Here is a 70,729-nt window from a genome sequence, read left to right as displayed (position 1 = left end):
TCACTTTACTTGACAAAATCTTTACTTCATCATTCTACAATCAAAGTATTTCTACTGCTACAAATGGCTGTATTGTTTAGTGAAGGAGTAATTTCTTATCTTATCATTAGACTCAATCGTTGGAAAAAAGTCGAGGTTTGAATTTGCAAACAATGCAGAACATTCATGAATAGTACAGCTGTGCAGTTAGTATCCACTCGAACTGAAACTTAGCTTGCCAGAGTACCCCCTGCTGTGTGCGTATCTCGCGCTCATTGTTTAAGTGCAACTTTGACGCAGCAAATTTGATTCATCCTTTTTCTATACCATTCCATGCTTCCCAAGATCGACTACCACATACATTCAGTCTACTAGTTGGTACCATCTCCCTCCGCTAGCAACCATGCACCATAAGCCTACACAGCAGTCTAACAGCAAGCAGTGCAAATTAGCTTATTATTTTGACGCGATGGTGTTCAAAGTAATACAAATGTGGAAGAAAATATGCTGACAAATAGCTTTTATCGTTTCCTTTAGTAAGCATATGTTTCTTTACTGCTAAAGAATTTTTGGCTGATGAGAGGCGTGGATAGGGCCTGTCTTTAGAGAAGACCAGCATGACTTGATACTTCGAAAAAAAAACAATCATGTCACTGCGGGGAATTGCACCACCATCCGAACAGATCAGCTTCCTTAGCCCAGGCACGAGACAACCGCACTATCACTGCTTTTTGCTACATTGTATTGCAATCTACATATTCTATACGCATGAAGTATGTACAGTTTACCAAAAAAAACACTATCAGAAAAACGCGGTTAGCCACAGAGATACAGACTAACAAAAAATAAAACCATGTGGAAATAATGAACACGCAACTGGACTAATTATCTTCCAGTTTGAACTTGACATGTTGAGATTAATTTTCCTCCTATCACAAGTAGTTCATGAGCTGTTGGAAGTTTGCCAAAACTATACATCGGACCACCACAGCTTACCATCCTCAAATCAATGGCCTCACAGAAAGGTTTAACCGAACTCTTGGTGACATGCTCGCAATGTATGTTTCTTCAGACACGTCTACTTGGGATCAGGTGCTTCCGTACGTCACCTATGCCTATTACACAGCATCTCAAGCAACAACTGGATTTTCTCCATTCTTTCTCCTATACGGTAGTGAGCCTTTCTGTCTACTGGACATCATACTTTCTTACCACCCCGACAGTTCAGAGTACACTTCTCTTTCTGCTGTTGCCCGTAATGCTGAGCAGTGCCGACAGCTGGCTCGCTCATTCACGTCGGACATTCAAGATCTTCGCCGACATGAGAGCGATCACGGCAAGCCTGCTTTTGACCAACACCCTCTTTGTTTGACGCTGTGTTCCGGGTGATTCCAAATAGTGTGAAAAGTATAATGACCCTTATCGTGTATAAAGAGCGCACATCTCCAGTTAACTACGTTGTGGAGCAGGCAACGCCTTCTTCGGACCACCGTCGTCGCGGGCGAGAAGTTGTTCATGTCAGTCGACTTAATCCATACTACGATCCCCTTGTCGTCCCCAGGATGGCTCCCTCTTTCTGCCGGGGCGGTTGCAAGATAATACAACGCCCACACAAACGACGATGAAGACTGCTGGATTCCTGGCCGATCAGCTGGCGCGCGCACTGAAAGCTCGGACTTTCTCGTTCGGACAAGATTGTGCTTCACTCTACGATCGTCGTGCGTTAACGGTCGCCTTCTCCAGTCCTCTAAATAACTTCCAATAAACACCTCTTCACTCTCTTCGTCAGTGGATTCTGCAATAGCGAAAACCTTTGTCTCCTTGATCCCTCGACATTTGAATCATGTACGGGTATGGGTACCAGGCCACAGCAATGTGACATTAAATGATTACGTTGATAGATTGTCAAAAGAGTCCCACAATGACCCCATATTATCTATCCTTCCGGCGACAGCGTACATCACCGCAGCAAAGTTTCAGAGAAATGTTCTAATAAATTTAAAAGTGGATATTTTATAATATCTGATGACTACGAGCATGTAAATTATTCTTCGAATAGAAAATTATGTCATTCACGCAACGCCAATTTGGGATTTTTCTAGCAAGCTGAGATGCCATATCCCACCTCTAAATTTCTATTTTTACAGTTCTGGTTTGGCTTTTCCTCCAGTCTGCCCATTTTGCAATGAACAGGAATCATTAGATCATGTTTTATTGTTTTGTTGCCGCTTCACCAAGTGGAGAAGATGGTTGATGGAAAGGGCTTTGCAACAGCTTAACCTCAGTTAAGGTGCCTGATATTTTTATCATTTGGCGCCACCATCCTTGGACACAGTCGCAGTTCTGTTTTCACCACGATGACAAATTTTTTACCAGAATAAAATCGTTTGCCTTGCTAAATATTTCACCATCACTTGTTCTTTTCATTTTATATTTCATCTGTTTCCCTTTTTGTTTACTTTCCTGATACCCAAAATTATTTTTCTGTTTTTTTTTTCATGCAAATATAATTTAAAAATTCTTGGCCGATCCCCCTCTGTGGGTATGTGCCATATGTTATTTGGTCAACAACAACAACATTGAAGTGAATCGGTTCCGCCTTAAAAGGACGCACCTAAAACTGTGGCCGTGGACTTTCGTGTGTAGCGGCTCACCTAATCTAGCCCGTCACCACCGTTGTGAAAAATCAGGTGGATGTGAGGTATGATGTCCCGTACCCCTCCGCTAAGCAGGAGTGCTAGTTCCATGTTCTAGGAAACGGCTGTTCACCACACCAGCCGCAGTCAACGAGGCCTACCACCTGAGTTCTTCCCCATCGATCATGACTACCGGCAGACACCACGTCGTCGAAAGGCCTGACGCGTATACCACATACATGATGTATCAGGACCTGCGCGTCCCAAACACCTTTCACGGGGACACCTGTGAAAACGTCGATGACTGATTGCAGCAATATGAAGGGGCAGCTGCATTTAGCCTCTGGGATGACGCTGCCGGCTTCGAACCGTCTACTTCAGCCTTGACGATGGCGCTCGGACATGGTTTGAGAACCCTAAAGAGCAGCTGTCTTCTTGAAAGGAGTTCAAGAGTCATCTTGAGGCAACTTACGGTAGCTCAGATTGCCGCGAAGAGGCCGAACCTGCTCTCCAATCGCGGGTTCAAATGCCTAACGAAACTGTCGCGGCGTATTCGAAGACTTGACGCGCCTTTTCAAGCGCGCGGACCGCACGATGTCCGATGACAAAAACCTGCGCTAGCTCATGTATGGTGTCAAAGAGCAACTTTTTGTTGGCCTGGTTCGCAACCCTCTGAAAACAGTCGCAGAATTTCTTGTCGAAACATCCCCGATAGAGAAAGTGCTGCAGCAGCGAGTACAGCACACAACGGTACCGTCCACGCTGCATCCGTTTCTGCCGAGTTACCAACTCATGGCAATGACTCATCTGCACTACGGCAGCTCGTGCATTCGATTGTGAGCGGCGAACTCCGACTGCTGCATGGCGCACCTCAGCCAGCACCTACCTCCTTGTCGAGCGTTATCGGCGATGAGGTGCAGCAAGCGCTCCGGCCTCCATGTCCAAGCGCTGAACCTCGCCCTGCTCCTCTTCTTACGCCACCTGAGTGTCACCGCCCCATATACGTCGAGGTTCTAGAATACTCCCCGCCCCAGTCGCCGTCCCATTCCTGCTAACGTAGCTGTGCCGATAACACCAGCCCCACTGATCCAGTAAGTAACAGATTCCCGACCGTCTACGCGGCAAGCAGACGAGTGGCGTGCCCCCGACCGACGACCGTTATGCTTTCACTGCGGTGAACCGGGTCATGTCTATTGGTGCTTTCCCTATCGTCCACTGGGCCTCGAAGGTTTTTTCGCCAATTCCCCTCAGCATTGCTAGGGCGAACGGCCCCGAGCCGTTGAAGCGTTCGTCAATGACCAGTGCTGTGGTGTTCCGTCTCGTCTGCGGCAAGCTCGATCATCGTCGCCCAGGGCTCGCCCTTCGCGATCTGCTGCGAGGTCTTCATGGGCAGCGCAGGGCCGATCAGCCAGTTCCCAGAGGGAAAACTGAAATCAGCGACCTTCGGGGGTAAGCTCGCTGGACATCACAGCGCGGAAGACGCTCCCATCGATGCGGACACGGAAAGACTACGCGTCACAGTGGTAAAGTCCGTGGTAACTGATCATAACGCCACATCGACGCCACTAAGACGCACCCGAAATGTCGATAAATTGGCGGTGGAGCCGATGATGCAACAAAGCACCCGCAACGACGACGAATTGCCGGTAGAATGGAGGCCGCAGCAACGCACCCGCAACGACGACGAAGTTCAGGTGAAGCATACCGCATACACCGACGCAGAGCAGCCAACGAGTCAGAAGCCTAACATACGCAGGCGTTTACCATCTTTGGGCTATATATTTGTACACACGTGTCCTTCAATAAACTCACTTGGAGTCAGCGCCTATCCCGTTCGTCTTTCTGCGCGTTCTGTCTAATATTTATCGCTGTTTTTTGCTTTGGTTAAACACAATGTCAGACCAACTCGCCCAGCAAGAGGTACAGTTCACAGAAGTACGCACTGACGCAACTGGTCATGGAAGTGGTGCCGTTGTGGCACAACGTCAGCTCGCTTCCTCTCGCGTCGTCACCTATGCCAGCCGAATTCTCTCTGCGGCCGAACAGATTATTCCATAGCTAAACGTGAGTGCTTATCACTGGTTCGGCCTATTATGAAGTTCCGCCCTTACTTGTATGGCCGGTCATTCACAGTAGTCACTGACCACCACGCATTTGCTGGCATTCTACACCCCGAGTCCCTACTGGCCGCCTTGGACGTTGGGCCTTGCGCCTTCAGGAGTACAATTTTTCAGTGGTTATAAGTCTGGCCAGTTGCATCGAAATGCGGATTGCCTGCCCCGTCATCCAGTCGACCCGCCAAGCCAACCTGAATGTGGCAACGGCGCCTGCGTGCTATCTATTTCTGACTTTTCCAACATTCGCCGTGAGCAACGCCAGGACCCTCAGCTTCACGAAATTATCAATCGCCTCAGGGCCGATCCTCATGACCCTTCCCTTCGTTTGCTTGTTCTCCACGACGGCACCTTATGCCGGCACAATATGCGACCTGACGGCCCCGACCTTCTACTAGCAGTCCCTAAGCTCCTACGCACAGCCGTCCTTGAACAGCTTCACGACGTTCCCACAGCGGGTCATCTAGGCGTCTCCCGCACATACGACAGTGTGCGCCGTCGGTTCTTTTGAACAGGCCTATACCGCGCAGTCCGCCGCTACGTGGCTGCTTGTGACCGCTGTCAACGCCGGAAAAAGCCATCAGTTTTACCAGCTGGACTTCTGCAGCCGATCGACATCTCCATAGACCCATTTCCTCGAGTAGGTCTGGACCTTTTAGAGCCTTTTCCCCTGTCCGCATCGAGGAACAAATGGATTGCGGTGGCCACTGATTACACCACACGCTACGCGGTCACAAGAGTAATACCAACCAGTTGTGCAACTGATGTCGCCGCTTTCCTCCTCAACGACGTTATACTTGTCCATGGAGCTCCCCGCCAACTGCTCACCGACCGTGGCCGTTGCTTTCTTGCGCGTATAGTCGACGAGATCCTACGGTTGTGCAACGTTCGTCATTCTTTCACGACTGCCTACCATTCACAGACGAACGGGCTTACCGAGCGCCTTAACCGGACATTAACTGACATGCTGTCAATGTAAGTTTCTCATGACCACCACGAATGGGATATAACACTGCCATTTGTGACATTTGCATACAATTCGTCGCGTCACGACACTATCGGCTACTCCCCCTTCTGTCTTCCATACGGCCCTGAACCTCTGCTGCCCTTCCAGTGAACCAATTATTATTATTCCTTTTGACAGCCTGCTTCCTTCTGTTGCCACTGACAGCTCAAAAGCTCGTGACGCCATAACACGAGCTGATGCTGCTCGCGTTGTTACTCGCAACCGACTCGCAGCCTCTCAGCACTCCCAGAAACGTTGCTATGATTTCTGTCATCGCAACACCCAGCATTCTAGCGGGTCTCATGCTGCTTTGGAGCGTAGCTCGCCGCGTCGGCCTCTCGAGAAAACTTTTGCCCCGTTATACAGAACCCTACCGTATTTTACGACAAGTGACACCAGTGACATACGAAATTGTGCCCTTGCATCCCGCACGCCATACCTCTACACCACGCACCGAGACAGTCCATGTTGCACGCCTAAAGACGTACTACACGGACACTGGTTTAGACGCTAGTACGCACCGGGACTGTGCTTTTCATCCGGCGGGGTAGTGTTGCGTTAGGCGATGCATGCGCTGGTATGCGCATAGGAAAAAAAGCAGAAGAATCTGAGTAGTTGGGCGAAGACGACGACGTTCGAGCAGTGTCGGCTGGTGCCTGCAGGAAAGGCCCGTTCTGTGAAAGCCTTGCCTCCCGTCTCCGCTCTCTGAAACCTCAAGCTGAACTACCCCCGTAACACTATTTTGAGCAGCAGGTTTGCCGCAGTTCTCAGGAAGGTTTTAACTCCGTGGGCTGGCATACACGTTCGCACTGCAGGTTGTTGTTACTCTTCTCTACTACTGTTACTAATTACTCTTCCAGGCATAGCAAGAGTTCAAATTCAAGTCACCGTTTTTGGTAAGCTGCCTTGTTCTGAAAAGCTGTTCGCATGACCAGACTTTTGGCGTAGATTTTCTTCGTGAATATGGATCTTAAGGTCTCGTTTTCTACTGCGAGAGTGGTGGCCCTCAGCAATACAAAGCAACCACTCAATGTGCTCCTAGTTTATGCGGAAAGTATCACGCTAGCACCCCGAACTAGCACTTGCGTTAATGTCAAATGCAATATTGTTCACGATGGTGATGTAATATCCGTAACTAACGTCTCGTTACTGTTGACACAAGGCGTCTGCGTGGCCCCCAGTTTGATGCATCGGCACTGTGGTCAGTCACAGGTATTTGTTACCAGTTTTACGCACGCGTATCGGCACCTTTTTAGTGACACTTCCATAGCTTTCGCCGAACGCATCTCTGATGTCTCCGAGTGCTCGTCCTCAGAAACCGTGCCATCGCCCATATCCCTCGACAATATGGATGTCAGCTCAGAGCTATCAGTCAACCAGCGTGAAAAGCTGCTTTTGTTCTTATTCGATTTCAAAGTGTTTTGCATCGCCGTCAAAAGTGCCAAATTGTGACGTTCAACGATGTGAGTTCAATCCGCCAGCATCCTTACGGCGTCTCTTCGACGGAGCGTGAAGTTAAGTCACAAGTTACGGTAATGCTCGAAGATGACGTTATCCGGTCTTCAAATAGCGCGTGGTCCTCCCCGGTCGTTCTAATTAGAAAGATGGCACGTTACGTTTTTGCGTCCCTTACCGCAAGCTAAACGCCGTAGGTAAGAAGGATGTTTACTCCCTGTCGCGCATTGACGACTCCCTGGACAGCCTTGGATGTGCACAGTATTTTTCGTCCATCGATCTAAAGCGTGGCTACTGGCAGATTGAAGTAGATGACCGAGATCGTGAGAAGGCTGCTTTTGTCACAACCGGCGGCCTTTACGAAATTAAAGTTCTACTTTTCGGACTTCGTTCTGCCCCAGCTACATTTCAGCGGATGTTGGACGCTGTCCTCGCCGGTCTTAAACGGCAATGTTGCCTAGTTTACCTAGATGATGTGATGGTCTTTGCAGAATCGTTTGCAGAACATCTTCAGCGCCTGCGGACAGTAATCGACGCCCTTCAATCCGCTAACCTAACACTTAAGCCGCAGACATGCCACTTTAGCTACCTAGAGCTCAAATTTCTAGGCCATGTCGTCAGCGCCGCCGGCGTGAAGCCCGACCCTGGTTAGCTTGTTGCTATTGCGGAATTTCTGATTTCGCGTGACAAGAAAGCTATCCGCAGATTTCTCAGCTTGTGCATTTACTACCGGCGTTTTATTTATAACTTTGCTTACATCGCTGAACCACTGACTCGCCACACACGGTGAGACACCCCTTTTGTTTGCACTCACGAGCAAGGAGCTGCTTTTGCCGAGCTGCGTCTTGGTCTCCAATCGCCGCCTGATCTAGCTGATGTCATTGAGCAGGGTGAGACCGAAATACACACCGACACCAGTAACATTGGCCTTGGAGAGGTTCTCGCGCAAAGCAAAGAGGGTGTTGAACTAGTAATCGCCTATGCCAGCCGCACTTTATCGCACGCCAATATGAACTATTCAACGACTGAAAGGAAATGCCTGGCAAATATTTTGGCTGCTGCTGGCAAAACTGCGTGACCGATGCGGCCGCCTGGTGCGATGGAGCCTTCGCCTACACGAGTTTGACCTCACTATAGTCTATAAGTCCGGACATAAGCATAAAGATGCTGACAAGCTCTCTCGTGCTTCTGTCGCGCTCGCTTCACTAGACGCGGATGACGCTGGCAGCTTCCTCGGAGCTGTTAATCTTCCGATAATATCTAATTAGGAGCGTGCCGATCCGGAGTTGCGAGCCCTGATTGATTATTCAGAAGGTCAGCTAGCTTCCATACCTAAGTACCTTTCTCGGAGCCTCTCAACATTCTGCCAGAGAAGTGGAGTTCTCTGGCAGAGATCCGAGTAGATAATCTACCTCCTCGTGGTACGAACAGCTCTCCGAGAGGATATACTTTACACGTGCCATGATGAACCAACTTCGCGCCACTTGGGCTATTCTTGCACACTTGCTAGTGTACGACAGACATTCTACTGGCTCAACCTTGCCACTATTCTTAAGCGCTGTTTGTAGAGATGGCGGCAATGTCAGTGTCAGAAAGTCAGAAGGTTCCTCAATCAATGCCTGCAGGCCTCCTCATGTCCATAATACCAACGCGCGCACCGTTGGATCAAGTCAGCATGGAGATTTTGGTCATTTTCCTTGGTCCTCCGGTGGCTGCCATTGGATAGTCATCGCTACAGATTATCTAACTCGCTATGCCGAGACCAAACCGCTACCTAGTGATACAGCATTTAAAGTTGCCAATTTCTTTGTCCACCAGATCATACTGCGGCACGGTGCTCCTACCTGTGTTATTACCGATAGAGTGACTGCCTTTACTTCGCAAGTGATAGCCAAAATTTTTCATCTCAGCGGTACAGCGCATCGAAAAGCTATTGCGCACCATCTGCAGACAAGCGGGCTGACGGAAAGGTTTAATAAGACCACGGCGGACATGCTGCGATATATTTCGACGCCTACCATTAGACGTGGGACTTGATCCTACCCTACGTGACATTCGAGTGCAATACGAGAGGCCAAGAGACCACATGTTTCACGACATTTCACTTTGTTTACGGCAGGAAGATTTGGACGATGCTTGACGCAATGCTCCCTTGCGAAACAAATAGCGAGCTTTCTACTGACGCCAAGAGTTTGCGCAAGATGCTGAGCAAGCACGGTAACAAGCATGCGTCCACATCGCCTAGCACCAGGATATGGATTCACGCCGGTACAACCTCCGCTACAGACAAGATTCCTACAACACCAGGGACGATGCCTTGAGGTGCATGGACTCCTGTTCTACGCCGTGGCCTATCAGAAAAGCTGATTTGACGCTACTTCGAACCATATAAAATCATGCGGCGTCTCAAGGACGTCAATTACGAGGTGCTCTCGCATGGCCCAAAGCAGAGAGGCCGTCGGCTACCTCGTCCAGAGACAGTTCATGTCTTGCGAATGAAGCCGTATTTTGCGCGGTTACTGAAAAACGGCATCTGCAAACTTCCTTTTATCTCGTTTGCTTTTGTGCTCGTAATAATAATAATAATAATAATAATAATAATAGTATTGTAAGGTGTTTATAGGAGCACCAAGACCGTAAGCAACGTCCGCAAACCAAATCGACGGGGGTAGCGTTCGAATCAACAGGGCAGTGCCAACAAGGCTCCGGCTCCACTTCGTCTACCTCTTCGGGTTGGCGCGCGAGCTGATGGCGATCGGGATTACTACAATACCCCCCGGCGGAAAAGGAGCCATCCTGGCGACTCATGGTGAGGAAAGGGTAGGGGGATCATAATACGGCTTGAGGCGGTCGACATGTACAGTTTCTCGGCCGCGGCGGCGACGATCTGGAGATGGGTTCAAGGGCTCTACTACGTAATTGACGGGAGAAGATTGTTCGAGAATGCGGTAAGGTCCATGATAGCGGGATAGCAGTTTGGATGAGAGGCCGGGTGCAGAGGAAGGCACCCATAGCCAAACGAGGGCACCTGAGGGATATGAAGGCGCTGGATTTGTAGGGTCCCGGTTATGCTTTTGTTGAGCCTGGCTCTCCGTTGTGAAGGAGCGCGCCAATGGTCGGCATTCTTCGGCAAATGTGTGCGCTTCAGACAGTAGAGTGGTCTCTGAAGCGTCGGGTTGGTAGGGCAGGATAGTATCCATGGTGGACGTGGGTTCACGACCATATAAAAGAAAGAAGGGGGAGAACCCAGTCGTAGTCTGCGTAGCTGTATTGTAGGCGTACGTTACGAAAGGCAGCACTTGGTCCCAATTAGAGTGAGCGCTATCAACGTACATGGCTAGCATGTCACTAAGAGTGCGATTAAATCGCTCAGTCATGCCGTTCGTTTGGGGGTGATACGCTGTGGTGCTCCGGTGAATGATCTGGCACTGTTTGAGGAGGGCTTCGACAGTGTCAGAAAGAAACGCACGTCCGCGGTCACTGATCAATTCTTTCGGTGCGCCGTGACGAAGAACGAGGCGATGCAGAATGAACGAAGCAACATCCCGTGCGGTGGCAGACTGCAAGGCCGATGTTTCCACGTAACGGGTTAGGTGGTCAACGGCTACGATGACCCAGCGGTTGTTAGCCGACGTGGTCGGAAGCGGGCCATACAGATCGATACCGACACGGTCAAAAGGGCGGCTGGGGCAAGGCAATGGCTGCAACGGAGTGGCTGGCTGAGGGGATGGATTCTTGCGACGTTGGCAGGCGGTACAGGATCGGATATACTGACGAATGAAGCGGTACATGCCGCGCCAGTAATATCTCATACGCAGTCGAGAATAGGTTTTCATGACACCTGCAAGGCCGCATTGGGGATCGGCGTGGAAAGAGTCGCAGATTTCGGCACGGAGATGTCGCGGAATCACGAGAAGCCACTTTCGCCCTGTAGGATGGTAATTGCGGCGGTATAAAAGTCCATCACGAGTGGCGAAGTGGTGGGCCTGACGACGAAGTGCACGTGATGAAGACAGCTCTGCGGGCGTAGACAGGAATGTTAAGAGGGAGGATATCCATGGATCCTTCTGCTGCTCAGATTTCATGTTGGTAACGTTGAGCGGCGACATATCGTAGGCACAAATGAAGCCAGCCGTCGAGTCGTTACGAAGCGGTGAACGGGAAAGGGCATCAGCGTCGGTGTGCTTGCGTCCAGATCGATAGATGACGTGGATATCGTACTCCTGAAGACGTAACGCCCAGCGGGCGAGGCGGCCGGAGGGGTCTTTGAGGGAGGATAGCCAACAGAGCGCGTGGTGGTCGGTAACAACGTAGAATGGGCGACCGTAAATATAAGGACGAAACTTGGTAATGGCCCATATGATGGCCAGACACTCCTTTTCGGTCACAGAATAGTTCGATTCCGCTTTCGTGAGGGTACGACTAGCGTACGCGACGACATACTCGGAATATCCAGGTTTCCGTTGAGCAAGAACAGCGCCCAGACCTACGCCGCTTGCATCAGTGTGTATTTCGGTCGAGCAGGCAGGGTCAAAATGGCGGAGTATAGGGGGAGAGACCAGTAGACGGCGTAATGTACTGAACGCAGCATCACAGGCTGGTGACCAAGAGGAGAGGTTCGGGCCTCCGGCGAGAAGTTGCGTTAAAGGGGCGATGATACTGGCGAAGTTTCGGATAAAACGGCGGAAATACGAACATAGACCGATAAAACTTCGAAGTTCTTTCAACGTTGTGGGCTTGGGGAAGTCTGCGACGGCACGAAGTTTGTGTAGGATCCGGTAGAACGCCATCCTTGGATATGACATGACCAAGTATTGTGAGCTTGGTAGCGGCAAAATGACATTTCTTCAAGTTGAGCTGTAGGCCGGCTTCAGTAAGGCACGTAAGGACACGCTGAAGGCGCAGAAGGTGGGAAGGGAAATCTTTCGAGAAAACGACAATGTCATCTAGATAACAAAGACACGTTTCCCATTTGAGCCCACTGAGAATGCTATCCATCATTCTCTCGAAGGTGGCGGGGGCGTTGCACAGTCCGAACGGCATCACATTGAATTCATACAATCCATCGGGAGTGATGAAGGCTGTTTTCGGGCGGTCAGCGGAAGCCATTGGTACTTGCCAATAGCCAGAGCGCAAATCTAGCGACGAAAAGAACTCCGCTCCTTGCAAACAATCTAGCGCGTCGTCATTTCGTGGTAGTGGGTAAACATCTTTGCGAGTTATCTTATTCAGACGCCGGTAGTCCACACAGAAGCGGATAGTGCCATCTTTCTTCGTCACCAACACTACGGGGGAGGCCCAAGGGCTATGAGATGGTCGTATGATGCCCCGTTGAAGCATATCGGCGACATTGTCACGAATGACACGGCGCTCAGTGGGCGACACGCGATATGGTCGCTGCCGCAGGGGAGCAGGAGGACCAGTGTCGATTGCATGCGAAACGGTCAAGGCGCGGCCCAAGGAAGGCTGGGACACGTCAAAAGATGCACTGAAGCGCTGAAGGAGGGCGACTATTTGGTCCCGTTGGGCGGACGTAAGGTCGGTCGCGATAGCTCGATGAAGGGCGTCGACAGGAAGCTCATCACTCGTAGCAGCACAAGACGTCAGGGCAGCAACTTGAGGAAAAACTTCAGGTTCGGAGAACATGTAAGTGCGATCAGGGTCCAGCTCTTCAATGTAGCCGAGGCACTCCCCGCGAAGAACAGCCGTTGGGCAGGGAAAAGGGTTGGAAGCATAGATGACACAGCTGCCATCAGAAATTGTTAGAACGGCGAAAGGAAGAAGGAGGCGGTTATGGTGGGCGGAGGCGAGTTTGGGAGTAAAGAGAACAGGACTAGGGAGGGCAGATGTCGAAATAAGGGGAACGAGAACAGAAGAAAAGGGAGGAATGTCGGTGTCTGCAGCTACAAGGAGTTTAGCAGGGCGCACAGGCGGGTCACACAGGGAAACATTACACAAAGGGGAAAGCTCAACTTCAGCACGGGCACAATCAATCACAGCACTGTGAGTTGACAGAAAGTCGTAGCCGAGGATGATGTCGTGGGAGCAGTCGTAAAGCACCACCATCTCGACGAGATAAGTAATGTCTTTGATGCAAACTCGTACCGTGCACGCTGCCACAGGGGTGATGCGCTCTGAACTGGCCGTACGAAGCGAAAAGGCAGAAAGCGGCGTCGTGACCTTGCGAATTTTGCGGCGAAGGGCATCACTAATTACGGAAACGGCAGCACCTGTATCCACCAGCGCAAGAACGGGAAAACCTTCTACGAACACTTCAATGACGTTGGCGGGAGAAGGCGGAGGACTTAACGAGTTCGTCAAACGCGCAGTTCTTGCCTCCGGAACTGCGGCATTCAGTTTTCCCCTTGCGTAGGGCTCTGTCGCCGGACCATTGGCGAAATGGAACGTCGGCGAGGCGAAGGCGAACGGCGTGTCGAGTACTGAGCCCGAGGTGGAGACGATCCAGAAGAGACGTTGCTCAAGGGCGGCTCGGGATCGTAGTGGTACTGACGGACTGTGTTCTCAGGATGAAGCGGGCGCTGACGGCAAAGGCGAGCGACGTGACCCGGGAGCCCGCAAGCATAGCAAATTGTGCGATATTCGGCGGTTCGCCATGGGTTCGTAATGCGGCGTCGCGGTCGAGGGATCTGAGACTGAGGGGCCATGAAACGAGGTGGAGCATGAAATGTAGGGCCGTTCTGGTACGACGATGTTGGAAGCGGACCGCGCGTTCCGGCGGTTACTTGAGCGTAAGTGAGTGGTGCTTGCACAGGAGCGATGGGAACACTAGAAGGCAGCGCTTCGGCGACTTTCTCCTCGATAACTTGGCGGATAGCCGGCGAGATGGATGGCGCGTTGGCCGGCGCTAATTGCAAAGTGTAGACGGTCGGCTGAACTGGGTGGAGGAGGGACAGCTGGCGTGCAACTTCTTCGCGGATGAAGTCTTTGATATTCTGCATAAATTGAGACTGTTCCGCAGACGGCGTAGCCAGTGCCAAGCCAGCAATGCCGGCAGGTGTGGCAGCCCGCCGCGTAGAAGCGCGTTGCTTTCGTAGCTCGTCAAACCTCTGGCACAGTGTTATAATGTCGGATACGGAAGTAGGGTCTCTGGCCGACATCATATAGTACGCATCATCAGTGAGACCTTTTAGAACATGTGTGACTCTTTCGGGCTCGGGCATGGACGGATTGACCCGCTTGCAGAGGTCAACCACGTCCTCAATGTAGCTAGTAAACGTTTCTTCGGGGCGTTGAAGCCGTGCATTGAGGCGTTGTTCGGCGCGGAGTTTACGTACCGCAGGACGGCCGAAGACATCCGCGAAGTTCTGCTTGAAGACTGACCACGTCGGAAGATCGGCTTCGTGGTTTCGAAACCACAGATTCGCCACGTCCGTGAGGTAGAAGAGGACGTTGCTCAGTTTGATGGAATCGTCCCAGCGGTTGTAAGTGCTGACGCGCTCGAAAGAGGCCAGCCAGTCGTCAACGTCGTGGTCGTCGGTACCGCTGAAGAAAGGTGGGTCACGGGGGCGTTGTGCCCCGGGACAGAAGATGGTGGCAGGAGTGGCAGGGATGGGCGTCGATGGTTGGCTGGGAGCGTCCTGCATGGTTGTGACCGAAGGCGGTAGCGTGCGGTTCCGAAGTTCCAGGGTGAAATTTGCCAGAAGGACTGGGGCGACGACCGAACCTCCACCAAGTGTAAGGTGTTTATAAGAGCACCAAGACCGCAAGCAACGTCCGCAAACCAAAGCGACGGGGTTAGCGTTCTAATCAACAGGGCAGTGCCAACAAGGCTCCGGCTCCAATTCGTCTACCTCTTCGGGTTGGCGCGCGAGCTGATGGCGATCGGGATTACTACAGTATATATACTTTTAATATATATATACTAGTAATGTAATATTAATTTGTAATATGCACTTAGCTTATCAGCTCAGAACTCAAGGTGATTTCTGTGAGCAAATACCGTCCGTTCTTTCTTAACTATGTAAAAAGCACTGGCGGTTAACTGTATACAACACTCACGCAAAGCGCCACAGTTGCAGAGTAAGGCAGAGCGTTGTGAATTTGTTTTACAAAAAATTATCTAATATAAAGCCTGAGAAACATTCCTTGTAACAAAGGCTCTCCCTGTATAATCAAGTGGGCTAATATTTGTACGACCCAAGGGTGAAAAAGGAATGAATAGGACATTAGACCAATGTATATGCCAGATGATATTGCAGCAGCAGCTGCTGTTTGTGGCCGTCACTACATCCGTACGCGCAACATTTAAATTATATTGTATTGAATGGCCCCTTAAGCCACATGTGTCAGGTGTTCCGTTTATATCAGCCATTATACAATTCACACAAGTTGAGGGGGTATTAGCAAAAATTTCATAACATTCCAAAGTGACATAGGCCTGTAGCTGTCTGAAAATTGGCATTATACATTTCAACCAGTTTTTGGTGGTAACAAAAAAATTCGGCAAAAAACTTTGGCATAAATCCTACATTTATGCCGCTTTCATAAAAATTGGAGTAGAAAAGAAAATAAAACTGCTTTATGCGAGTTGTAAAATTTGCCTGCAAGACCATCAGGCCTCGTTGAGAGCTATCTACTTGCACGCATTCTGATAAATTGGCACACACGTAGACACAACACGCCAAACATGAACACCAACGGCAATGCTTCTAATGGCAGAGAAAAAAGGTGTATATATATGAACTCGTTTATTATTGCATGTGTGATATCAGTGACCAAGTCACCGCTACACTGGAATGCAGATACTCGCATGGCAGGTACTCATGCAGATACTCGCATGAGCGTCACCGCATGGTGACGCTCATGAACAATTGTCTGCCTAGGTGGTTCCTCAGACTGTAAAGCACGATTGCTACGAGATCTCACACGTGCAGCCTTAAAACCACCCTTGATAGAACGTTTGAAAGAGAGACTTCACAAGGGTATCAATATATGTGTGTGTGTGTGTGTGTGTGTGTGTGTGTGTGTGTGTGTGTGTGTGTGTGTGTGTGTGTGTGTGTGTGTGTGTGTGTGTGTGTGTGTGTGTGTGTGTGTGTGTGTGTGTGTGTGTGTGTGTGTGTGTGTGTGTGTGTGTGTGTGTGTGTGTGTGTGTGTGTGTGTGTGTGTGTGTGTGTGTGTGTGTGTGTGTGTGTGTGTTTGTGTGTGTGTGTGAGCGCGATACCAGAACTTTCGCCTCTTTCACCTGAATATACGCAGCCTCATCATCATCATCACCATCATCATCATTCTCCGGTGTTCGGGAGATCATGCGCAGATTTCGAGATTCCAACTGTAATAAAGACGTTTGCTCGAGTGGTGGCTCACAACTGGTGGTGGTGCCCTTAGTATACCGCTTTAAACCTGTCTATTGTTCCCCCTGGAGCTTCGTTTCTGCCTTCGCTTGCCGTCACTCCCCGTTGGTATGAACGAGGGCAGCGAAAACCACCCGCTCCCAGCAATTGCCCCTACTGTTGTGGCTACCCCTACCTGGACCGGCACCAGCCGCCAGCGCGATCCTCAGCTCTTTGCCGGCCTTCGCTGCAACGATGTCGAAGACTGGCTTGATATTTACACCAGAGTGAGTTCGGTAAACCTCTGGAATGACTCGCACAATTTAATGAACGTAGTCTGCTATTTCATTGCCGTCGCAAAAACGTGGTTTCTTAATCACGAGGACCACATCCCTGACTGTCAACGTTCACCTAGCAGCTGCGGAAAATTTTCGGCAAGACATCTCGTCGTTCTGAGATGTCTTGCCGTCGTTCTGAGAAGCTCGCCACCCGTCTTCAGCAGCCTAGTTAGTACTACCCATTGTATATCGAGGACGATTTAGCCCTTTGCCGACAAATCTATGCTGCTGTAACGGATACCGAACGCGTGAACCATACTGTAAAGGGCATCGGAACCATCGCACCAACTTCCTGCTGGTTCAGAACTTCTCCACTTTGTCGGATTTTACCACTACCTGCCAATGCCTGGACGAATCTTAGTCATGTCGCCTGCAGCAAAACAACATCAATGGCGACGTTCCTGTAGACGGCGACCTGTGCTCTATCATCCTTGCTATTACACGAGAGGAGCTATCCGGCCACGCAAGCTTAGTTCCTGGAAGCCCGAACCTCCAGCCAACTACTCCCGATTTGCGCAGTGTCGTCAGTGACGAACTGGCCGCTTTCGCCTTCGCCGCGGCACCACCCACGTCGACTACCGCCTACCGCTCCCCCACGTACGCTGAAATTGCTTCGAAGCCACCTGCTCAAGTTCGTTCCCCGTGTCCTGCTCCTATGTGTGGTCATGTGGCTGCAGTAGCCCATGCTCTCAACCGCCCGTTATTATCCATCCTGACTGCACCTCAGCACTGACTTGCCGGCATTGCAGTAGGCTGATACTTACTGCAGCACAATTATCGCTCGCCTCTACGTTAAAGCACTGGCCCCCAACAGTCGCCTGCGTCGTCGGCCCCGCCTTTTCTGCTTTCCACATGGAACGCTTACCGCTCTGTATACCACACGACTGGTCACCAGTGGGTTCCCGATGTGCCTCGTACTTTCTATCATCGATTGTTGGAGGCTTACCACGACGATGCAACTGCTGCTTATTTAGGATACCACAAGACGTACAACCGTATAAAAAGCCGTTACTTTTGGTCCGTGCTTTCTACCAGCGTTGCTAAATACATATAATTATGCGCGCCTTCCCAGCGTCTTAAGCGGTCAACATCTCTTCCTTGCCCATCCGTGCCTTTCGATTTTGTCACCGTTTAATTACACGACCCCCAGCCTCTGAAGCCCGTCAGTCACAGATGGGTTGTAATCGCAATCGACCATCTGACGTGGGACGCTGAAACAGCCACTTTTTGCTCCGGTGCCGCATCAGAAGTTGCCAAGTTGTTTCTGTGGGTAATCGTCTTGAGCCATGGTTCCCCTCGTATTTTGATGAGCGACCGTGGGAAAACATTTGTTTCCCAAATCCTAGCGGAAGTACTCCGCGCTGCCCACACCATTCCCAAGACGTCTTCAAGCAGTCATCCTTTGACCAATGGCCTCGTCAAGCGCTTTCACCGCGCACAGTCCGACGTGATTTCCGTGTATGTCACTCCTGACCATAAGAACTGGAACACCATTTTGCCTTTCGTTACCTATGCGTATTATTCCGCTGTTGAACGCGCCATTGGATACAGTCCTTAATTCTTTATTTATGGTCGTCAACTAACCACACTATTCGGCACCACCTTCTTCTGTGCTGGTCCCTTTCCATCTGCCTCCTTGGGCGAACAGTTCGCTACACGTATGACCAATTGCCGGCAAATTGCTCGCCGCAACACTGAAGCCGCCCAGCAAAAAGAGAAAAACGAGAACAACCGCACTCCCTTTTTTCCACCTGGGGATGAATTTCTACTCTGTACTCCAGTCCTCACCCCTGTATTGTGCGAGAAGCTTATTCTCCGCTATATTGGTTCTTACGCTATGCTCCAGCAAACTTCTCCTGTGAACTACCGCGTTGTCTCGTCGCATACCGTCGCCGATCTGCATCAGCTGTCAGAATTTGTTCATGTTTCTGGCATGAAGCCGTAAACCCGCCGACCCGATTCCATCTAAACAACAAACAGGGTGGCCGCTTCGTTGCCGGGGGGTATTGTGTGAGCGCAGGCGCCAGAACTTTCACGTGAACATACGCAGCATCATCATCATTCTCCGGTGTTCGGGCGATCACGCGCAGACTTCTAGATTCGAGCTGGAATAAACATGTTTCCTCGAGTGTTGGCGAACAATATATATATATATATATATATATATATATATATATATATATATATATATATATATATATATATATATATATATATATATATATCGGTAACTGTGTAGATCCGTTCACATTTTGTCAACGTGCGGCGTGCGACTTGCTCGCGAACAAACTGATAGATGCGCTGAAAGAGCGACTGTTGGTCCAAAGTACCGTCCCCGGAGAGGGGCAAGCTAAAAAGGATGGCCTGCTGAAGACCAGCGCGTTTTGTGGAAAGCCACCGTTTGTGCAGCTCAACGAAGCTTTGGCAGTAGGTGATAACTTCGGACACGGTTTGTCGGCTTCTTTTGCGACGAGCATCTGGAAGGCGTCGTCATCAATGCCTTGCATAATGGGCCTGATCTTATCGGCGTAGCTCATGGTAGGGTTTACGCGTACGCGCAGGTCGACGACATAGTCTATGAAACTGGTGAAATTTTCGTCGGTTTGTTGTGCACGACTTTGCAAGGGTTCCTCGGCGCGAAGCTTACGTATAGCTTGGCGGTCAAAAACTTCGGTCAGGCTGGTCTTGAGAGCCGTCCAGGTAGAGATGTCACTCACATGGTTGCGAAACCATAGATTGGCAACATCGCTGAAATGAAAGATGACGTTTGTGAGCTTGATGGTGTCGTCCCACTTGTTGTACGCACTTACGCGTTCATACGGCGCCACCGAGTCATCCACATCCATGTCATCGGTGCCGCTGAAGATGGCTGGGTCACGCTGATGCGCTGCGCCGGGACAGATGACAGGCGATGGGGTGGGCGGTCTTAGTCATCGCGGAAGTGGTAGGCAATGCGCCTGCTGCGATGCTCCAGGTTATGAGATTGCTGTCACCAACACCACTTGTAGTATAAGAGACCTTGTAAAGGGCGCTACATAGTGAACAGTCAAGGGAATGTTCGGTGATCAGTCGTAGAGCTTGTGTTAGCCCACGCACGAGCGTCGGAGCGAGCGCCGTCGTCGTTGTCTTTCCTGACCGTCAGACGTTCAACATGGTGGTCTTCGTTCTCTTCAGCATCAGGCACTGAAAATATCAGAGCCGAATACATCTTTTAAACTCTTGTTTTTTGCCTATACACATAACAAAAAATGAAGCTGACGCGGAGGCCTGGTGTGAACACCTAAATCGCGGATGTAGTTCGTCCGCCGGAAAAAAGCACCACCACACGTCAAATGACTAGCCCATATGAATAAAACAACTTAAATATCACACTGCTCGGAACCTGGTTCAGTGTCAAGCCAAGTATCCACGATCAGTAGTGGACCTCCTTAGCCACTGATGCAACGTGGATAGGTAAGAATCAATAAATAAATAATTCGGCTGCAATCTTTCCGCGCGCAACAAAGCTTCTGTGGTCTATGTAAATAGGACAGTTCCCCAAAGTGTTTCGCTCGGAAATAGTGAATCGAAGGCCAGACGTGAGCCTTCTACGTTCAGGGCCATATCTGCCGTCAGCAGGGGTGAGAAACATGGAACTGGTCGCCTGTGTGATCGTCCTTTGTAGTGTCCTGCGTCCTTCACTTGCTCGTCACTTGCTGTAGAGGCCATCTTTGCCTGACAGAAATGGGTATATTTAAATTCTGCCAGGTTTGGCTGAGTAAGCCCGATGTCTGGGGCGCCCCAATCTACTCGTTGTGGTGAGACTCACATGTATAACCCTATAGGGGCGTGAGCATTCTGGCGAGATTTCGCAAAGCCACTGCGTATACACAGTGTAGGGTCGAATAGTGTCACAGCATTGGTTTATAAAGATTAGCAAGCATGCGTATTATAAAGGAGCTTTCAAATAGAGGACACCATGCTGTAAAACTAAGAATAAGTATACGTGTGAGACGATTTACATATCACTTTTGCAGTCTTCAGACCGAACATTCTTTTACTACTAGTAAATGTCTCATGGTATTGCTCCTGAAGTGCCACAAAACGTATCGAATAAAATATATTGGCACAGTGCTCGAAATTTTCTTTGTCACTGCCCTGCTCTTTCGTCTCTTCAGATAATAAACATATTCAGCTTGCGAAATATGAACTGTAATTTGGTGTATTATTGGTACCTTGTGAAATTCATGAAATATAATAAATGTTTTTTTTTAAAGACGGGACTCAGGTAAACTTAAAGTAAGACGCTCCATTTTGTGGACAGTTTACATATTTACACGTACTCTGTGACAAAGGGGCGAGACTCGAAGGCACAGAACTGCAAGACAGGGGTTTTATGTTAAAACAGTGCTAGAAACACGGACAGATTGAAAGAAAAACACATATTACTCTGTGTGTGTTTGCCTTCCTATCTGTCCGTGTTTCCAGCACTGTTTTGACATAATGGCCAACCAACCCGCCCAACAATCCACTTTGCAAGACAGGGGGTTTAGCCCAGGGTGAACTTTGGAAGTGGCACACACGCGTAAGCGCGACACAATCTTCTTCGTCCTCTTTCGTTTAGAGAGGGCGTCACCTGGCAATGCTAGGTCGAATTACTCCTCACTCCTAAAAATATCAATGAATTCAAAGAATCAATTTGGTAATTTGCATCTTTTTTTGAGGATGATAATGGTATTGCAGATACATTTATCAAATTTTGGCTTCGTGAATTATCAACTCAAAATTCCACTTTATCAGAATTCTTCGCAATAGCTGTAAACTAGCAGTGCTACAATGGGTTCAGATATGAATCAATTAGATAATTTACATCTCTTTTAAGGATTCTAATGGTTTTGCAGATATATTTCGCGATTGTTGGCTTCGTGAGTTATCAACACAAAATTAGACTTCATCAGAATTCTTTACGCCCCGCCGGGGTGGCGCAGTGGTTACGGCGCTCGACTACTGTTCCCAAGGACGCGGGATCGAATCCCGGCCTCGGCGGCCGCTTTTCGATGGAGGCGAAAAGCAAGGCGCCCGTTTGCTGTGCGATGACAGTGCACGTTAAAGAACCCCAGGTGGTCGAAATTTCCGGAGTCCTCCACTACGGCGTCTCTCTTAGCCTGAGTCGCTTTGAGAATTTAAACCCCTCAAACCAAACATCAAAATTCTTTACCTCAGATGTAAACTAGCAGTGCTACAAGATGTTCAGATGTGCCCTTTTCTCACAAAAAACCAATTTGTCTTCAGAATGTGGAACAGCAATGATTGCAGTTCGATTCACGTTAGAGTAAAAATATACGAATTTAAAGTTAAGTGACTTCTAGGAACCAGTTAAAATTACGCATGCTTCTGCGTTGCAACCTTTAGTCTCCTTCTCGAGAATAAGTGATATTTTTCACACTTATTGTTTTTGCGCTCGCGGCGCCTTCTCTAATATAGCCTCATGGACGACGTGAATTGAAGCAAAGAGAGTAAAACGACTTTGTTCTTCCTAAAATTGAAATAATAGTTCTGCAGCTTTTAATTGTTCCATTGTTTCCTCATTGCCCAAATGCAATCGACACCGCATGGAAGTTGTCTGGGGCTGTGAGTATCTGAGAATAAACATATTTTAAAATATAGAAGTCTTCGTACCAAAAACAGTTGGAAAGAAGAATATAGAGAAAATGCTGCAAAATACTCGTTTGTCTTAAATGAAGAACGGGCAAATCTAAACTTCTTCATTCTTTTGTCTCACTGAAGGATGTTTCTGGGAAGTCCCTGCCAGGGTTGTGCACTGGTTACAGCGCTGGACAACTATTCCCAAGTATGCGAGATTGCATCCCAGCCTCGGCGGCCGCTTTTTACTACCGGCAAAAAGCAAGGCGCCTGTGTGCTCTGTGATATTAGTGCACGTTAGAGAACCCCAGGTGGTCGACAGTTTTAAGAGTCCTCCACTATGGCGTCTCTTAAAGCCCGAGTCACTTTGGGACAATAACCAACACAAATCAAACCATTTCTGGGAAGCGTTAAGAAATATTTATTTCTGCATCCATGAGCTGACAGCACCTTAAAACGTGAATAAAAGGACATAGTTTTTCTTGAAAGGCCTTAAAAAAACACAAAAATGAATGAATTTCATAATACTTCCGTGGGGAAGGCTATTTAAAGCACGTTATCCTGAAGGGATGTAGCGCCAAAGAGACGACAGAAATATAAATAGGGCAAGCGCAAGCGCGAAAAGAGATAGCACGCATAATGGTATACAAGTGTGATGTAAAATCCTTTAATGTGAGCATGCGTCTGGCGTGTCTATTTTTCTGTGAGCAGCTTGTTTTGGAGCTACATGCACTCAAGAAGGCATTACACTTACGGCTCTTATGTGAAAAAATGGTTTTGATTTCCTATGTGCGAGCACAGACATGGAAATGTTTGATCACTGGTCCACATGCTGCATGAAAAACTTCACAAAAAGAAGTATTTACGCAAAACAGGATGCCCCTTATGTCGAAATTCGGGTTGGCAGCGGTAAATACTTCTATGGCAATGAGATGCAACTGTGAATAATGCACTGAATAAACACAGCAGTGTTGAACTTTCCTAAATATAGTGAGTTCATTTTTAGAGTGCATCTTGGTCATTCTTGAGACAATTTTCTAAGCACATTGTGCGAAAGGAATCACCTACTTGTTAAGCAAAACACAAGAAAGCAGTGTTCGTAGTGCGGAGAACGCAGTGTTTCTCTAGATGCATAGAAATATTGAGAGCTGCTCTTTACTTCATTATTATTGCCTTGTTAGATACAAATGTCCACTTTAGAGCCTGGGCTAGGCCTCAATATAAATTGTTTTGTATTGACAAGATCATGTCAGTGACTTAGCGCACAGCTAGCATAATATTAAAATAGCATTAGAAAATGTGAGTGTACCTTATCCTAAACGAACTGCGCTATTTCTTTTACACTTGTTTTTTTTTTCACTTTTTTAGGTAGTCGAGGACTGCCTAAATTGGAATGTCGCTCAGACCGTCCGTGTTATCACCATGTGCGAAATATAAATCCCTGTCCAAACGGCCTACATCACATTGTGGCTTGCTCATATCTAGCTCCGATACTGTCGTAGCATTCAAGCTAAATAGAATTAGCTCATGGCATTGCCGCATTCGGAGTCTAGGTTGAATGACATTTTGGCAAGTAGAATTTTTAAATTTATATCTGCCTTTCAGTTTAGTGATGCAAAAGTTTAAATGTGATTATGCTTGTCATGGTTGATATACCTAAATTGAATCTTAGGGTCCATGTTTCCAGAGGAAAAGCAACATATCCTAGTCACGTGTCGTTCCAGCAGTTAAATAAAAGGCGGCCAATATCCGACCCCATACCATCTGCCGCCTATTTGTTGTGACGAAAGGTATGTTTGTATTCTACAACGTCGGAGAGATAGAATAGGTGGAAGTATTTTAGAAATCAAACATTTTCTGCGAAATTCATATGGCAGTGCTGGATGAACCCTCGACATTTTGTATCATACAGGCAATTCTTTAAGTTAAAGTATGAACAAACAAATGTAAAAGCAACACCTTGAAAACATATTTTATCGAGTTTGAGGCACTGGCCCATTTATAGAGCTCTTTCAACTATATGAGTGTAAAAGACGTATTGTGCAGAAGTTTATTGCTTATCTAGGACGTCGTTCATCACTATTCCAAACACATGGCTTCAAGATCTATACGCCTCACTTCTTTGTAATTCATAAGCCTCGGCGCTCGCTACTACGACAATAACAGCTTGTTTACTCTTCCAAGCTATAATTTGCCTTACTGATAAAAATGTAACCATCATAGTATATTGGGTTACTTAAAATCTGTCACTGAGAACACAATTTTTTCATTTCTAAAACTGCCGTACTTAAGATTACTCAAAATACCACCATCTGCGTGTTAACTAATCAATTAAGAAAATGAAATTCTTTAAGTCATTGTTGATTGTTATAAACAATTGTAGGGTGGCGTAATTCTACTATATGTTCTGAAATCTAGATTTATTATCATTATATGTGAAATTTTTAACGGCACATGAATTGATTTCGTAGGGTGTGAAATGAAGGCGTCCTAGAGAAGTTCATTGAAACAATTACATGCACATGATGCGTTAAGGATCTTGAAAATGGTGCAGGAAATCTCTGCAACATTGCTGATAAAAGGGAATGTTTGATATAACGCTTGTAATTCTGATAGTGCTGCTGAAGTCAGTTCTAGTGGAGAAATGCCTCTGAACGAGATCTATGATAGAAAATAGCCATTTTCAGAGTTCTTTTAAATGGAGGAGAATATATTTATTGTAGGTGTGTGTTTATTTAGTCGACGCAGATGGATTCAGCTGCTCAGGATGAACTCGCAGCGAGCGTCAGGCGTAGCGAATCACACAGACAACAACCACCGTCTTCGTCCTCGATTGCGCCAGCACGCGATGCATGTCAGTGGCTATGATTACGAAGATTACCACACTGCATTTCCCCCTCGGGGTACAGAAGGAGCCATCCTGGCGACTTATGGAGCCGGAAGTACAGACGAATTGTAGTAGTGCTTGATTCGGTTTACATGAACTGTTTCGCGTCCACGGCGACGCAAGTCCACAGCATTCGCAACAGGCTCAACTGCGTACTTCAGATGAGATGTTTGTTGGAGGAGTCGGTAGCGACCGTGATATCGAGGAAGAAGCTTCTTTGAAAGCCCGGCGGTTGTGGCAGGGACCCAGAGCCCCACCAGGGAGTTAGGTGCATCTGACGACGCCTAGTTGGTGTCGCTGTGGTGTTTTTGTTGCCACTGGTTTTCCGTTGTAAGGGAACGAGCAAGCTGACGGCATTCTTCTGCGTACTGGGCGGCGTCCGAAAGTGGCGTCGATCCAGAGACATCAGGGCAATAGGGAAAAAGCGCACGTTCATTGCGCAGGTTGGCTCGCGCCCGTAAAGAAAGAAGGGAGAGAATCCAGTGGTGGTCTGTATCGCCGTGTTGTACGCGTAGGTCACGAAGGGAGGAACCTGGTCCCAGTTGGAATGAGCGTCGTTGACGTATATGGCCAGCATGTCACTCCGAGTACAGTTGAAGCGTTCGGTCAGGCCATCATCTGAGGATGGTAAGAAATAGCGGTGCGGTGAATGATGCGGAATTATTTCAATAGGGCCTCAAGAGCACTTCACTGAGCACTTCCTTCAGAGTCCCGTGGCGAAGAATAAAGTTGCTGAGAAGAAACAAAGCAATGTCTCTTGCGGAGGAAGGGGGTAACGTGGATGTTTCTGTGTAGCGAGTAAGATCGTCCACTGCCGCAATAATCCACCGGTTTCCAGCTGAAGTACTAGGGACAGGGCCATAGAGATCTGTACCAACACGGTCAAACGAACGAGCAGGACAGGGTAACGGCTGTAACGAAACAGGGGACTTCGGAGGAGTTTTCGGCGTTGACAAGAGTCGCAAGCGCGCACAAAATGTCGTACAAAGCTGCAGATTCCACGTCAATCAAATCACAGACGTAGGCGCGTGTAGGTTTTCAATACGCTACAGTGGGCACACTGTGGGGGACCATAGCATGCATCAAAAATGCCGGCTCCGGAGATGACACGGGATGACTAGATGCCACTTCCGTTCATCAAGCAAATGACGGCGGCGATAGCGGAGACCGTCACGAATGAAGAAGTGGTGGGCTTGTAGGACGAGCGCTTTGGATGAACGACCGGAAGTAGGACTTGAAAAAAAATCCAAAAGCGCACTGATTCACGGGTCATTTCGCTGCTCGGTAGCCGTGTCGACAGTGGAAAGAGCAGACAAATCGTAACCACAGACATGGTCAGACGAGGTATCACTAGGCAATGGCGAGCGGAAAAGGGCATTCGCGTCCGTATGCTTCGGACCTGATCGATAAATGGCATGAATGTCGTACTCCTGGAGACGAAGGGCCCAGCCAGCAAGGCGACTGGAGGGTCTTTCAGAGAGGCCAGCCAGCGCAAAGCGGGATGATCGGTAATGACATAAAACGGTCGGCCATACACATAGGGACAAACGTTTCCGATGGCCTGAATAATGGCCAAACATTCTCTTTCTGTTTCTGAATAATTAGACTCTGCTTTCGTCAATTTTCGGCTGGCGTATAACACAACATACTCGCTGAAACCAGGCTTACATTGTGTAAGGATGGCACCAAGCCCAATACCGCTGGCTTCAGTGTGGATCTCCTTAGGCGCCGTCGGATCAAAGTGGCGTAGAATGGGAGGCGAAGCCAAAAGGCGGCGTAGAGTGTCGAAGGCTTTATCGCAGGCTAGAGTCCAGGTGGAAAAGCCGCAGCTGGAGACAAGGAGCTGGGTAAGAGGAGCGATGATAGAGGCGAAGTTCAAGATGAAACGTTAAAAGTAGGAGCAGAGGCCGATAAAGCTCCTGAGCTGCTTCAAGGAGGTTGGCTGCGGAAAGTCTGCAACTGCGCCAAGTTTGGTGGGGTCGAGAAGAACGCCATCTTCAAAAACTACGTGGTCTAAAATTATGAGTTTTCGAGAGGCAAAGTTGCACTTCTTCAAATTGAACTGAAGCCCAGTGTCGGCGAGACACGTGAGGATATGCTTTAGACGGAGAAGTGAAAAGATAAGTCGGTAGAAAAGGCTACGATGTCATCCAGATAACAAAGACAGGTCTGCCACTTGAGTCCACGACGAACAGTGTCCATCAGGCGCTCGAAAGTAGCCGGGCAATTGCAAAGGCCAAACGGCATAACGTTGAACTCGTATAAGGCGTCAGGTGTTATAAAGGCAGTTTTCGAGCAGTCATCGTCAGCCATCGGCACCTGCCAGCAGCCAGACCGCAAATCCAAAGAGGAGAAATACTCGGCTCCCTGTAAACAGTTCAAGGCGTCGCCGAATCGTAGCTGAGGATAGACGATTTTGCTCGTGATCTTTTTTAGCCTATGGTAATCGACGCAAATCCGAATGAAACCATCTTTCTTGTTGACGAAAATAACCTGAGAAGCTCATGGACTTTTTGATGGCTGTATGACGCCCCGACGAAGCATATTGTCTATGTTAACAATGTCTTTGCGCTTAGAGGCCGACACGCGATAAGGACGCAGTCGTAAAGGTGCGTTAATACCAGAGCCGATTGTGTGAGTAACGACAAACTTACAACCCAGAGCAGTATGAGGAAGGTCGAAGGCAGAAATGAAGCTCGGTAGAAGGGCAGTGAGTTGATCGCGCTATTGGGGTGGAAGGTCTGCCTCAATAGCTCGTTGAAAAACATTGAGTGGTGTCGAAGCGGTCGCTATATCGCAAGAGCTGAAAAAATTAAATTGTAATGAGGTAGGCGTGCCAGGAAGAGTATTTACAAGAATGGGGTCAAGTCCTTCAATACGGCCGAAGTACTTGCCGCGTAGCAGGACAGACATGGACGAAAATGGATTCAAGACGTACATTGCACTAAGACCGCCTTCGAACCTCAGAGCAGCAAATGAAAGCAGGAGGCCTGAATGGCATAAAGCGACATCGGAAGGTGGGAAGAAGACAGTCGAAGTAGTAGCACTTTCACAGGAGACTGAAACGAAAGCAGCAGAAAATGGAGGAATTTCTGAGGTCTGTGACGACAAGGAGTTTTGCAGACCGGGTAGGGACGTCACACAAGACAGTATCGCAAAGAGGAAAAAGGAAACTCCCGCGCGGGCGCAGTAAATACAGACACGATGAGCGGAAACGAAATCGCAGCCCAGGATGATGTTTTGTGAGCAGTGAGACAGTGCAATAAACTCCATGGTGTTTAAGACGTCTTCGATAAGAATACGGGCCGTGCACAGCGCTGAGGGATGAATGCGCTGTGATGAGGCGCTGCGAGGCGAAAAGACGGAAAGCGCGGTGGTCACCTTACAAAGACGACGGCAAAGAGCTTCACTGTTGACGGATACGGCAGCGCCAGTGTAGACAACAGCTGGTATTGCGACGCCGTCTACGAACACTTGTATTACTTTAGCAGGAGAACACGCAGGACATGAAGAGTTCGAACCAAGCGCTGTTTTCGCCCCGGGAACTGCGACTGTTAGTTTCCCTCAACAGCGCCTGTAGAACGTCGGAGAAGCGGGGACGGGGAACGGCGACGAGGGGAAGGTGATCGGCGAGTGGGATATGTTTGTTTGTCGCGAGATACAAAGTTGGAACCGGGCGGAGTTCTCGGCGAGGGCAGGTGCGTATCGTAGGAGTAGTTACAGACGTCAGGGCGAGAAGGTGGAAGCCGTTGGCGGCTAAGGTGTGCGACATGGCCGGGTAGCCCGGAAGAGTAGCAGATTGGCCAGTTGTCCACAGTACGCTAAGGGTCCGTAGGGCGTTGGCGCACTCTTGGAATAGGGACATGAAATGCAGACCCAGGCAAAGACGAAGTAAGTTTGGAAGCAGCGGTCTGGTAGGAAAGAGATGCTGATGGCATTAGCGGTCTGGCCGCAACTTGGGCATAAGTCAATGGCGCCGTTGCTTGCGCCGGCACGGGGCTGGGAGGCAGCACAGTGCTCGGCAGGAGCATGGAGCTGGGCGGAAGGACATCAGCGATGTGATCTTGCACGGCACGCCGTATCGTAAGGGCCACGGACGGAGCCTTGTGGGGAACAAGGCGGCCAGTATCTGGTAACTGACGGATCAGTGATAGCTGGCAGGCGACGTCTTGAACGAAGGCTTTGATTTGTTGAAGTAAAGGGCTGTCCTCTAATGCGGTAGAGCCACCCAGCGCTAGTGCAGAGATGTCGTCTCTAAAACCAGACCGCCGGGTAGAAGGGCGTTTTTTACGAAGGCCGTCGTAGCTCGGGCAAAGTTTGATCACATCACTGACCGTGGCAGGACTTTTCACCCAGAACATCTGGCCGCGTCCTCAGAGGTGATTGTCAGGGTGTTTTCAATCTTATCCGCTTTAGACATTAGGGGTCTTCGACAAACTTGGACAGGCCAACGATGTCTTGAATATAACTGGTGAAGGTCTCTTCGGCATGCTGAGGGCGCTTGCGCCAGCGTTGTTCTGCTCGGAGCTTGCGAATGCAGGGCGAGCTAACACTTCCGCAAAATTCTTCTCAAAATGCAGACCAAGATGGCAGGTCTGCCTCATGGTTGCGAAACCAGAGGTTCGCCACTTTAATCAGATAAAAGATTAGTTACTTCGTTTGATAGTGTCGTCCCATCTGTTGTAACTATAAGCCGTCAGGTGTTATACTACATACATACATACATACATACATACATACATACATACATACATACATACATACATACATACATACATACATACATACATACATACATACATACATACATACATACATACATACATACATACATACATACATACATACATACATACATACATACATACATACATACATACATACATACATACATACATACATACATACATACATACATACATACATACATACATACATACATACATACATACATACATACATACATACATACATACATACATACATACATACATACATACATACATACATACATACATACATACATCAAATGCTCGTACGCGCGCAACCAATCGTCGATGTCTTGATCAGCTGTGCCACTGAAGAGGATTGGATCACGCTGCCGTAGAGCTCTAGAACACAGGACTGTGGTTGGGAGGGGCGGCGATGTCGAGGCAGTATCGTCCGGCATGGTGGAAGCAGGTGGCAATGTGCGGCTTCTTAATTCCAGGGTGGACGGGAACATACCCAGCACATCTGCCAATTGCAGGGGTGTGTTTATTCAGTCGACGCAGATGGATTCAACTGCTAAGGATAAACTCGCCGCGGAGCGTCAGGAGTAGCAAATCACAAAGACAACGACCATCTTCTTCGTCTGAGTGCGCCAGCACGCGATGCATGGCAGTGGCTATGAGAGGAAGATTACCACACTATATTATACACAAATAATATACAGAAGAGGCAAATATTGTACGTTTTTCACTCAGGAATAAATGTATACGGCATCCCAGGCCCTCAATCGTTACTTCCCGAACAGAAGTAATCATTGATGCACCTAAGCCCAAGGTACTAAGGAAATAAAGAAAATGCTATTATGTGCTTTAGAGGTTACGGGAGAGATAAAACTTCTTCAATATTTTTCATGATTGTTTTCTTGAAAGCAGTCTTGAAGGTAAGCTGTAGGTTTCACAGAAATTATATTTCCTGGGTAAACCATTCCAGTAGCACATATTTTGTCGTTTAAATGAAGACGCGACAGTAGTGAATAAAAATAGAATAATTACTTTAAAAGAACAAATTTCTCATAGCGGAATTGCTCACACATGCTTCTCTTTTCCAGCACTATTCTACTATGCATTTCAAGGCCCTTCTCCTCGGCATGGGCATTTCTGGCTTTCTGTTGTCAGGTATGCCGTACAATAAGGAAAAATATTTTTAAGCGCCTTCTATAGTTTCTTTGCTTTATCTGCGCTAGCAATAAATAGATAACTTTAAAAAAGTGGTGCTCTCTCATCTACCGAATCCAATTTCAATTTATTATGTTGGCACAATGCTAGAAGTAAAGCTGCGAAATGAACAGTAAATTCTAGAATGTTTCAAGAAGGCGCAATTAGACTAAGATAATACAATACCCGTTCTTCTTTTTATTCAGATTGTAAAACAGATTAATACGCGTCACTTAACAATACACAAAAACACCTCAGTAGCGCGACAAACGCCGTATGTTTGCCGAAAAAAGAAAAATAATCATGATATGCCACATGCGTGCTCATAATATATATTGCGCCCCGTTCACCCACCCAAAGGGAAAGTGAATTGTTTCCTCACGTACTCTCTGCCTTATAAAAATGACAAAATTGCTGCAAGGGTGCTTCCTAAAGGGCGAACTATAGCAATGTATTTTAGCAGTAGGCAGAAGACTTTTCGAGAACCTGCAAATTTCTATGTATTAGTACCCCCGTTTTTACATCGTTCTCGTCCCGTCAGTTCGTACGGAATCGCCTAAATGCCAGCTGCCCTCATTGATAGGTCTAAAGAAAAGTGCTTCCACCAATACCATCAGTCAGGCAGAATTAAGCACAATGTTAGCTCTTGCCACTAAGGCGAACAGGAAATATGACTGTTGTATGACCGTTTGTTGTGCCGTTTTTCTTAAAACATCTTCAGAGGCCATGCTGACATTTGCAAAAGCTGTGCCGGAGGCACGAGCTGCAGACGAAGCAAATGAGCGAGTGGCAGAAGGACCCCAGGAGGCAGATGCTCGCATTGGTGCTGACTGCTTGGGATCCCTATGTGGCGGCGGTATCGGTCGAGTAGAGGAAGGACCAAAAGAGGCGGAAGCACGCATTGGTGCTGATTGTCTGGGCTCCCTATGTGGTGGGGGTCTCGGTCGAGTTGAGGAAGGACCCCAAGAGGCGGAAGCACGCATTGGTGCTGACTGCTTGGGCTCCCTATGTGGCGGCGGTATCGGCCGTGTCGCGGAAGGACACTAACAAATTGCATCGTCTCTCACTCCGGCAGCGGCATCGGTTAAAGCCTTGAAGAGCATTGTGGATGTTTGCAAGCCACACAGTATTAGAAGTTTTCTTCTAATCTTCTGGTAACCAGCACTTCCCACTGCACGGCTCTGCTATTATTTACAGTAATACTAATCGAATCAATTAAAGAAGCATGCAAAAAGCCCAAACTGACTCTTATTGACTCTCTCTTGCTGTTTTCGTTACATTGTTTGTCGCATTCGAAGCAGAGGAAAGCTAGATAAGAATAATGCGCTTAAATATATATCAGTTGGGCAATGTTATAGTATCTGATCTTCAGCTGCCTTTCAGGGAGAGATGTCAGACCGACAGGCAAAGGGCTATGGGAGACGTATAAACCGTAAGCGAAAATACTGCCATTTAGCGGCAAAAAACGAACCAATCAAGCGACGCGTTCTGTGAAGTTACTCGCAATGAATGCCGCAGAGGACTGGGCAAGGGTGGACCGTGTTAACGGCTTCTCGTTGAGCGATTATTTCATTTCATGGTTTAAATAAAAATCGTTGAGTGACGAGAGGTGCGGGAGCATTTTTATATTGCCCACATTTCCCAGATATTTTGCCTATTCATATTACACGTCGAAAGCACTGGTGAAGAGGCACCGGCAGCAAAGCTAGTAGTGCACAACGGAGTGATGTGTGAGTCTGCCTGCGCCGCACACAGAATGCAATGGACAAGTCTACTTTTCCTTTCTCTCTTAAAATATTAGGCCTTACAGTTGTTCTATTGCTGTGTGCGGATTGTTTGTTTCGGTTACGCGTTAACGATCATGTCGTCAAAGATGTGATATGGTTTCGGCGCCCACAATGCATCGATGATGGCGCATTATGATCGCACACTCACCTACGAGTGGCTTGGGTAAAACTTTAAAGACCTGTCTTTCTTCAAAGTGTTTAAAGGAACAGAACACGGGCCAAAATATGTGATGAAATTATGGTGGAGATGAAAAGATCTTGCCTCCTATAGTACAGATCGAGCACTACAATATCAAAGAAAATAGGCTTTGCAATTTTAATTTGCTATTGAAAATCACATAATAACAACCGAGGCGCAATCTAGCGGATAAACCCTAGTACTCTCAGCGTAGCCCCCACGTGACTACAAGTCAGCAAATTATCGCTGATTTTAGTAACTGCACACTGTTCTTTTCTCTTCTAAAAGTGCTGACCAAAATTTTTTATACTTTACGCTCTCTCCAGTGCGTCCTTAACAGTAAACCACCTTCGCTTTCGCACCGCGAGAGGTATGCTTTCAGGTTTTGCCACTAGATGGCGCCACAGTGTTAGCAATTTTGTGAATGAAGCGATGACTGTCCACTAAAACTTTCCTTGACGAGGGCGTGCGTTATTGTGCCGTAACAGCATTGAATGTGAAACTGAAAAGGACGTTACTCTTCACAAAAAATGCCTGATTACTGCCTGGTGAGTGAAAGCCATATTTGTTTTCGGTACGTCGTTTTTGTCGACCACCAGTTGTCACCGCGGTCACTGGTCATGGTTTCCAGCATCGGACTACATAAATACGGCGCACGCATTGATCGAAAAATTCCCGGTAAAAATTTTGCTACAGCGTTTCTATCAAAACCGTTATGGAATTGAATATTTTAGAGATCAATCTTTCCACTGCGGCGAAAAAAAAATCGAGACCTAAATTCCAGTCTTCTGTCCCTTTTAAACAAACCTTACAGTACTGTGACCACTTTGTTTCTATTACCACGCCCGCATTGCATAGACGATAGGTATTATGATCGCGCACTCGACTACAAGTACATCTTGGTAAATACAGACCTTTCCGACTGTTTTGAAGCAGCCCGATGTTATTGCGACAGCTTTGTGTCCGTTAGAATATGTTGTGAGGTTTCATTGTACACAAAGCGGATATTTTTTATGGTGGAGTACAATCTTAAGGGAACAAAGGTGGCCGGGGCTGGCGCTTTGAATGATTCCTGGTAAAGCCAGTGCTTAGGCTTCGAAAAACCAGCATCCTCTCCGGAAAATTTGTTCTTTCTCATGCCCACGACTCAATTTCCATATTACTCTCGCTTGCTTTAAGCAAGCTTACTCATATGAACCTATATAATAATGCAACATTTCTAGTGATGCAGATGACAGTATGATGCCTTTGGATTAGAAACATGCTCCTCTCCGCCTGGATACTGACAGGTCACTCACAGAACAGTCCACAGTCCGGTGGCTTTGTTGCGAATGTACTGGGATTTGAAGAACCTAACCGTACTTTTCATTTCATGTCTCGATGTCATTTTTCTTGCTAAGTGGAAAATTTGAATTTACAGAATCCTGGCAGTTGGTAGGCATTCGATTATCACGAAAAAGCGAAAGCACAATAGACTTAAAAGGAAGATGAACAGAAAGAAGAACAAAAAAAATCATGTTTACCTGGCTTTCTTTTAAGACCATTTTTTTGGTGCTTTGTTTAAATGGAAGTAGTACTAGTAATCGACGTCTATATAATAATGAAATAGCACTCTGTCAAAGCTTTCATTTTGCCACAGTATGACTTAACTATTTATACTAGAATCGTGCGCATCGGAAAACTAGCACTAGAATGCTTTTATCGTCAATTTTCTAATAATAATTTAACACCAGCTAGATGGTCTTAACAGAAATGCTTGCACTGTCCTCTTTTTGCTTTTTTTTCCCCAGAAGGATAGTGCAGATCCGTAAATAGTGCTCTTTGCATTGAGGGCAAACTGTTACGATGAGCAGGCCCATTGAACTTATCCAGTAGGAACGTCTCGCTACTGTAGTCACCTGAATGGGGTGCTCACAAGTATAATTTAGCTCCAGAACCTCGGATACGCGGAACAACCCGACTAGCTTTCTACTGAGCTGCTGCAGCTGTGCCGCCGGCCAAGAAGTACAATGTTTTTGCATCGCTTCATGGATCCTTGTGCCACATGGAGTAGGGATGGCCAATGGCTCAGCTGCAGTGCACTGCACAATACATCCTGCCAGCAGCCCTGAGATGGAAGAACGAGCAGATAGCGGTTACCCTCTCAGTGAGAAATAACGAGGCTAATGGCTGCTGGGCCCCCTTCTAGCTATACCTGCAACAGCAAGCCCTGTCCAAAGCAATTTGGGCACTTTATGAGTGCACAGAGCAGGCCCCAAAGATGCCTCTGCTTCAAGCGAGGTTTGAGGGATTTGGCTCGAAACAAAAGAGCAGCCTGAACTAGGTACAGACCCAAGCTACAGAGATTTATCTAATGACAGTTGCTCGTATCCTCCCGAGAGAGTATAAAACAGTGAGGTTTTGAAAATATGATGCGCCTTTGATAAAACATTCTTATATTGTGCTTAGTTAAGTCTTGTTCCAAATGTTTTGACAGCATTCATTTCTCCTTCTCTATAACTACAGATAACACAGCCGTGGCTTTTTAGCAATACAGAGGAAGTTATGAATAATTTATTTGTAATGAAATGCACGGCCCCACAATTAAATATATCAAACAATAGATAAGTGACATAGACAGCATTGAAGTTTAAGCACTGGTCCATGATATCCCTTTTTGGAATGTAAGAAGTATATAATGTTGGCCAACAAATTATGCTGTATTTCGTTTGTTCACAGGCAGCAGGATGCGATAATAAAGAAGAATGTGGGACTACTTTGGCCTATTGAGGCGTAGAGCATATCATAATAAAGTTTAACCAGGCACCCTTTCACAAGATTTTTGGCAATCGAGAGCACGGGGGCATGTATACGACACAGATATGCTTGCGCTTAAAACGTGGCTCTAGACGAAGGCCAAGATGAAAGGTGCATATGCTAAAAAGCTCAGGGGATTAAATCTTTAAACAGTTCTGTGCAAAATCCAGCTATGTACAGAACGAGTAGTTGCTAACATCACACTGTCAAAGCCAAGCATGTTTACTTTTAACAGTAAGGTAAGGAAAACTATCTGTGCCCGAGTTAAGAGCTCATAATTATAAGCCTGGTTCTTTAGCCTACTGCATTATTTCTTTTTTCATCCTGACTTAAGCATAACTAGTGTTTGTTCCTTACCAGCCACTGGTTGTGATAAGATTGCCCACCGATGACGTTTGATGGTGCTCGTTGCAACGTCATCTATAAAAACGTGCAGCTTCCTAGAAATAAAACCTTTCGCGTTGCTGGCACTGGCTCGTCTTTCTGCTGCTGAGAATAGAAACTCGGGCGACGAGGATGGGATCCAGCATGCAGCTAATCACTGCTGGCCAGCCGCAGTCACTAGGATGAACCATCCCCGGCGCATGGCGACACGCAGCACTTACAGCTTGAATGTCGTCAACGGCACGGAGAAGCGCACGAACGTGGTGAGGAAGCGAGGCGTCACGAGCCCGTACATGGACTTCAGCGACAGGTTGGAGCAAGCCAACGGGAACGGGCACTACGGACAAGGCGCATCGAGGAAATCAGCTCTACAGTTAAATGAAGTTTGCTGGTAGAGCATCCGCCTAGCATTCGGGAAGTACTGGGTTCGATCCCTGGTGCCGCCGGTTACACACCGGTTTTTCATGGGTACAAGCTTTCCCCCGGCCTGGTGCTCGGCTCTTCTGGGGTGAAATGCTTGGAAAAAAAGGCCACATAATGTCTTTTGCCGCATAAGGCGAACTTATTGTTGTCCGAAAGCGGAACTGATCACTGCCACATCGGAGCAACAATTTGGGACCTATGACCCCTTTCCCAAACATTTCACCCCAAAGAGCCGAGCACCAGACCGGGGGAAAGCTTGTACCCATTGAACAGCCGGTGGGTACCCGGCGGCACCAGGGCGGCACCACCCTTTTTTGAACACCGAAGCGTGGCCTTGTGGTAGAGCGTCCGCCTCGTTTTCGGGAGGTACCAAGTTCGATCCTTTATGCCACCGGGCACCCACCGGCTGTTGAATAGGTACAAGCTTTCCCCCGCTCTGGTGCTCGGCTCTTTGGGGTGGAATGTTTGGGAAAGGGGTCATAGGTCCCAAATAGTTGCTCCGATGTGGCAGTGATCAGTTCCGCTATCGGACAACAATAAGTCCGCCTTGTGCGGCAAAAGCCCATTATGTGGCCCTTTTTTACTTCTTGAATCAACATTTTGGTTCATGGCCCTTTTTCCAAGCATTTCACCCCAGAAGAGCCGAGCACGAGGCCCGGGGAAATCTTGTACCCATTGGAAACCGGTGGGTACCCGGCGGCACTGGGGATCGAACCCCGTACCTCCCGAAGTCGAGGCGGATGCTCTACCACAAGGCCATGGCCGTAAGTTTGGCCAGAAAAAATTAGACCCGAAAATTGACAACATGCTTGTATTTTAAACAATTTGAGAACTACGTAGATATAAATGATGTCCCTGAAGACAAGAAACTAAGGTTGTTTCTCAATGTACTCGGAGCGAAAGCATATGAAGGGTTAAAGAAGATAGTGGTGCCTGAATTGCCGTCTCAAAAGACGTTCCGCGAAATTAATCAGCTTTCAGAAGCTCAATTCAGGCCAGATCATTCAATCATTGCTGAGCGTTGCAAGTTTATTTGCCGAATGAAGCTTGAAAATCAAAGTGTCAAATGTTTCATCATTGAACTGAAGCACCTTGTAAAAGATTGCAATTTCGGGAAGTTTCTAAATAATGCCCCAATGGACAGACTGGTAGCTGGTTTGCGTGACTAAGAAACGTAAAGATTTTTTTTTGCATAAGCGGACCTGACGTTCAAACTGGCATTAGAAAGGCGATAGACAAAGAGCTAGCTGCGCAACAGCAAAGAAAGTGCATGAGTTTGGCGGAAAGCTTTCCAGCGTGAACGCCATTCGCGATTAACGAGATCATGATAACGGAGAGAAATCGAGGGTAGTTGCCCGGTCGAAGGATAAGAAAGATAAAGAGCTTTGTAGTGCTTGCTGGCATTTCGGAAAACTTCATGCGGCAGAAATCTGTTGGATATTTACATTGTAATAAAACGGGCACTTGCAATCCGTCTGCAAGAAAGAATTTAAGACAAATGCTGTCAGATACGTAGACACCACGTACGATGAATCCGATGAATTGAGCTGTCATATTGTGTTTTATTCAGGTAAACATTCGGCTACAGCGTAGAGCTCAACAATATAGAAAAAAAAACTGTTTTTATAGTGAATGACACGGCTGCAGCGGCCACGTTGTACTAGAGTGTTTGTACAGGCAATGTTTTGCACATGTAAAATGCGCTCCAGAAGATGTGTCGCTGCGCACGTACACGGGGGAAAAGCTGAAAGTACTTGGAAAGGCAAACGGTTTGGTAGATCAAGAAAGAAGCGAAATCACTTTGCCCGTTGCGATAGCACGAGAGAACGGAGCGTCGATGTCCGCTCTCATGGGAAGAGAGTGGCTAGAAAAACTAGCGAACAACTAGCGAGCAGTATACACTATGTCCTCGGATAGACCACTGTAGCAGAGGGTAGAAGCCCTACTGAAGAAGTATCCCGAGTTTTGCAAGAGCACTCCGGGGATCGTCAAAAACTATGAACCTCGCATCTTTGTAAAAGATGGCCTCATCCAGTGCTCGCAAAAACACTGTCAGTACCGTATGCCATAAAAGAGGAAGTAGCAAAATATTCTGTACGGAAGCCACTGAAACTGGTATCATCCGAGATGCGTGTTCACAGTTAACATTGCTTTTCTTTCCTCAGCGAGCGGCACTTGTTGAAAAGCTTGCGATAGATCCAGGGCGCAGAAGATCGTTCCTCCGGCAAGCATAGAATACAAATCACCTAAGCAGCTTATTGGTACATGCTGCGGTACCAAAACGGCAAAAGCATGCAAATTGGCGGCGCACTTTCAAGGCTGCCACATCCAGTGAAGCCTGAAGGTGACACTAACGAATGCCTTGAAGATTTCCTCTTACCGTGAACCAAGTGGCTGGTGGGACTAAAAGCGATCACATTCTTTCCAGCGTCATGCAGTTGACCTTATTTGGGTGGCCTGGGCACTATGATGATAAGCTTCCGCCCTTTTCCGTCCATCGAAATGAAATACCCTACGAGCAAGCCTGCGTCGAGGGTGGCCAGCGAGTCTTTATTCCAGATGAATTTCGAAAAGCATAGTTAGCATTGCTACACGAAGAGCATACAGGAATGTTAAGAATGAAGATACTCGCGAGGTCTTTTATTTGGTGGCCGTTCATTGGCAAGGATATCGATGCTATTCTCTGTCAATGTGGAGTTTGTTAACCAACCCCTAAAAGTCACCAGGACCACTTCATCCATAGAGTTATCCAAATCACGTTTGGCAGAGGGTTCATGTCGATTTTCCATGAAGGATGGCTCCAAATTATTCCTTCTAGTGGACTCTTACTCAAAGTGGATAGAAGCAAACGGCCTTCGCACTACAATGACGTGAAACACAATAGACGGTCCCAAGAGTATATTTGCAGCTTATGGCTGCCCGGAATATCTGGTCAGTGAAAACGGACCTCAATTTACTTCGCATAAATACCGTAATTTTACCGCTTCCCACGTGACTCGACACACCCGTAAGCCATCGCACCATGCTTCGTAGAATGGGGAAGCAGAAAGGCTTGTTCATACGACAAAAGCTTCTTTGCGCAAAACCGTGCTGCACAATAAGTAAACAGGCACAACAGAACTCTGCATCAGCGCCTTAATGACTTCTTGCTTGCTTACGGGAACATACCAAATTCCATAACGGGAAGAACGCCGGCTGATCTATTCTTGAACCGACAACCCCGAGTAAAGCATTTGCTATTGAAACCAAGTTTTGTGCAGGACCCGAGGAGTCGTCAAGAGCGAGACGCCACACATCGCAACGAGGGTCGAGGAAGGGACCCGCGGATGGAATTTGATGATCCAGGTTTCGTGAAGACTACGAGAGGGGAAACCTATCGTGGGAGGAAGCTGTTCTGGGACAACACTTAAGCGACTCTAAGTTTGTAGTCAAAGTCAGAGAAAATTTTCGTTTTGTCCATATCGACAATTTGAGATCCCCATGGACGTCTAGGCCAAAAATCAATCCACCCGGACGTCGCGAAAAAAGTAGAACCTGCTCCAATTGACAACAGTCAGGAGGCCGTTCCAATTACGCCCCTCAGAATGTGAACCTTCTAGTTGCTGCTTGTTTAGCGGTCCTATGGCGGAACAGCCTGAGGACGGATGTTTAGGTGAGCTCACTTCAAGATGGTGACCGGTACCGCCGTTTGAGGCAGATCACACAGGAGCGCAGCCCTCAAACATCACCACGGCTGCAACCATGGCGTCTCCCGAAGGGGCCCCTTTGGGAAGAAATAATCACTACTGGATCGCTATCAAGCCCGCAGTTATAATCGTGGAAAGAAACGCTTATAGCATTAATTTAAGAGGGAAGGCATGTTCCGTACCGACCACGGGTTGTGATAAAATTACACACCGATGACGGTTGCTGCCACTCGTTGAAGCGTTATCTATAAAAGAGCGCTACTATCTCAAAATAAAGCCTTTGTGGGCTGCTGCTACTGGCTTGTCTATCTGCTGCTGAGAATAGAACAGTATCCTAACAAATTTTGCTTACAACTTGAAGACAAGCGACTTGTCTGTAAATACTGGCAGACTCAAAGATCTAGCCCCATAATCTTCTTTTATAGTTCACTAAATACATATATTGTATGTTATTCACACTCTACACGTATAGATATCAACTATTCTATATTATTCTCTCTCCATGTGTCCTCACATATTCCTATTTGTACCTCTTTTACACCAGCAGACTACACTGGTGTCCATACCGAAGAAAAGGCAAAATTAAACCGTCTGGTATTCCTTTGTTTCGACATTTTCTTTTTATGCCTTGATATTGAACGTGCATTTTAGTTTGTTCTTTTTCGCCTGCACTCCTTAAAATGTATAAATTCTGGAACAATTACAGATATTTTGAAGAATGTTACTATTATCCTACCTTTATATAGACTGCAGCCTTTGTCCTCCTGCGCACATTAAACCGACGGATGACTTTGACCTCTTAGAACTGGTATTTTCTCATTGTTTCAGCATTTATAGATGACTACGAGTGTAGAGCAAATAATAATTTATTAAATTGCACTTGATTAGCAAGGCAGCTAAGGCAATGATGTCAAGGTCTACCAGAAGAAATACTTGTACTGTACATTGGGATGGGCAGCCAGAGTGGTAGACGTACGAAAAGGAAGAGAGAGTCACCTGCAGATGAAGAGACTGATGATGGGGACGTTCTCCCGCTTGTAAGCTCTGACTCTCGCTGCATTTATAAGAGATAAGGAGTGTACTGCAAGAACTAATGTAGCGGCCTGCAAGTTTAATTACAATACAGAAAAGCAAATGAGAAGCAAGAAATAGGTCTGCCAGAAAAAATAAATTTACCTTACGTCAAGGCGGCCTCCAGTATGGCCTGCTGGTCTAATGAACGAAGATACAAGTAGGAAGGAAAAGATGGGCGCGTTTTAAGAAAACCGAATGATATTCTATATTTATTGCTGCATTTATAGATAATAAGGTGCGTAGAGCATAAAGGACAGAGTGAAGTACAATGCGTATATTGATACGGGGTAGAATGACACTCGTCTATGATGCCACTGTAGGACACCACGGACACTTTCACTAGACAATAACCGACTTTATCATCATTCTCCTCAACATGCTCTTTCCTCCATGCGATAGTGCCGAAGCTTTGCACTATGCTTCCTCTTCCTCATGTGCTGCGCTCTTCCTCGGTGTATGGCGTACCAACCATCTTTCCAGAGGGGGGGGGGGCGAAGACACACTAACGTGCCTGACCACAGACACGCAGAAACAAAGACTGCACATGCCAACCTAATGAGAAACCAGTAGAAGAACGCAGAGACCATTCGAGGGACACGACGTCGCCACACTTGATAGGTTCGCTGGGGAAGTAGCTCCGGAGACAGATCTTTCTGACCGTTGACAACGCAGTGGCTGTTGAGGCCGTCGTGATGCTGCGTGAGCGGCCCAAAGTACTGGTTGCGGGCGTTCCCAGTCCAGCAACGGCTTTGTGATTTTCCCCTGTGCACGTAGAGCACTGTACATATGCTCGATTGATGGCATGCCGACGCGATTTGTACTGTTATGCGCTACCCGGTGTTTAAATCGGGGTCAACGCGTGCACCTGCTAACTTATGGCTTCATATGGGAAATATGCTTTGGAGAAATACTGTGCACATTGCGTGGGTGACGCTCTAACAGTTCTTCTAGACGGTACGTCAAAGGAACAAAGCGGTGCAACTACTAGGTAAGGGCGCCAGTACCGGGGCAAGATCTATGCGGCACAGCCAGTCACGAGAATGGTGCGACGAACCCCGCCAGGTTGGCGCTGTGGTGGCTACGGCGCTCGACTACTGTTCCCAAGGACGCGGGATCGAATCTCGGCCTCGGCGGCCGCTTTTCGATGGAGGCGAAAAGCAAGGCGTCCATGTGCTGTGCGATGCCAGTGCATGTTAAAGAACCCCAGGTGGTCGAAATTTCTGGAGTCCTCCACTACGGCGTCTCTCATAGCCTCAGTTGCTTTGAGACGTTACACCCCACAAACCAAACCAGAATGGTGCGACGAACCACGACCAATGCGCCGGGTGAGGAGGAGGTAATTGTTGAAGCAGCTGCACCGGCGATTTGTGCACGCGTATGAGCTCTGAGGGGTTGCGCTGTGCATGGAGAAGGGCGGTCTGAAGTCGTTGAGTGGAGTCAGACGCCGACAAATCAGTGTTCGGCGGACCCAGCAACAGGTTGAGAGGAACAGAGGGTGTCCAACCATACGCAACTACCGCAGTGTTTATGGTAAAAGCTGCTGCAGGTACAAAACGGTCCTAATTGGTTTAGGACGGTGCGGCGTAAGAGACTATTATATCTATCAGGGTGAACTGATGTGCCCTACACTGTTGCACTGCAATGGGTGACTGAAGTTGTAGAGTGCTGAATGCCAGAATAGCGCAGACCTCGCTCAAATTCACATGATTTGAAGCAGCTCCCAAAGTACGTTACGAGAGGCGGAGTTCTCCATGGCAGAGAACAAGATGATGCTCAACGATCAAAACAGCATAGGTAGGCGATATATGTCGGACGGGCAATGCTTCCATCCACTTGGAGAAATCATCGATCGCAGTGAGGACGTATCTGCTTCCAGCCCACGTCTTCGGAAACCGGCCGAAAGAGTGTAGCACAACGAATTCGAAAGGCAACCTTGGAGGCAGAAAGGTTATCTTGCGGGCCTTATTGCTGGCTTCCTACGCTGGAATGGCTGGCACAACGCCATGTGAAGCTTGACGTCTCAATACATCATGGGCCACCGATATCGCTCCAAGACGTGAGCAGAGCTTTTCCTGCGACCAAGGTGACCAGTTGTTAGTATCGTGTAAGCTGCGCAACACCTGCGTTCGTAATGCTTCAGGAACCACCGGCAACCAGACAGCACGTCGGCACCGGAACCGATTCACATAGTAAAAGGGGCCACCCTCCATCCAGTAGACCCAGCGCAGCTTTCGGTTGCTTTGCTCATCAGCAGAACTGAGGGAGCGGATTATGGCAGCGATGGCTGCTGCTTGAACTTGTCCAGTCCGCAAGTCGGCCAAGTGCTCAGTGGAACAATCCTGGAAGGTGAGAAAGAAAATGGGTGTCTTGATGAGTAATGCCGCTTTCATATACGATGGTGAAATCGTACTCCCGTAGTAGTAGGAACCAGCGTTCAGTCTTCGCATTCAAGTATTTGGAGGACTCGAGCCAATCCAAAGCGCTATTGTCAGTTACAATAGTGCGCTTACACTCACATAGGTCGGGCCGGAACGTCTCGAAGACACAGACAACGGCGAGACATCCTAGTTACGTACACTGCGGCGGCGTGCAACATCCGAAAGTTAACGGCTCGCATAGGCGAGAACTCTGCTCAAAAGACTCGTATTCCTGTAGGAGAGCTGCTGCTAGACCCTCTTGGTTCGCGTCCGTATGTAAAATAGATGGGGCCGATTCATCGTAATGGGTCAAGATAGGGTTTGTGGGAGGGAACTCTTGATGTCCTAAAAATGCGCTATTGAGTTGGTGTCCAATTCTAAGCAGCGTTTGCTTTCAGTTCGGCGGCCAGATACGCTTGGATTAGTAATGTTCCGGACAAAGTGACGTAAACAGGAAGGGAAGCCGTGAAAAGTTTTGAGGTCATTCGGAGTGGTTGGGAATTCGTAATCCTTAAGAACTCGTAGCTTTTCAGTGTCGGGTTGATGGTATGAATATGATCGATAGTAGAGTATCCTTTCCAAAAACCTGCTTAGTCTTTTCCTTGTTTGCAGTCTAAAGTTGCCCTAATTCTATTAGCGATTACTTTGGTAAATACTTTATATATATCAGACAGTAAGTTGATTGACCTGTAATTTTTCAAATCCTTAGAGTCCCCTATCTTATGAATCAAAGTAATGTATGCGTTCTTCCATGGTTCCGGTATCGTCGGTGCCACCAGACAGTGGGCATACAAGGCGGCCAGTTTTCTAGCACAATGTCCTTTCCGTCCTTCAACAAATGTATCGTTACCTGATTCTATCTAGCTGCTTTCCCCGTTTTCATAGTTTCTACTTATTTCTTAACTTCAACCTTCAACCCGTTCTTCTTTTTATTCAGATTGTAAAACAGATTAATACGCGTCACTTAACAATACACAAAAACACCTCAGTAGCGCGACAAACGCCGTATGTTTGCCGAAAAAAGAAAAATAATCATGATATGCCACATGCGTGCTCATAATATATATTGCGCCCCGTTCACCCACCCAAAGGGAAAGTGAATTGTTTCCTCACGTACTCTCTGCCTTATAAAAATGACAAAATTGCTGCAAGGGTGCTTCCTAAAGGGCGAACTATAGCAATGTATTTTAGCAGTAGGCAGAAGACTTTTCGAGAACCTGCAAATTTCTATGTATTAGTACCCCCGTTTTTACATCGTTCTCGTCCCGTCAGTTCGTACGGAATCGCCTAAATGCCAGCTGCCCTCATTGATAGGTCTAAAGAAAAGTGCTTGCACCAATACCATCAGTCAGGCAGAATTAAGCACAATGTTAGCTCTTGCCACTAAGGCGAACAGGAAATATGACTGTTGTATGACCGTTTGTTGTGCCGTTTTTCTTAAAACATCTTCAAAGGCCATGCTGACATTTGCAAAAGCTGTGCCGGAGGCACGAGCTGCAGACGAAGCAAATGAGCGAGTGGCAGAAGGACCCCAGGAGGCAGATGCTCGCATTGGTGCTGACTGCTTGGGATCCCTATGTGGCGGCGGTATCGGTCGAGTAGAGGAAGGACCAAAAGAGGCGGAAGCACGCATTGGTGCTGATTGTCTGGGCTCCCTATGTTGTGGGGGTCTCGGTCGAGTTGAGGAAGGACCCCAAGAGGCGGAAGCACGCATTGGTGCTGACTGCTTGGGCTCCCTATGTGGCGGCGGTATCGGCCGTGTCGCGGAAGGACACTAACAAATTGCATCGTCTCTCACTCCGGCAGCGGCATCGGTTAAAGCCTTGAAGAGCATTGTGGATGTTTGCAAGCCACACAGTATTAGAAGTTTTCTTCTAATCTTCTGGTAACCAGCACTTCCCACTGCACGGCTCTGCTATTATTTACAGTAATACTAATCGAATCAATTAAAGAAGCATGCAAAAAGCCCAAACTGACTCTTCTTGACTCTCTCTTGCTGTTTTCGTTACATTGTTTGTCGCATTCGAAGCAGAGGAAAGCTAGATAAGAATAATGCGCTTAAATATATATCAGTTGGGCAATGTTATAGTATCTGATCTTCAGCTGCCTTTCAGGGAGAGATGTCAGACCAACAGGCAAAGGGCTATGGGAGACGTATAAACCGTAAGCGAAAATACTGCCATTTAGCGGCAAAAAACGAACCAATCAAGCGACGCGTTCTGTGAAGTTACTCGCAATGAATGCCGCAGAGGACTGGGCAAGGGTGGACCGTGTTAACGGCTTCTCGTTGAGCGATTATTTCATTTCATGGTTTAAATAAAAATCGTTGAGTGACGAGAGGTGCGGGAGCATTTTTATATTGCCCACATTTCCCAGATATTTTGCCTATTCATATTACACGTCGAAAGCACTGGTGAAGAGGCACCGGCAGCAAAGCTAGTAGTGCACAACGGAGTGATGTGTGAGTCTGCCTGCGCCGCACACAGAATGCAATGGACAAGTCTACTTTTCCTTTCTCTCTTAAAATATTAGGCCTTACAGTTGTTCTATTGCTGTGTGCGGATTGTTTGTTTCGGTTACGCGTTAACGATCATGTCGTCAAAGATGTGATATGGTTTCGGCGCCCACAATGCATCGATGATGGCGCATTATGATCGCACACTCACCTACGAGTGGCTTGGGTGAAACTTTAAAGACCTGTCTTTCTTCAAAGTGTTTAAAGGAACAGAACACGGGTCAAAATATGTCATGAAATTATGGTGGAGATGAAAAGATCTTGCCTCCTATAGTACAGATCGAGCACTACAATATCAAAGAAAATAGGCTTTGCAATTTTAATTTGCTATTGAAAATCACACAATAACAACCGAGGCGCAATCTAGCGGATAATCCCTAGTACTCTCAGCGTAGCCCCCACGTGACTACAAGTCAGCAAATTATCGCTGATTTTAGTAACTGCACACTGTTCTTTTCTCTTCTAAAAGTGCTGACCAAAATTTTTTATACTTTACGCTCTCTCCAGTGCGTCCTTAACAGTAAACCACCTTCGCTTTCGCACCGTGAGAGGTATGCTTTCAGGTTTTGCCACTAGATGGCGCCACAGTGTTAGCAATTTTGTGAATGAAGCGATGACTGTCCACTAAAACTTTCCTTGACGAGGGCGTGCGTTATTGTGCCGTAACAGCATTGAATGTGAAACTGAAAAGGACGTTACTCTTCACAAAAAATGCCTGATTACTGTCTGGTGAGTGAAAGCCATATTTGTTTTCGGTACGCCGTTTTTGTCGACCACCAGTTGTCACCGCGGTCACTGGTCATGGTTTCCAGCATCGGACTACATAAATACGGCGCACGCATTGATCGAAAAATTCCCGGTAAAAATTTTGCTACAGCGTTTCTATCAAAACCGCTATGGAATTGAATATTTTAGAGATCAATCTTTCCACTGCGGCGAAAAAAAAATCGAGACCTAAATTCCAGTCTTCTGTCCCTTTTAAACAAACCTTACAGAACTGTGACCACTTTGTTTCTATTACCACGCCCGCATTGCATAGACGATAGGTATTATGATCGCGCACTCGACTACAAGTACATCTTGGTAAATACAGACCTTTCCGACTGTTTTGAAGCAGCCCGATGTTATTGCGACAGCTTTGTGTCCGTTAGAATATGTTGTGAGGTTTCATTGTACACAAAGCGGATATTTTTTATGGTGGAGTACAATCTTAAGGGAACAAAGGTGGCCGGGGCTGGCGCTTTGAATGATTCCTGGTAAAGCCAGTGCTTAGGCTTCGAAAAACCAGCATCCTCTCCGGAAAATTTGTTCTTTCTCATGCCCACGACTCAATTTCCATATTACTCTCGCTTGCTTTAAGCAAGCTTACTCATATGAACCTATATAATAATGCAACATTTCTAGTGATGCAGATGACAGTATGATGCCTTTGGATTAGAAACATGCTCCTCTCCGCCTGGATACTGACAGGTCACTCACAGAACAGTCCACAGTCCGGTGGCTTTGTTGCGAATGTACTGGGATTTGAAGAACCTAACCGTACTTTTCATTTCATGTCTCGATGTCATTTTTCTTGCTAAGTGGAAAATTTGAATTTACAGAATCCTGGCAGTTGGTAGGCATTCGATTATCACGAAAAAGCGAAAGCACAATAGACTTAAAAGGAAGATGAACAGAAAGAAGAACAAAAAAAATCATGTTTACCTGGCTTTCTTTTAAGACCATTTTTTTGGTGCTTTGTTTAAATGGAAGTAGTACTAGTAATCGACGTCTATATAATAATGAAATAGCACTCTGTCAAAGCTTTCATTTTGCCACAGTATGACTTAACTATTTATACTAGAATCGTGCGCATCGGAAAACTAGCACTAGAATGCTTTTATCGTCAATTTTCTAATAATAATTTAACACCAGCTAGATGGTCTTAACATAAATGCTTGCACTGTCCTCTTTTTGCTTTTTTTTTCCCCAGAAGGATAGTGCAGATCCGTAAATAGTGCTCTTTGCATTGAGGGCAAACTGTTACGATGAGCAGGCCCATTGAACTTATCCAGTAGGAACGTCTCGCTACTGTAGTCACCTGAATGGGGTGCTCACAAGCATAATTTAGCTCCAGAACCTCGGATACGCGGAACAACCCGACTAGCTTTCTACTGAGCTGCTGCAGCTGTGCCGCCGGCCAAGAAGTACAATGTTTTTGCATCGCTTCATGGATCCTTGTGCCACATGGAGTAGGGATGGCCAATGGCTCAGCTGCAGTGCACTGCACAATACATCCTGCCAGCAGCCCTGAGATGGAAGAACGAGCAGATAGCGGTTACCCTCTCAGTGAGAAATAACGAGGCTAATGGCTGCTGGGCCCCCTTCTAGCTATACCTGCAACAGCAAGCCCTGTCCAAAGCAATTTGGGCACTTTATGAGTGCACAGAGCAGGCCCTAAAGATGCCTCTGCTTCAAGCGAGGTTTGAGGGATTTGGCTCGAAACAAAAGAGCAGCCTGAACTAGGTACAGACCCAAGCTACAGAGATTTATCTAATGACAGTTGCTCGTATCCTCCCGAGAGAGTATAAAACAGTGAGGTTTTGAAAATATGATGCGCCTTTGATAAAACATTCTTATATTGTGCTTAGTTAAGTCTTGTTCCAAATGTTTTGACAGCATTCATTTCTCCTTCTCTATAACTACAGATAACACAGCCGTGGCTTTTTAGCAATACAGAGGAAGTTATGAATAATTTATTTGTAATGAAATGCACGGCCCCACAATTAAATATATCAAACAATAGATAAGTGACATAGACAGCATTGAAGTTTAAGCACTGGTCCATGATATCCCTTTTTGGAATGTAAGAAGTATATAATGTTGGCCAACAAATTATGCTGTATTTCGTTTGTTCACAGGCAGCAGGATGCGATAATAAAGAAAAATGTGGGACTACTTTGGCCTATTGAGGCGTAGAGCATATCATAATAAAGTTTAACCAGGCACCCTTTCACAAGATTTTTGGCAATCGAGAGCACGGGGGCATGTATACGACACAGATATGCTTGCGCTTAAAACGTGGCTCTAGACGAAGGCCAAGATGAAAGGTGCATATGCTAAAAAGCTCAGGGGATTAAATCTAAACAGTTCTGTGCAAAATCCAGCTATGTACAGAACGAGTAGTTGCTAACATCACACTGTCAAAGCCAAGCATGTTTACTTTTAACAGTAAGGTAAGGAAAACTATCTGTGCCCGAGTTAAGAGCTCATAATTATAAGCCTGGTTCTTTAGCCTACTGCATTATTTCTTTTTTCATCCTGACTTAAGCATAACTAGTGTTTGTTCCTTACCAGCCACTGGTTGTGATAAGATTGCCCACCGATGACGTTTGATGGTGCTCGTTGCAACGTCATCTATAAAAACGTGCAGCTTCCTAGAAATAAAACCTTTCGCGTTGCTGGCACTGGCTCGTCTTTCTGCTGCTGAGAATAGAAACTCGGGCGACGAGGATGGGATCCAGCATGCAGCTAATCACTGCTGGCCAGCCGCAGTCACTAGGATGAACCATCCCCGGCGCATGGCGACACGGAGCACTTACAGCTTGAATGTCGTCAACGGCACGGAGAAGCGCACGAACGTGGTGAGGAAGCAAGGCGTCACGAGCCCGTACATGGACTTCAGCGACAGGTTGGAGCAAGCCAACGGGAACGGGCACTACGGACAAGGCGCATCGAGGAAATCAGCTCTGCAGTTAAATGAAGTTTGCTGGTAGAGCATCCGCCTAGCATTCGGGAAGTACTGGGTTCGATCCCTGGTGCCGCCGGTTACACACCGGTTTTTCATGGGTACAAGCTTTCCCCCGGCCTGGTGCTCGGCTCTTCTGGGGTGAAATGCTTGGAAAAAAAGGCCACATAATGTCTTTTGCCGCATAAGGCGAACTTATTGTTGTCCGAAAGCGGAACTGATCACTGCCACATCGGAGCAACAATTTGGGACCTATGACCCCTTTCCCAAACATTTCACCCCAAAGAGCCGAGCACCAGACCGGGGGAAAGCTTGTACCCATTGAACAGCCGGTGGGTACCCGGCGGCACCAGGGATCGAACCTCGTACCTCCCGAACACGAGGCGGATGCTCTACCACAAGGCCACGTTTCGGTGTTAACCCTTTTTTGAACACCGAAGCGTGGCCTTGTGGTAGAGCGTCCGCCTCGTTTTCGGGAGGTACCAAGTTCGATCCCTTATGCCACCGGGCACCCACCGGCTGTTGAATAGGTACAAGCTTTCCCCCGCTCTGGTGCTCGGCTCTTTGGGGTGGAATGTTTGGGAAAGGGGTCATAGGTCCCAAATAGTTGCTCCGATGTGGCAGTGATCAGTTCCGCTATCGGACAACAATAAGTCCGCCTTGTGCGGCAAAAGCCCATTATGTGGCCCTTTTTTACTTCTTGAACCAACATTTTGGTTCATGGCCCTTTTTCCAAGCATTTCACCCCAGAAGAGCCGAGCACGAGGCCCGGGGAAATCTTGTACCCATTGGAAACCGGTGGGTACCCGGCGGCACTGGGGATCGAACCCCGTACCTCCCGAAGTCGAGGCGGATGCTCTACCACAAGGCCATGGCCGTAAGTTTGGCCAGAAAAAATTAGACCCGAAAATTGACAACATGCTTGTATTTTAAACAATTTGAGAACTACGTAGATATAAATGATGTCCCTGAAGACAAGAAACTAAGGTTGTTTCTCAATGTACTCGGAGCGAAAGCATATGAAGAGTTAAAGAAGATAGTGGTGCCTGAATTGCCGTCTCAAAAGACGTTCCGCGAAATTAATCAGCTTTCAGAAGCTCAATTCAGGCCAGATCATTCAATCATTGCTGAGCGTTGCAAGTTTATTTGCCGAATGAAGCTTGAAAATCAAAGTGTCAAATGTTTCATCATTGAACTGAAGCACCTTGTAAAAGATTGCAATTTCGGGAAGTTTCTAAATAATGCCCCAATGGACAGACTGGTAGCTGGTTTGCGTGACTAAGAAACGTAAAGATTTTTTTTTGCATAAGCGGACCTGACGTTCAAACTGGCATTAGAAAGGCGATAGACAAAGAGCTAGCTGCGCAACAGCAAAGAAAGTGCATGAGTTTGGCGGAAAGCTTTCCAGCGTGAACGCCATTCGCGATTAACGAGATCATGATAACGGAGAGAAATCGAGGGTAGTTGCCCGGTCGAAGGATAAGAAAGATAAAGAGCTTTGTAGTGCTTGCTGGCATTTCGGAAAACTTCATGCGGCAGAAATCTGTTGGATATTTACATTGTAATAAAACGGGCACTTGCAATCCGTCTGCAAGAAAGAATTTAAGACAAATGCTGTCAGATACGTAGACACCACGTACGATGAATCCGATGAATTGAGCTGTCATATTGTGTTTTATTCAGGTAAACATTCGGCTACAGCGTAGAGCTCAACAATATAGAAAAAAAAACTGTTTTTATAGTGAATGACACGGCTGCAGCGGCCACGTTGTACTAGAGTGTTTGTACAGGCAATGTTTTGCACATGTAAAATGCGCTCCAGAAGATGTGTCGCTGCGCACGTACACGGGCGAAAAGCTGAAAGTACTTGGAAAGGCAAACGGTTTGGTAGATCAAGAAAGAAGCGAAATCACTTTGCCCGTTGCGATAGCACGAGAGAACGGAGCGTCGATGTCCGCTCTCATGGGAAGAGAGTGGCTAGAAAAACTAGCGAACAACTAGCGAGCAGTATACACTATGTCCTCGGATAGACCACTGTAGCAGAGGGTAGAAGCCCTGCTGAAGAAGTATCCCGAGTTTTGCAAGAGCACTCCGGGGATCGTCAAAAACTATGAACCTCGCATCTTTGTAAAAGATGGCCTCATCCAGTGCTCGCAAAAACACTGTCAGTACCGTATGCCATAAAAGAGGAAGTAGCAAAATATTCTGTACGGAAGCCACTGAAACTGGTATCATCCGAGATGCGTGTTCACAGTTAACATTGCTTTTCTTTCCTCAGCGAGCGGCACTTGTTGAAAAGCTTGCGATAGATCCAGGGCGCAGAAGATCGTTCCTCCGGCAAGCATAGAATACAAATCACCTAAGCAGCTTATTGGTACATGCTGCGGTACCAAAACGGCAAAAGCATGCAAATTGGCGGCGCACTTTCAAGGCTGCCACATCCAGTGAAGCCTGAAGGTGACACTAACGAATGCCTTGAAGATTTCCTCTTACCGTGAACCAAGTGGCTGGTGGGACTAAAAGCGATCACATTCTTTCCAGCGTCATGCAGTTGACCTTATTTGGGTGGCCTGGGCACTATGATGATAAGCTTCCGCCCTTTTCCGTCCATCGAAATGAAATACCCTACGAGCAAGCCTGCGTCGAGGGTGGCCAGCGAGTCTTTATTCCAGATGAATTTCGAAAAGCATAGTTAGCATTGCTACACGAAGAGCATACAGGAATGTTAAGAATGAAGATACTCGCGAGGTCTTTTATTTGGTGGCCGTTCATTGGCAAGGATATCGATGCTATTCTCTGTCAATGTGGAGTTTGTTAACCAACCCCTAAAAGTCACCAGGACCACTTCATCCATAGAGTTATCCAAATCACGTTTGGCAGAGGGTTCATGTCGATTTTCCATGAAGGATGGCTCCAAATTATTCCTTCTAGTGGACTCTTACTCAAAGTGGATAGAAGCAAACGGCCTTCGCACTACAACGACGTGAAAAACAATAGACGGTCCCAAGAGTATATTTGCAGCTTATGGCTACCCGGAATATCTGGTCAGTGAAAACGGACCTCAATTTACTTCGCATAAATACCGTAATTTTACCGCTTCCCACGTGACTCGACACACCCGTAAGCCATCGCACCATGCTTCGTAGAATGGGGAAGCAGAAAGGCTTGTTCATACGACAAAAGCTTCTTTGCGCAAAACCGTGCTGCACAATAAGTAAACAGGCACAACAGAACTCTGCATCAGCGCCTTAATGACTTCTTGCTTGCTTACGGGAACATACCAAATTCCATAACGGGAAGAACGCCGGCTGATCTATTCTTGAACCGACAACCCCGAGTAAAGCATTTGCTATTGAAACCAAGTTTTGTGCAGGACCCGAGGAGTCGTCAAGAGCGAGACGCCACACATCGCAACGAGGGTCGAGGAAGGGACCCGCGGATGGAATTTGATGATCCAGGTTTCGTGAAGACTACGAGAGGGGAAACCTATCGTGGGAGGAAGCTGTTCTGGGACAACACTTAAGCGACTCTAAGTTTGTAGTCAAAGTCAGAGAAAATTTTCGTTTTGTCCATATCGACAATTTGAGATCCCCATGGACGTCTAGGCCAAAAATCAATCCACCCGGACGTCGCGAAAAAAGTAGAACCTGCTCCAATTGACAACAGTCAGGAGGCCGTTCCAATTACGCCCCTCAGAATGTGAACCTTCTAGTTGCTGCTTGTTTAGCGGTCCTATGGCGGAACAGCCTGCGGACGGATGTTTAGGTGAGCTCACTTCAAGATGGTGACCGGTACCGCCGTTTGAGGCAGATCACACAGGAGCGCAGCCCTCAAACATCACCACGGCTGCAACCATGGCGTCTCCCGAAGGGGCCCCTTTGGGAAGAAATAATCACTACCGGATCGCTATCAAGCCCGCAGTTATAATCGTGGAAAGAAACGCTTATAGCATTAATTTAAGAGGGAAGGCATGTTCCGTACCGACCACGGGTTGTGATAAAATTACACACCGATGACGGTTGCTGCCACCCGTTGAAGCGTTATCTATAAAAGAGCGCTACTATCTCAAAATAAAGCCTTTGTGGGCTGCTGCTACTGGCTTGTCTATCTGCTGCTGAGAATAGAACAGTATCCTAACAAATTTTGCTTACAACTTGAAGACAAGCGACTTGTCTGTAAATACTGGCAGACTCAAAGATCTAGCCCCATAATCTTCTTTTATAGTTCACTAAATACATATATTGTATGTTATTCACACTCTACACGTATAGATATCAACTATTCTATATTATTCTCTCTCCATGTGTCCTCACATATTCCTATTTGTACCTCTTTTACACCAGCAGACTACACTGGTGTCCATACCGAAGAAAAGGCAAAATTAAACCGTCTGGTATTCCTTTGTTTCGACATTTTCTTTTTATGCCTTGATATTGAACGTGCATTTTAGTTTGTTCTTTTTCGCCTGCACTCCTTATAATGTATAAATTCTGGAACAATTACAGATATTTTGAAGAATGTTACTATTATCCTACCTTTATATAGACTGCAGCCTTTGTCCTCCTGCGCACATTAAACCGACGGATGACTTTGACCTCTTAGAACTGGTATTTTCTCATTGTTTCAGCATTTATAGATGACTACGAGTGTAGAGCAAATAATAATTTATTAAATTGCACTTGATTAGCAAGGCAGCTAAGGCAATGATGTCAAGATCTACCAGAAGAAATACTTGTACTGTACATTGGGATGGGCAGCCAGAGTGGTAGACGTACGAAAAGGAAGAGAGAGTCTCCTGCAGATGAAGAGACTGATGATGGGGACGTTCTCCCGCTTGTAAGCTCTGACTCTCGCTGCATTTATCAGAGATAAGGAGTGTACTGCAAGAACTAATGTAGCGACCTGCAAGTTTAATTACAATACAGAAAAGCAAATGAGAAGCAAGAAATAGGTCTGCCAGAAAAAATAAATTTACCTTACGTCAAGGCGGCCTCCAGTATGGCCTGCTGGTCTAATGAACGACGATACAAGTAGGAAGGAAAAGATGGGCGCGTTTTAAGAAAACCGAATGATATTCTATATTTATTGCTGCATTTATAGATAATTAGGGTGCGTAGAGCATAAAGGACAGAGTGAAGTACAATGCGTATATTGATACGGGGTAGAATGACACTCGTCTATGATGCCAGTGTAGGACACCACGGACACTTTCACTAGACAATAACCGACTTTATCATCATTCTCCTCAACATGCTCTTTCCTCCATGCGATAGTGCCGAAGCTTTGCACTATGCTTCCTCTTCCTCATGTGCTGCGCTCTTCCTCGGTGTATGGCGTACCAACCATCTTTCCAGAGGGGGGGGGGGGCGAAGACACACTAACGTGCCTGACCACAGACACGCAGAAACAAAGACTGCACATGCCAACCTAATGAGAAACCAGTAGAAGAACGCAGAGACCATTCGAGGGACACGACGTCGCCACACTTGATAGGTTCGCTGGGGAAGTAGCTCCGGAGACAGATCTTTCTGACCGTTGACAACGCAGTGGCTGTTGAGGCCGTCGTGATGCTGCGTGAGCGGCCCAAAGTACTGGTTGCGGGCGTTCCCAGTCCAGCAACGCCTTTGTGATTATTCCCCTGTGCACGTAGAGCACTGTACATATGCTCGATTGATGGCATGCCGACGCGATTTGTACTGTTATGCCCTACCCGGTGTTTAAATCGGGGTCAACGCGTGCACCTGCTAACTTATGGCTTCATATGGAAAATATGCTTTGGAGAAATACTGTGCACATTGCGTGGGTGACGCTCTAACAGTTCTTCTAGACTCTACGTCACAGGAACAAAGCGGTGCAACTACTAGGTAAGGGCGCCAGTACCGGGGCAAGATCTATGCGGCACAGCCAGTCACGAGAATGGTGCGACGAACCCCGCCAGGTTGGCGCTGTGGTGGCTACGGCGCTCGACTACTGTTCCCAAGGACGCGGGATCGAATCTCGGCCTCGGCGGCCGCTTTTCGATGGAGGCGAAAAGCAAGGCGTCCATGTGCTGTGCGATGTCAGTGCATGTTAAAGAACCCCAGGTGGTCGAAATGTCTGGAGTCCTCCACTACGGCGTCTCTCATAGCCTCAGTTGCTTTGGGACGTTACACCCCACAAACCAAACCAGAATGGTGCGACGAACCACAACCGATGCGCCGGGTGAGGAGGAGGTAATTGTTGAAGCAGCTGCACCGGCGATTTGTGCACGCGTATGAGCTCTGAGGGGTTGCGCTGTGCATGGAGAAGGGCGGTCTGAAGTCGTTGAGTGGAGTCAGACGCCGACAAATCAGTGTTCGGCGGACCCAACAACAGGTTGAGAGGAACAGAGGGTGTCCAACCATACGCAACTACCGCAGTGTTTATGGTAAAAGCTGCTGCAGGTACAAAACGGTCCTAATTGGTTTAGGACGGTGCGGCGTAAGAGACTATTATATCTATCAGGGTGAACTGATGTGCCCTACGCTGTTGCACTGCAATGGGTGACTGAAGTTGTAGAGTGCTGAATGCCAGAATAGCGCAGACCTCGCTCAAATTCACATGATTTGAAGCAGCTCCCAAAGTACGTTACGAGAGGCGAAGTTCTCCATGGCAGAGAACCTGATGATGCTCAACGATCAAAACATCATAGGTAGGCGATATATGTCGGACGGACAATGCTTCCATCCACTTGGAGAAATCATCGATCGCAGTGAGGACGTATCTGCTTCCAGCCCACGTCTTCGGAAACCGGCCGAAAGAGTGTAGCACAACGAATTCGAAAGGCAACCTTGGAGGCAGAAAGGTTATCTTGCGGGCCTTATTGCTGGCTTCCTACGCTGGAATGGCTGGCACAACGCCATGTGAAGCTTGACGTCTCAATACATCATGGGCCACCGATATCGCTCCAAGACGTGAGCAGAGCTCTTCCTGCGACCAAGGTGACCAGTTGTTAGTATCGTGTAAGCTGCGTAACACCTGCGTTCGTAATGCTTCAGGAACCACCGGCAACCAGACAGCACGTCGGCACCGGAACCGATTCACATAGTAAAAGGGGCCACCCTCCATCCAGTAGACCCAGCGCAGCTTTCGGTTGCTTTGCTCATCAGCAGAACTGAGGGAGCGGATTATGGCAGCGATGGCTGCTGCTTGAACTTGTCCAGTCCGCAAGTCGGCCAAGTGCTCAGTGGAACAATCCTGGAAGGTGAGAAAGAAAATGGGTGTCTTGATGAGTAATGCCGCTTTCATATACGATGGTGAAATCGTACTCCCGTAGTAGTAGGAACCAGCGTTCAGTCTTCGCATTCAAGTATTTGGAGGACTCGAGCCAATCCAAAGCGCTATTGTCAGTTACAATAGTGCGCTTACACTCACATAGGTCGGGCCGGAACGTCTCGAAGACACAGACAACGGCGAGACATCCTAGTTCCGTACACTGCGGCGGCGTGCAACATCCGAAAGTTAACGGCTCGCATAGGCGAGAACTCTGCTCAAAAGACTCGTATTCCTGTAGGAGAGCTGCTGCTAGACCCTCTTGGTTCGCGTCCGTATGTAAAATAGATGGGGCCGATTCATCGTAATGGGTCAAGATAGGGTTTGTGGGAGGGAACTCTTGATGTCCTAAAAATGCGCTATTGAGTTGGTGTCCAATTCTAAGCAGCGTTTGCTTTCAGTTCGGCGGCCAGATACGCTTGGATTAGTAATGTTCCGGACAAAGTGACGTAAACAGGAAGGGAAGCCGTGAAAAGTTTTGAGGTCATTCGGAGTGGTTGGGAATTCGTAATCCTTAAGAACTCGTAGCTTTTCAGTGTCGGGTTGATGGTATGAATATGATCGATAGTAGAGTATCCTTTCCAAAAACCTGCTTAGTCTTTTCCTTGTTTGCAGTCTAAAGTTGCCCTAATTCTATTAGCGATTACTTTGGTAAATACTTTATATGTAACAGACAGTAAGTTGATTGACCTGTAATTTTTCAAATCCTTAGAGTCCCCTATCTTATGAATCAAAGTAATGTATGCGTTCTTCCATGGTTCCGGTATCGTCGATGCCACCAGACAGTGGGCATACAGGGCGGCCAGTTTTCTAGCACAATGTCCTTTCCGTCCTTCAACAAATGTATCGTTACCTGATTCTATCTAGCTGCTTTCCCCGTTTTCATAGTTTCTACTTATTTCTTAACTTCAACCTTCGTCACTGGCATAACATCGACTTCATTTCCCTAGCGTCAATCTCATTACTGTCGTTACTTCTTTGACTGCTGTAGGATCAGTGTAGAGCTCCTCGGCTACTTCGACTATCTTGGCCATATTTGTGATGACATCCCCCGCATGGTCGCTTAGCGGATACATCTGGATTTTGTATATGTGCAATTTACTCTTCATCGATTTAAGCCTTTCTTTTTCTTCACAGCATGCTCAACTTTCTACATACTATACGTCCTTAATACGGCCACATTAAGCTTATTGATTAGCTTTCCTATTTGAACCAAATCTAGCTGGTCTGTTGGATTGGAAACTTTCAAACTTTGGGGTTTCTCAATCAAACCCTTGGTCTCCTTAGACTGCTTACCGGTATAGTCTCTAACTATCCTGCCGCCTACTTCTACAGTGCACTCAGTAATATCTCTGAAATTATTGTTCATTGCTTCTAGGCGTTGTCATCCTCGGTTAGAGCTAAATATCTATTCTGTAGCGAGATCCTGAACTTTTCAGTCCTCCCCCTTACCGCTAATTTGTTGATGAACTTCTTTCTTGTTCTGTTTTGTTCGCTTTTTCAGATTTAGACTAACTCGAGTTCTTGCCATCCTGTGGACACTGCATCGCACCTTCCTGTTTACCTCAAATCCCTGCACAACGGCGGGGTTAGAACACATTATGTCGTCGATCTCTTTTTTAGTCTTACCATTACGGTTTTTCCATGTCCATTTCTGGTTGTTCCGTTCGCTGAAGAAGATGTTCATGATTCTTGAGTTTTTGCGGTCTGCAAACTCAACTAGTAACTTCCCGCTGCTATTCTTAGAACCAATTCCGTAATCACCCATTACCCGATCTATATATTGTCACGTTGTGGCGACGAGGTCGACGACACAAATGAAGGGTCGATGATTGCACTAAAGAAACTCTTTATTTGGGCTGACTTGCGTCCGCAAAAGAACTAAGCAACTCGGCGGCGGCGATAGCAACAAACGAGCTCGTCGGTCGTCGGACAAAGAATGCTTGTCACACTCGGCAACGCTCAATTTAAGGCTGCACAGGACAATCTAGATAACGTCGCAAACAGCTACCAGCACGGGCTGGAACATTTTGGAAAGGCACCCGAGTGGCCGGAACCTTCGAGACAGATCTCGGTGCATCTTGCGCTACAACAAAACTGATAAAGGTGTGACTCGCGACATCGAGCATTAACAAAGATTACGGAACTGATACGCGGTTCAGAATCAGAGAGTGATAAGCCTGCATGCCGGCGGCTGTTAAAACAACAAATACCGTTTTGAAGGTTTCGCGGCATTACTCCCCCCTTAAAAAAAGCATCGCCTCGACGTTCCAAAACAAAGATACTTAAACATACCCGCTGCAAAGTTTAAACACCACGGATTCTTTAACGCGCGTAATATGGCTTCAGTCGTACAACATGTACAATTTCTGGGCGTGCGCGTCGCCGTTGTGATGCTGACGTTCCGTCGGGAATGACTTCATAGTCCAGTGGTCCAACGCGGCGAAGGATTTTGTATGGCCCAAAGTATCGACGCAACAACTTTTCACTTAATCCGCGACGGCGAATTGGTGTCCAAACCCACACTTGGTCTGCTGGATTGTACTCTGCGTGGCGTCGTCGTAAATTGTATCGCCGGCAGTCGGTGCACTGTTGGTCTTTAATACGCAGCCGTGCCAGTCGTTGGGCTTCCTCTGCACGCTACAGGTTGGCGGAGACGTCAAGGTTGTCTTCGCTGGTTACATGCGGCAGTATTGCGTCGAGCGTCGTCGTGGGCTCCCTGCCGTACACAAGCTTAAACGGGGTCGCTCTGGTCGTCTCCTGGACTGCCGTGTTATACGCGAAGATCACGTACGGCAAGATGGCGTCCCAGGTCTTGTGTTCAGCGTCGACGTACATACGATCATGTCCGCGATTGTTTTGTTCAGGCGCTCCGTAAGGCCATTGGTTTGGGGATGGTACGCAGTTGTTCGTCGATGGCTTGTGTGACTGTATTCCAGGATGGCTTACGTCAACTCTGCCGTAAACGCCGTTCCCCTGTCCGTGATGAGCACTTCTGGGGCGCCGTGTCGCAAGAAAATTTGTTCCACAAAAAATTTCGCGACTTCTGCCGCGGTACCATTTGGTAGCGCTCTTGCTTCGGCGTAACGGGTAAGGTAGTCAGTGGGCACGGTGATCCACTTGTTACCCATAGACGAAGATGGAAAGGGGCCGAGGAGATCCATCTCAATTTGTTGAAAGGGCAGGATTGGGGGCGGAATCGGGTTTAGTAGTCCTGCTGGTCTGATCGGCGGCGTCTTGCGGCGTTGGCACTCACGACACGTCTTCACGTAGTGGGCAACTTCGGCAGGCAGTCGCGGCCAGTAATACTTCTCTTGGATTCGACGCAACGTGCGCGACAATCCGAGGTGGCCGGCTGTGGGCTCATCGTGTAACGCCTGCAGAATTTCTAGCCGAAGGGTTTTAGGCACCACGAGAAGCTGCGCGATCTTGTTGGGTGCGAAGTTCTTCTTCACGAGGAGGCCATTGCTTAAAGTGAACGATGATAAATGTCGCCTGAACACACCAGGAGGGGAAGCGGTCTTTCCTTCCAAGTAATCGGCTAGCGCTTTCAGCTCAGGGTCTGATCGCCGTTGTTCTGCGAAACTGCTGGCGCTTATCGGTCCCAAAAAGGCGTCGTCGTCATCGTCCTTCGGCGGAGCATCGACGGGAGCGCGGGATAAGCAGTCTGCGTCGGAATGCTTCCGGCCCGACTTATAGACTACCGTCATGTAAAATTCCTGAAGTCGTAGGCTCCATCTGGCAAGGATCTTTCAAATTAGCCAGCCAGCAGAGCGCGTGATGGTCGATTACCACCTTGAATGGTCGGCCGTATAGGTATGACGAAACTTAGAAGTGGCCCAGATGATTGCAAGGCACTCCTTCTCGGTCGTCGAGTAATTGACTTCGGCTTTTGTAAGGGACCTGCTAGCGTAGGCGATTATTCCCCTGTCCGGTGCTCTTCTGGACGAGAACGGCTTCTAGGCCTACACTGCTCGCGTCGGTGTGAATTTCGGTCTCGGCGTTTTCATCAAAGTGGCCAAGTGCAGGAGGGCATTGCAGGCGGCGCTTAAGTTCGTCGAAGGCTTCTCCTTGCGGCGCTTCCCATTTAAAAAGTACGTCAGCCTTTGTAAGCCGCGTTAACGGTTCGGCGATCCGCGAAAAGTTTCTGACAAATCGTCGATAATAAGCGCACAGCCCAAGGAATCGGCGCACAGCTTTCTTGTCGGCAGGTGGTGGGAATTGTGCGATTGGAGCTGTTTTCTCCGGGTCTGGGCGAATACCGTCCTTGCTAACGATGTGATCTAGGAACCGGTGTTCTTCCTAGGCGAAGTGACACTTCTCTGCTTTTAGCGTTAGTCCCGATGACTTGATTGCTTCCAGCAGTGTCTGTAGTCGTTTTAGGTAGTCTTCAAAGTTTGACGAGAAGACAACAACGTCGTCCAAATATACCCAACAAATTTGCAACTTCAAGCCTGCCAGGACTGTGTCCATTACTCATTGAAACGTGGCTGGTGCGGAGAAGAGGCCAAATGGCATCACCTTGAACTCCTAAATTCCGCCCCGTGAGATGAATGCGGTCTTCTCGCGATCTCTTTCGTCGACCTCAATTTGCCAATATCCGCTCTTCAGGTCCATCGATGACAAGTACCTTGCATTGCAGAGCCGGTCGAGAGTGTCGTCAATGCGGGGAAGCGGGTAGACATCCTTCTTCGTTATGCTATTCAAGCGGCGGTAATCAACGCAGAAGCGAAGTGTGCTGTCTTTCTTGTTGACCAAAACGACTGGTGCCGCCCAGGGGCTGTTCGATGGCTGGATTACGTCATCACGCAGCATTTCCTCAACTTGCTCGCGAATGGCCTCCAGTTCTCGCGGCGATACACGATAAGGGCTTTGGCGCAGAGGCCGGTCGTGTTCGTCCGTTATAATGCGGTGCTTGGCCAGCGGTGTTTGTCGTACCTTCGATGATGACGGGAAGCACTTCCTGTAGTTTCGAAGAAGATTGCGAATCTGGTGTTTCCTGCTGTGGGTCAATACTTGGTTGATGTCAAATGTGAGCTGACGGAATTGGTCCGGTGCGTCTTCTAGTAGTCTGTCGTGGAGGGCGAGTACGTCTTTAAGGTCCGCTAATTCGTCGAGAAAAGCGATGGTCGTGCCCTTGTTGAGATGCCGGTATTCTTCAGGGAAGTTTGTTACCAGCACCTGAGCTTGTCCTCTCCGGAATTTCGTGATGCCTCTTGCGATGCCGATACCTTGTTCCAAGAGCAATTGGATATTTGCTTCGACGATGTCTTCAGCGGTTTCGATGTCTGTGCTACCTACGCTGACGGCGACGCTTGATCGGGGCGGCATGGTCAATTCCCCGTCGAGGACGTTTAGAGCGATGTGTTGCGTGGAAGTCGTCGTAGCAGGTATAGCTTTGTCTGCAGAGAGCTTGATGAGTTTGGATCGGAGGTCGATGATAGCCCTATTTTCATTTAGGAAGTCCATGCCTAAAATTACGTCGCGGGAACATGGCTGCAAGACCACGAAGCTAGTGGGGTAAGTACGCCCATTTACGGTTATTCTTGCAGTACATCGTCCCGATGGAGTAATCAGGTTGCCACCTGCGGTGCGAATCTGCGGGCCATCCCAAGCGGTTGTAACTTTCCTGAGATGAGAGGCTAACGGTCCACTGATGACTGAATAGTCAGCTCCGGTGTCTACAAGGGCAGTGACTCTGCGACCGTCGATATCAACTTCAAGGTCACTTGTTCGCGTCCTCGCATTGCACGTGCGTCTTAGTGTCCGATCTCGGCTCCGTCGTTGCTTCAGGTCATGGCCGGGGCATACCGTTGTTACTTCACTCGTCACCACTACGTGATAATATATTTGGTTCACAGAAAGGGAAAGGCGCCGTAACTGCCACACTTGCTCTGTGGACACCTGTACCGCGCCGTAAGGGAAGGGATGAAGGTTGGAGTGAAAGTGGATAGAGAGAAGGGGGAGCTGTAGTGGAGGGCTACGGAGTAATTTCGACCACCGGGGATCTTTACCGTGCGCTGACATCGGACAGCACACGGACACCACTTCGTTTCGCCTCCATCAAAACGCAGCCGCCGAGGACGGGTTCGAACTAGGGAACTCCGGACAGTAGTCAGGCGTCTTACCACTGCACCACCCCGGTGGGGCTCTGCTGCCTGCTTTTTCCCTACCTTGGCATTGAAATCGCCAATTTGTGCTGTATACTGCGTCTTACCAGTCCGCATTGCCAATTCTACATATAAATAGAAGTTTAGACTGCCTGGTCATCATAACTACATGTAGGTGCATAGGCCTGTACAACCTTCAGATTATACCGCTTATTAAGTCTAATTACGATGACTCCAGCCCTCTCATTAATACTATAGAATTCATCTATATTACCCGCTATATACTTATTGAGAAGGAAACCTACTCCTAGTTGTCGCCTCTCTGGTAAGCATCGATAACACAGTACATGCCCATTCTTCAGTACAGTATATGCCTCATTCGGCCTCCTAACCTCACTAAGCCCTATGACATCCCACTTCAAATCATCTCGTTCATCTAACAGAGCTGCTAAACTAGCTTAACTAGCTAGTGTTCTGGCGTTAAACGTTGCCAGGGTCAGTTTCCAATGGTGGCCTGTCCAACGGAGCCAGAGATTCGTAGCACCCCCCGCTGTGTCACAGGTCTGACCATCATCGGTGGCTGAGAGGCGGGATTTTGTATTACTAATCATGGAAGGTTGTCTCCAGTTAGTGTACAAGGGTGGCCAATTCCTGTTCTGTTGAGGGAGTGCTTTTCTGGAGGTGTTCACCGGCAGCAGGTCGCACCACAAACCCTTCTGCTGAAACTGTCATCATAACTCGATAGCCCCAGGCAAGGGCGCCGCGCCGTGGTGCTCAAAGATTCCGCTCTCAAATCAGGCGAAAAACCGCCAGCGGGCCGCGAAGTTCGTCCGCAGGAATCAGGCGCGGGCGGGAGTCCGCAGGAGCAACGCTTATCTGGGTTTAGTAGGCCGGATTCAAGAGCTCGGCCCGGTGATGACGGACGCAAGCAATGGCTGCAGGTTTTGCCCGCGAACAAAGACCGGCGGTGGAATAAGCCCGGTTAAAAATCGGGTCATGATCCCGCAGGTCCCCCGCGGTGATCGCGACCTCAATATGCCAATACAATATATAACAATGTGATTTCCCGATATTTCAGAAAAATTGTTGCATATCTATAAGCCTTTATAGCGGCGTCGCTGATGAATCTAATATAGAAATGGGAATATATTGCGAAATATGTTACAGCTTTCGTTTTTCAGTATGTAGGCCTTTATGATTTTTTTTGCATATGCTCGCTTTCATGTATCGTCGAACTTAGCTTGTTTTTGAAAAATGCAGGCAGCAGCAAGGTCCTAGCACCCTATTGCCGGTAGAAGTGTTCATGGGATGATCAAGCAAAAGTGTCGAGCTCGGCAAATGTCAAAACATTCCCACGCTCTCGAGATGCAATAGGGTGAATAAGAAAACGATGTCAAGATTTGGAAATCAACCATCAACGCAGCAAACAATTTCTTTGCCTTACCTAGTACACCTTTGGCGTTATCAACAGGGAGAGAAGAAAAGTACGGCTTCTTTCACGGCTAGCTCGATGAACCCCCTTCTCCTTTGGATGCTAAAGTAGAGCGCAAGAAGGCATGTGTCTCCCTTTTTTCTCTCTCGACATCTCTCTAACGTCTCTTCTCTCTATCGTTTCCAAATTTTCGGCTTCCGCGCTGCCGCCGTCCCGCTACCATTCTACCGGGAATCGCTTAAATGGTTCGCCTTTGGTGAGATCCGTCTGCATGGGGTTGCCTCTTGAGCACGAAAATTTTGACTTACGCTACTTTTTCGCGTTGTTTCTTTGCGTGCTCGTAATGTCATCATGTCAATTTAGAAATAGGCATGACATTATTTGATTTTATGCTTGTCACCTTCGACGTTTAGGCATATCATGGTGATGCCACTTGTATTTGGTTTTGCTTCAGCGGCTTGCTTTGACCATCTAGCAAAGTGAATCCTTTCCTTGTTCATTACAGTCACGGTGTTCGATACCCTCATTCTGACTTTCGTGTTCGGTTGGGCTCGCTCATCACTCCTTACGTTCGACAATGATATGACGCTGGCCCGCGCCTTTTAGGGCTCTCCAGAAGCCAGCGAAGAGCAGCGTTATCGGCACATTAATCTAATTCGACACGTAGAACAATCGAGACGTCGTGGTCGACTGTGATCCGAGCTCTGTGATGCAAGTGCACTCTGACTTTTCGCCCATGATGTATATATTTCATTTGTGTTGCGAAAGAGAGAGAGAAGACTGTATAATGAAACAGAGATTTCAGCCGGGGGTTAATATTCGCTGACATGACTAATCTGCATGGGGAAATAGGAAATAAAGATGGAGGAAGGGTTAGAGTAGAGTGCGGTCATTTAAGATAAATGGATAGCTTTTTGGATAAAACCGAAGTCCGGTAGTGTGATTGTATAGCGTGACAATTGATTGGGAGGCTAATTTAGAGTTTGGTTAACATATCAATAGCATCTAATAGGGAAATAACAATGTCATTGCACGGCGCTGCGGTCTGTAGCAGCCCAAAATGCCCTAATGTAGATTCCACGTTAAGCGGCATGTGAGTGACAAACTGCATGCATTGTTGACAGTACGCACGTGCGTTGTAGGCTGGAAACTCGCGGACAATACAAAGTAAACTTTCAATTGAGCCGCAGTTGTCAAAATGCAGCTTGTCTACTTGCTTGAAACAGTATTGTTGGCTCTTTGTAAAGGCAGAACTGAGAAGGAGGCAATGATAAATTGTGTCTCACTGAAGGGGATACGCGAGTGTTAGAGAAGTGGGTTGACGGAAAGGAGAAAGGAATAATGATGACTTGGCTCGTTCCAGAGGCCGTTTCTCTCACACTGGGTACGCTTGGCGAGCAGAGACACATCTATTTGTGAAGTGAATATGATTATAGTTGTAACATTGTGCACCTTTGCGGGACGCTTCGTCTGCTCCGTCATTTGCCAGGGTGCCGCAGTAAGCCAGAACATATTGAAAAAATATAGCGTGGCCTTCAACAATACCCAAGTGGTACAGGTACTCAATGTCATAAGAAATTGGCTGGTTCTCTTCGATATGTTTGAAATTTTAAAGCGTACCTTTCGAGTCCGGAAAGAATACCCAGTGTCCTAGGTTAGGCCACAAAATACAGGATAGATTCTTTTGTTCCGTATAGCCCTGCTGTGGTCGAGGATGCTCTAAGCGTTAAGCGCCATGACAGAATTTGACCTAAGGCGGACACATAAAGTCCGCATAATGGTGAGTCGTGAGTAGCTGATTGATTGATTGAATGTCCTTTATTGAATTTGAAGGCTCATGGCCTTTGATGGGGATAAAGGGGAGTAGACATAATCTTCATTGCTTAGGTCGTCACTCGAGTCACATTGCTCTAACCAGGCCACTAAGCGATCCATACTTGGCAAGTATCATCTGTGTGTTAGCATCAGTTTCTAGAAGGAAACGGTAGTTCAGGCGGTAGGGTTCGATCTCGGGGCGTCCAGTAGAAAAAGCAGGGCAATCCCAAAGTAAATGAGATACGCCGCCACAGGTTAGAGTCGTACAAGGGGGGCACGTAATCATTTTCTCCGTATACTGACGCCAGCGGGCCATAATACGTGGCGTGTAAGCCGCATGGGCGATGAGCTTATTCAAAAATACTTCTTGACTTCGGGTGAGGTGGGTTCTTCTCGTAAAAGGTGAGTCTGGTGTGGCCACCTGCATGCGATGCTGACTGAGGCTACGAAGACTGGTCCGAGTATAGTGCATAAGGGCAAGAGAAGGGGTGAGTCGCCCGCCCAAGGTCGAATAATGATGAAGCAAGGGGGGGTGGGGAAGTAAATGTGGACATCCCACCTGCCAAGGCAGCCGCGGCGTGTGCCGCCGCATTGCCCCCTGATTCGTCCGAGTGGCCTGGGGTCCAGTGAATAGCGACAGTTCTGGTCGCGAGTTGGTGGCGTTTAAGGAGGCGCTGTATAGCCGTAGCTGTTGCATCTTGTGAACCCGGAGTAGCGGTTTTCTTGTAAGCTTTAAAGGAATCAGTAAGAATACGTATTGACCCAGTTCCGGTGCAAGGCACTCCTGACAAGGCTCCCCAAATCGCGAGGAGTTCAGCGTGAAGAGGGGTACCTTGAGGTAGATGGCAGGCATAAGCGCATGAAAGGGAAGGGTTGTCATCGCATACCCAGGCCATAGATGCGAATTCGCTTGCAATCGATGAGTCGGTGTATATGTCAGTCGTATCAGGGATTCGCTCTTGTCGGTGATGGGCAGCGAGGAGCTCCCGGGGAATGACAAAATCGCGGTTTATAGGTCGGCGATGGACGCCTGTGTCTACTGGCATCTCCCAAGGGGGAAGTGATGCATATAGGGATGGTGTTTTGTCGTTACGCTGTTCATCCCAGGACAGCAAGCGACGCCCCTGGACAGTGTTCTCTAGACGCATTCGATGACGCATCTGTGGCTCGGTAACGATGGTAGTGAGCGGTGGAAGAGCGGCCAAACGCTCAAGTTCGGCTATATGAGTGTGCTTAGGTAGACCGGTAATAGTGCGTAGTGTTGCGCGATGAAGGCGTTCGACCTTAGCGAAGTCAGTCTCCGACAGTTGGAGGACGGGTGTGCCATAGAGGATTTTTCCGACCGCCGCTGCTCTGGCCATCGCACGGCAGGCATGCTGCCGCGCACCGCCGTGCCGGTTGGACAGGCGACGAATAGTATGCAGCAGTGCTGGCCAGAGGCGTTGGAACTGATGAACCCATTTCTGGGGGCTGTTGCAGCTTGATATGGGCAGGCCAAGAATGCGGATTTGCCCATTTGAGGAGGTGATGGTGTTGCCTCCGATATGAAGATGGATCTGCATACTGGGGTTGGTTTTATGTTTTCCGTCGATACTAATCAATTCTGTTTTATGTGATGTGAGTTCGAGGCCAATTTTGTTTAGTGTATCTTCAAGACAAAGAAGGGCCTCCTGAAGTTCAGTCTCCATAGAATATTTGTCTACGTAATCCGCTGCCTCAGTCCAGACGGTAATATCATCGGCATATATAGCGAATCTTGCGCTTGTGCTGACTTCCAGATTCTCGGCGACGCGTGTCATGGCCAAGTTGAACAATATGGGTCCGAGAATGGAGCCCTGAGGCGCACCCCTATCCAAGTAATAGGTTTTGGGCACCCATCCCGGAGCTTTGCCATGTAGCTGAATGGGTTTAAACGTCAAAAAATTGCGGATCCAGATTTCGGCACGAGTACTAGGAAAGCGTTTGGCGAGTTCCTCCAGGATAACCTCATGGCGAACATTGTCAAAAGGTTTGTGTATATCGACAGCCAGGAGATAGTCAGGTAGCGTTTTACGATGAGCTCTATTCAGAACTCCTCGCAAAAGCCAAAGGCAGTCATGCATTCCGAGGTTAGGGCGGAAGCCGGCTTGAGCTGGATAAAATCCAGGAATGACGTATTCAATGTAGTGACTCAGCTAAGTAGGTCAGAACACCTTCTAGCAGCTCAGCCTGCGGCATGTCGCTCTTCGCGGTGACACCTGATATGGGATCCTTAACTTTAAACATGAGAGTATTCAATGAGGAAAGGTTCGAGCCAGCAATTTATTTGTCCTACAGATGGCAGGAAGGTCCAATATCAGAACAGCTTGACCAAAGCCGTAATTGCTGTGGGTTATATGGACTCAATATAGCAAGTGTTTCTTTCCTGGAACTCATTATTGAAATGGTTGCACCGGTATCCACTAAAGCCACTGTCGCTACACCATCCACAAGCACATAGACCGTGTTCTTTACCATAACAACAGATGGAGGAATTTCTTCAGGCAGCGCACAGTCTCCAGTGGCCTGACCTCCAGCGGCCGCGCTGACTAGTTTTCCGGCAAAGGCGATGCCGACCGCCACCATGGCCGTGGTGACGGAAAGCGGCGCGCAGAAGAGGCAGGTGGTGGTGAGACACTTCGGTCGGAAGCAGGAGAGTGGCTGCTCGGTCCATTGGTCTGGGGATATTCATACGAGGATGGGGGTCATTGCCAATTAGAGTCGTAGAAACGGTTACGTGGCGGAGCATTTTGGATGGGCCGATCGTAACGGGTGAGTGGGCGGCTGTGGCAGTATCGAGCTATGTGCCCCTCAATGCCGCAGCGTCGGCACACGGGGGTTGTGCGGAGAAAACCTTGTTCCCTGGAGGGCTCTGAGGAGACCAGGTGCATTGGGTAGCGAAACGCATCTTCAGGTCTTCAGGTTGGATGCCGGAAATAGCGAGCAGGTGGTGGTTGAGGATGGTACTCATAGTGCTGATCATAGTGCAACAAGAAGTTAGTCGGGCGCGAGTCGTAGCGAGGCGGGTGACCAGGGCTATCGAACCTTGGCATTGGGCTGTTGGTGCAAGCGTCCGCGTGTGTCGTATGATAGAATTCACAACGAGCATCGAAGGGAGCAAGGAGGGAGGCCCTCGAGAGCTGATAACGTCAGAAGGCAAAGATGATGGAGACCGTACAGGGGTCTCAAATCGCTGCAGTTCCTCGCAAACTATTTGCCGGAGTGTCGACGACAAGTCGATGAAGTTGTCTTCAATGCTCGCCACAGATGGAACGTTGGCGAGCCGCCAAATTTTGGCGTTATGCGACGCGTCTTCAATGTCTCGAATGTGCGAACATGCCGAATTACATCACAGACGGCGTTCAGGCCACCTTTCGCAATTAAAAAACTATAAACATCATCTTCGATGGCCTTCAAAACACCTCCTACTTTATCTTCCTGAGTCATATTAGAGCTTGCTGTTTTGCATTGCTTCAGGACCTCCTTTATGTAAGTTGTACATGTTTCCCCAGGTAGCTGAGCTCTGTGCGTGAGCGTGTGTTCCGCTCGCTTCCTTCGTGCAAGGCAGTCGCCGAAGCACTGGCGCAGTTCGGTAACGAAACGGTCCCAGGTGGTAAGAAAGTCTTCGTGGTTTTCGAACCAAACAAGAGCGGTATGTGTTAGGAAGAAAACCACATTTGCGAGCTAAGCGGTGGCGTCCCATCGATTGTAGCGGCTCACCCGTTGGTAGTGGGTCAACCACTCGTCAACGTTCTCGCCTGCCGCTCCCGCGAAAATCCGAGGCTCCCGATAGTGATGCGAGGAACTATTCGCTGCGCCCGCAGGC

At 47.8% G+C, this 70,729-nt stretch overlaps 1 protein-coding gene across 1 annotated transcript; it reads left to right on the top strand.

Annotated features, from left to right (window-relative positions):
• The first annotated feature begins 24,189 nt into the window (after positions 1–24,189).
• LOC146195416 (uncharacterized) lies at positions 24,190–32,492 on the top strand. Its single transcript, XM_084596231.1, has 3 exons — positions 24,190–24,230; positions 31,146–31,212; positions 31,973–32,492. Exons 2-3 carry the CDS (start codon positions 31,158–31,160, stop codon positions 32,296–32,298), a joined length of 381 nt encoding a protein of 126 aa, XP_084452357.1. The 5' UTR covers positions 24,190–24,230; positions 31,146–31,157; the 3' UTR covers positions 32,299–32,492.
• The last annotated feature ends 38,237 nt before the right edge of the window (positions 32,493–70,729 follow it).

This window comes from Amblyomma maculatum, chromosome 3 (assembly GCF_055883805.1).
Source record: "Amblyomma maculatum isolate TAMU_Amacu chromosome 3, ASM5588380v1, whole genome shotgun sequence".
NCBI lineage: Eukaryota > Metazoa > Arthropoda > Arachnida > Ixodida > Ixodidae > Amblyomma > Amblyomma maculatum.
The sequence above is the reverse complement of the archived record's forward strand: the minus strand, read 5'-3'. Positions and strand labels throughout refer to the sequence as shown.

Excerpts from the sequence above, each read along its gene's own strand:
- LOC146195416 (XM_084596231.1), top strand. The coding sequence starts at position 31,158 with ATGCATTTCAAGGCCCTTCTCCTCGGCATGGGCATTTCTGGCTTTCTG. Across the intron at positions 31,213-31,972 it reads TTCTGGCTTTCTGTTGTCAG|AGGCCATGCTGACATTTGCA; the intron begins GTATGCCGTACA and ends AAACATCTTCAG.